The 72089-nt window shown below is 43.6% G+C and overlaps 1 protein-coding gene across 1 annotated transcript; it reads right to left on the bottom strand.

Moving 5' to 3' along the window:
* Positions 1-29113: 29113 nt before the first annotated feature.
* On the bottom strand, positions 29114-68345 carry ONECUT1 (one cut homeobox 1). Its single transcript, XM_047074646.1, has 2 exons — positions 67241-68345; positions 29114-29406 (listed from the first exon to the last, which is right to left on the bottom strand). The coding sequence occupies exons 1-2, from the start codon at positions 68343-68345 to the stop codon at positions 29114-29116; spliced, it is 1398 nt and encodes a 465-aa protein (XP_046930602.1).
* Between the last annotated feature and the right edge of the window lie 3744 nt (positions 68346-72089).

The raw sequence follows: 72089 nt of genomic DNA, 5'->3' as shown, positions 1-72089 counted from the left end.
CTCTGGCCACTGCATCCCTTTTGCTCCTGCCAGGTGCAGACAAGAATGCGGAGGAGTAATGCCTCCTGGGAGCAGCACACAAGCAAGTTCTGAAGGGACTTGTCTCTCCTGTCCTTTGGGTAGGAGAACTCTCATTCCGTTCTACATTGGCCCCAGGGTTCTGCCGTGGGATGAAGTTTCAATTGCTCATGGTGGTGACTTGCTTGACAATGCACTTTCCGGGCTTCCTTTACTTTCCTGTCTCACTTCCCTACTTGCTTACAACTTGCATTAATCAGTTTACTTTTGGGGAAACCCCAGAGAAGACAAGAGCATTGTGAAATTCTCTTTTTGCAGGTTTATTGGTGGTAAATTCAGTGTTTGTTTACCTGAAAACATCTTGGGGTCTCTGGGTGGTTCAGTCTGTTGAATGGCTGACTCTTGATTTCAGCTTGGGTCATGATCCCAGGGTTGTGAGATCGAGCCCCCTGTGGGGCTCTGTGCTGGGCTTGTTTGAGATTCTTTCTCTCCCCCTCTGCCCCTCTCCCCTGCTCATGTGGGTTCTCTCTCTCTCCCTCTCTCTCTCTCTCTCAAAATAAAAAAAGAAAACATCTTCATTTCATTCTTATTCTCGGAAAATGGTTTTGATGGATACACAGTCCTAGGCTGTCAGCTCTTTTGCCTCCAACTTTGAAAGTGTCATTCCTGGGGTGTCTCCCTGGCTCAGTCAGTAGAGCAAGTGACTCTTTTTTAAAAAAAAAATTAATGTTTATTTATTTTTGAGAGAGAAAGAGAAAAAGAGACAGAGAATGATGGGGGGAGGGACAGAGAGAAAGGGAGACACAGAATCTGAAGCAGGCTCTAGGCTCTGAGCTGTCAGCATAAAACCCAACATGGGGCTTGAACCCATGAACTGCAAGATCATGACCTGAGCCGAAATCAGCTGCTCAACTGACTGAGCCACACAGGTGCCCCAAGCATGTGACTCTTGTTCTTGAGGTTGTGAGTTCACACCCCGTGTTAGGTGTAGAGATAACTTAAAAGTAAAAAATCTTGGGGAACCTGGGTGGCTCAGTCTGTTGAGTGCCCAAGTCTTGATCTTGGCTCAGGTCATAATCTCATGGCTCGTGAGTTTGAGCCCCGGGTTGGGCTCTGTGCTGACAGTGCTTGGGATTCTCTCTTTCCCTCTCTCTCTGCCCCTCCCCCATTCTCTTTCTCAAAATAAATAAATTTTAAGAAATTAAAATTAAAAATAAATAAAAAACCTTAAGGGTACCTGGGTGGCTCAGTTGGTTAAGTGTCTGACTCTTGATTTTGGCTCAGGTCATGATTTCACAGTTTGTAGGTTCGAGCCCCTGTGCTGACAGCTGACAGCATGGAGCCATCTTGGGATTCTCTGTCTCCTTCTCTGCCTCTTCTGCTTGCATGTGTTCTCCCCCTCTCTCAAAGTACATAAATAAAACTTAAAAAAAAAAAAAAGAAAGTGTTATTCCACTGTCTGTCATTCTAATTACTATTCCTTTGTAGGTGATCTGCCTTTTCTCTCTGAAAAAAGATATTTTCTTTGTCTCTGGTATTTTTCAGATTTCACTATGATGTAACCAGGTTTAGATATTTAAGAAATTATCTTTCTCAGCATATGTTGTTTTACTGTAGCTTTAAATTCTTGACTTTAATCATTCTGGAAAATGCTCAGCAATGATCTCTTTAAATACTGCATCCTTGCATTGTCTTTGATCTCTCCTTCTGAGACTCTCATTAGACATATGCTAAACATTTTCCTTCTTTCTATCTCAACTTTTCTCTCTGTGCTACATCTTGTTAATTTCTGAAGCTCTCTCTTTCAGTTAGCCAATTTTTGCTTCAGTTGTTTCTAATCTGCCTATTTAATCTCTATTGAGTTTTTAAATTTTCTATATATTTTTTATTTTAAAAGTTCTATATGTAACATATGGCCAACTAGTCTTTAACAAAGCAGGAAAGAATATCCAATGGAATGAAGACAGTCTCTTAGCAAATGGTGTTGGGAAAACTGGACAGCAACATGCAGAAGAATGAACCTGGACCACTTTCTTACACCATACACAAAAATAAACTCAAAATGGATGAAAGACCTCAATGTAAGACAGGAAGCCATCAAAATCCTAGACGAGAAAGCAGACAACAACCTCTTTGACCTCTGCGGCAGCAACTTCTTACTCAACATGTCTCTGGAGGCAAGGGAAACAAAAGCAAAAATGAACTATTGGGACCTCATCAAGATAAAAAGCTTCTGCACAATGAAGGAAACAATCAGCAAAACTAAAAGGCAATTGACAGAATGGGAGAAGATGCTTCCAAACAGCATACCTGATCAAGGCTTAGAATCCAAAATCTATAAAGAACTTATCAAACTCAACACCCAGAAAATAATCCAGTGAAGAAATGGGCAGAAGACATGAATAAACTCTTTTCCAAGGAAGATACCTAGATGGCTAACAGACACATGAAAAAATGCTCACCATCACTCATCATCAGGGCAAGACAAATTAAAACCACAATAAGATACCACCTTCCACCGGTCAGAATGGCTGAAACTAACAACTCAGGCAATGACAGATGTTGGTGAGGATGCAGAGAAAGAGGATCTCTTTTGCCCTGCTGGTGGGAATGCAAATTGGTCTAGCCACTCTGGAAAACAGTATAGAGGTTCTTCAAAAAATTAAAAGTAGAACTACCCTACCACCCAGCAACTGCACTACTAGGTATTTATCCAAAGGATACAGGTGTGTCTTTTCAAAGAGGCACATGCACCCCAATGTTTATAGCAGTGGTATCGACAATAGCCAAAGTAAGGAAAGAACCCAAATGTCCAGTGATAGATGAATGGATAAAGAAGACGTAGTATATTTAGACAATGGAGTATTACTCAGCAATCAAAAAGAATGAAATCTTGCTGTTTGTAACAACATGGACGAAACTAGAATGTATTATGCTAAGCGAAATTAGTCAGAGAAAGACAAATATCACATGATTTCACTCATATGTGGAATTTAAGATACAAAACAGATGAACATAAGGGAAGGGAAGCAAAAACAGTGTAAAAACATGGAGGGGGACAAAACATAAGAGACTCTTAAATACAGAGAACAAACCGAGAGTTGCTGGAGGGGTTGGGGGTGGGTATAGGGGCTAAATGGGTAAGGGGCATTAAGGAACACACTTGTTGGGATGAACACTGGGTGTTATATATAGGGGATGAATCACTGGATTCTACTTCTGAAATCATTATTGTACTATATGCTAACTTGGATGTAAATTAAAAAAATAAATAAACACATACATACATACATACATACATACAAATTCTCATTTTTTATTGTCTCCTTTTTCCATTTTTGTGACTCCAACTTTTATTTATTTAGACATTTCATATATTATTTTCTAGTCTTTATTTGGTAATTCTAGTATTTGAAGTTTGGACGGTTCTTACTTTCTATAAGTCATGACTTATGATCAATGTTTTTGCTGATACTCACTCATGGTGCCTTTTTTCCTTATTGATCCTTGGTAATGAGTACATATTTGTTTGATCTTAACCTGGGGGAACCCTCAGGGTGAAGCTTAACTTTCCTCTTTTCAAAGGAAACTTTCATTTGTTTCTGCATGGAGGGGGCACTGCCTTCAGGGACCTTTTGGCCCCTTCCAGGGTCTCTGGCTTAATCTAGAGTCTAAGGTTCATTTTTGTGACCAAAGGTGTAGGCTCTGTTAAGGGCTGAATTGTCTCCCCAAAATTCATATGTTGAAATCCCAATCCCCAGAACCTCAGTATGTAACCATATTTGGAGATAAGCTCATTAAATATTTAGGTGATAACATTAAAATAAGGCTGGGTCTCTGATCCAATTAGGGTGGGCCCCTCATCCAATATGACTGGTTTCCTTATAAGGGAGTCATAAGTTTTCCTTATAAGGGAGTTCACCTCTGTGAACAGGTGAAGAAGCAGTGAGATGGTGACTATCTTCAGGTCAAGGAGAGAGGTCCAAAAGGGTTGGCACCTTGATCTTGGACTTCTAGACTTCAGAATTGTGAGAACAATGAATCTCTATTGTTTAAGCCAGTCATTGTGTGGTATTTTGTTATGGCAGCCCAGCAGACTAATATAGGCTGCATGGTACAGTTCATTAGGATTTGCCCTCAGGGTAACAGCAGCTTTCCTCCTGTGTGTTTATTATTCAACACTCTGTTTTTAGCTCACATTTTAATCTCTGCCCCTGGGAAATGTCCCTTACTTCCTACAAGCTCACTGATGCAAAGAAAATATGTTTCACTACAGATCTAGCTGTTTGGTCGGGGTATCTATTCAGAGTATCTAGTCTGCCAGCAGCAGAAGTGCTTCAAATTCTATTGCTTTCCTAAGTACCAGTTTAACAATTCTTTCTTTATGATATTGTCCTGAGTGACCTTCTCCTATGGCAATCCTTTCCCTCCTTAAAAATCTTAGCGTTTATACATATATCATTTATTGCCATTCAGGCTGCCTTAGAGTTAGTCACCAACCATTTCCTTGAAAACAGAGGCCAAACCTTACACCTTCTCTCACACAGCTCATAAGGTAATCTTAAGGTGCCTCATAAGGCACCATGGGGATCTATTTCATGTGTATGGAATGGTGAATAGAAAATGAAAAACAAAGGACCAAAACTCTTTAAGCTGTGACTACTAGCTGAACAGACTGCATGAACCACAGGGTTGATTATGGCTATTAAGTGATCTAAATACATTTTAACTACAAAAACATCACATCTGAGGCCCAATTCACAGAGAGCCTTTGAGGAGTTAGTGAAAAGGCCTTCCATTATCGGTGAGAAACACCCCTGAAAGAAATGAAAACTGACGTGAATCAGATCAGCAATCCTAATTTATTTTGCAAATCCTGCTCTTCCTGAGAAACAAAAATAATAGAAACTAAATTTATCCTGCACTGCCTAACACCAGAAAGGAAAATACAGTCACCTGTTGTGACTCATGTAGCCTATTTGGCAATGATTTCCAGATTCCTCTTCCAATTAAGAAGCAAGACAGAACTAAGATTGTTCAGTTAAGTCTGTGTGGCTATAGGTATTAGACCATAACCACATGGAGGCACTTAACGACATGGGGACTTAGTCTGTAAATGAATTCTGATTTTTATTTTTTTTATTAAAAATTTTTTTTAATGTTTATTGAGAGAGAGAGAGAAAGTGTGTTTGAGCATGTGCAGGGGAGGGGCAGAGAGAGATGGAGACAGAATCTGAAGCAGGCTCTAGGCTCAGAGCTGTCGGCACAGAGCCCAACGTGGGGCTCGAGCTCACAAACCGTGAGATCACGACCTGAGCTGAAGTTGGATGCTTAACCAGCTGAGCTACCCAGGTGCCCCAGTGAATTCTGATTTTTAAATTTACCAGGTTTCTACTATCAATTGTGTCATTTCATATTGTTGAAGAAATTAAAAGGAACCAAGTTGAAAATAAAGATTTAATACCTATATAACAACATGGTCAGAATTACTTTATTATTTTAAAGCTTGATTTTTATTTATTTATCTTTTTTTTAAGTAATCTCTACACCCAATGTGGGGCTCAAACTTGCAACCCTGAAATCAAGAGTTGCATGTTCTAACAACTGAGCCAACCATGTGTCCCTAAGCCTTAATTTTTAAAAAGCTAAGAAAGACCCAAAGGAAGAAGAGGGACAAGGAGCTGGGAAGGGCAATGGAAGTGTGAGATGAGATGGAGGGATGTCACAGCCAAGAGGAGTAAAGCACCGAGGCCACCTTGTGGGGTGACTCGGGAATCTGGAAGTGGTCCTCCTCCCTTCCAGCTCTCAGGGGCTCCTGGAGAAGTTCCGAACAGGCATTTGGAATTTGGAACAAGACAGATAGCGGTAAAGTGTATGTTAGTTGTCCTGCCTTGTAACCGGGGGCATTCTGTGTGAGTAGTACAGGAGTGGCCAGTTCTTAGTTAACTGTGATCTGGGAGACTGCTAGGAGCAAGTTTATTCCTAGACCAGTGCCAATCCAAAAAACCGGGACTGAATTTGATTTAGATTCTTCAATGGGCTCCATTTTCTGAAAGGCCATCAAATTAAAGAATCACATAGCCTCGTAATTAGAATTTTGATGGTTTCCATAGACTTATCTTCCTATTGTGTGACGTGTTTGTTTGAAACAAACTCACAGCTTGCTTAAGTTTACCTTCCTTTCTCTTAAGGGAAGAGACAATTATCCCCAAATGGGCCCAGACTAGTTGCTTTCTAGCCCAGCACTTGTGTAGGTGGTGACTTATAGGGGTATATATTTACTCAAGTGATATTTGTACCCCTCTTTTGTTAATAAATCTGTAAATCCATACCCCTTCAGACTCATTTTGTGGAAAAAAGAACCCCCACAACCCCCAATTTCCTACAAATCTTTTTGTGTAGCACACATATTTCAACTTCTGTCTTCATCTCATGAAAACATGATCAATTTCCTGTTGACTTGATTTGTCTCATGCACATGGTATTAGATCTTATGACTAATGCATGCCGCCTTCTGAAGAGGACCTAAATAACCTACCTGTAATTCTAGTTCTTTTGTAATAGACCCACATCTGGTTTCTCTTCTTGGTCTAGTTAAGGCAGGTGATGTGCAGGTAATTTTTCTATCCCCTTCCCCACGGGGGTGGGGGTGGAGTGAGCTGCCCATCCCTGCACTACACTTCTGTGTCAGAAACAAAGGAATATGATATCCAAAGGGTTTCTGGGGAACTGTAACAAATAGTTTTCACTTATTACAGCTTTTATAGTCCAATTCTCCAAGGTGCATAAAACCAGCACATTGAGGTAGGGCAAATGAGTCTAAGTGTCAGATCTCAGCTTTCTTGTCTCATAGTACACCACAGAGAATACCTGAACCTTTGTGTAAGCCAACACCGAGGTTAAAAATACCTCTCTCTGCTCTAGCTGGGGGAGAGTAGGGCTTTACCTTGGAGAGGAGCGGATAAGGCCACAGCCACCCTCCTGAGCAGGGCATTCTGTTTCTGGAAAGCTGCCCAAATACAAAGATAGCCCATCACACAGCTCCCCCAGAAGCATAGTGGAGACAGTCTTGAGCTATCATAGAAATTTTAGAAGAATTGAGAAACGCTTTCCCCCGGGCAAGATACCTTCCTTATTCTAACAACCAGCACCTGAAATTCTATTGCTGATAGATGCCTTTAGCTGAAGACATGTGAATTTGCAAACCCTCCCAAGAATGGTAACATATATCAATACATTAAACAAAGAAAAAACAACCTGTAGTTGTTGAAAAAGTCATATATCCACACAGTAAAAAACAAAACAAAACAGAACAAAACAAACACAGATAGTTCAAAAGGCTATACATTAAAATTAGTCTTCCTCCCACCCCATACCTTCAATCTCTCTGCAGTTATACTAGTCAGACTCAGGCAGATGTAAGATAGGTATACCCCTATAGCCTTTCCCTTTGTTTCTTACCTACATGTGTACACACAGTTGTGTCCCTCCAATCTCCCCCCTTTTTTTTTTTTTTTGGCCTCCTAGTTTTCTTCAATGGACTGATTTATTCTGAGGGTATGCTTGGAGATGGAGCATATCCTTCCCCGCTGCTGTTCAGTGTTACATGACCATCATAACAGGCTCAAGCTATCCTTTTTTTTTTTTTTAATTGTTTATTTATTTTTGGGAGAGAGAGTGCAAGTAGGGGAGGGGCAGAAAGAGAAGAGGATAGAGGATCCAAAGCAGGCTCTGTGCTGACAGCTGAAAGCCAGATTTGAGGCTCAAACTCATGAACCGGGAAATCATGACCTGAGCCGAAGTCAGATGCTCAACTGACTGAGCCACACAGGCACCCCCAGAGTTATCCTGTCTTAAGAGGATCCAGAGGCTCCACTTCCTTAAACAGAAGAAATATCTGAGATCACTTTAAGGGGGCTTGTTTGAGTAGATCACATGTTCATAGAACAAATTCTTTATTCCACAAAACATGGTAAAATATTTAGATTTGCGGGTAAATTAAGTTTGGAAATTGGAAGCTCTTGTAAACTTTGGGAACAGGTAAAACTTCAAATGTCCAATCTTCTACTTATGGGGCTGGGGCTGAGGGAGGGACCAGGCAGAGCAGGTGTGAAGTGGACGGTTGGACCAGGATCAGATCCAGGGGTGGGGTCAGAACAGGGCTGTGAATCGGAAAATGTAAACAGATCAGGCTCCCAAGAAAAAAACAGGTGTTTCCTGTAAAAGATTTAAATATTCTAATTTCTTTTATGTGGGTTTCTTCCAAGCCATATCAGAGCATATATTTGTGACTTATGAGATTCCAAAGGTAGAATTATAAGTAGACTCTGATCCATATAATGAATAAGTAAGTAGGTTTTGTGTTTCATGGGACTAAGATAAATGCGGTCTAATTGAGCAGTACCAGTTGATACGTGAATGATACTTTATACAATTGTCATTTATGTCATTCAGTCTTTCTGTGAGACACTTTCTCCATTTTATAAAAACATACTTAGAATTCTGGCACTTTAAGAAGAAAATATTTTATTTTTAGGAGATCTCTGTACCCAACATGGGACTCAAACTTACAACCCTGATATCAACAGTCACATGCTCTACTGATTGAGCCAGCCAGGTGCCTCTTAGAATGCTGGCTCTTTAAAAACATTTAACCCAGGGGTGCTTAAGTGGCTCAGTCAGTTGAGTGACCGACTCTTAATTTCAGCTCAGGTCATGAACCTAAGGTCCTGAATTGAACCCTTTGTCAAACTGCATGCTGAGTGTGGAGCCTGCTTAAGATTCTCTCTCTCTCTCTCTCTCTCTCTCTCTCTCTCTCTCTCTGTCTCTCTCTCTCTCTGTCTCTCTCTCTCTCCCTCCCTCCCTCTGCGTTTCTCCCTAGCTTGTGCTCTCGATCTCTCTAAAATTAAAAAAAAAAAAAAGTTAACCCGAATCTCTGTTTTAGATCTAACTTCCGGGTTATAGGAAACTTAACGGATAGAGCAACAAGCTAAGCCACATCTGGAAGAAGTCATCAAACACACCCAGGAGGCAGGCATTTTCCAAATCAACTGATCACAAGTCTCCAAGTCAGAAGCATTAAAAAAGGGAATGTTGTAGATTAAGAGACAATAGGGAAATAAAAAACAAGTGCAATGTGTGGTCCCGCTATTGGAGCCTACTAATTGTTTGTTTGTTTGTTTAAAGTTTATTTATTTGGGGGCGCCTGGGTGGTGCAGTCGGTTAAGCGTCCGACTTCAGCCAGGTCACGATCTCGCGGTCCGTGAGTTCGAGCCCCGCGTCAGGCTCTGGGCTGATGGCTCAGAGCCTGGAGCCTATTTCCGATTCTGATTCTGTGTCTCCCTCTCTCTCTGCCCCTCCCCCGTTCATGCTCTGTCTCTCTCTGTCCCAAAAATAAATAAACGTTGAAAAAAAAATTTTTTAAGTTTATTTATTTTGAGAGAAAGAGAGAGCATGTGCAGAAAGAGCAGAGATGGGAGGGGGTGTAGAAGCCCAAGAAGGCTCTGCACTGAAAGTGCAGAGCCCAATATGGGGCTCGAACTCACCAACCAGGAAATCATCACCTGGGCCGAAGTCCCACGCTTATTCAGCTGAGCCACCCAGGCGCCCTCTTCTTTCTTTATTTTTTAGAAAAATTTTCTTTTAAGTAATTTTACACCGCTCAAACTTACAACCTCCAGATCAAGAGCTGCATGCTCTTCTGACTGAGCCAGCCAGGCACCCCTGGAACCTACTTAAGATGAACAACTATAAAGGACATTTTTAAGGACAATTTGAGAAATTTGAATTCTAACTGGGAATTATACATTAAGGCATATATTTATATAATTTAATTTGGTTCAATGTGAAAATGTTATTTTGACTATAAAAAACGTTCTTTTTTATTTACTTACTTTGTTAATGGGCTGAACTTTATTTGCTACCCACCGTCGCGGACCGCCCTCCAGGGCTGGCTCAGAGCTTCCCCTATTACAGCAGCAGGTCCCCATCCACCTGCAAGAGGCACGCACTCGAGGGCGTATCTGGTGGCGGAAGTGGTGGCACCCAGAATTGCTGACCACCACCTTGAGCCCTTATTCCGCGTTGGTGAGGAGCACGCAGAAAGGCTGTCTCGTACAGGAAGTGAATGCCTGCGCCACTCGCCTCTCGGCCCCAGGTGCCCTGCACCAGGGTGTTGAAGACCACTGCAGACTCATCCAGCCCAGGGGTTGAAATGCAGGGCAGAGGCACCACCCTGCGCCTGGCTAAACAGCAGGCTCACATAAAACCTGCCAGCCTTGACAGGAATGACGCTACGAATCCTCATCACATTGCCGGCCCGGATGCCCTAGGGCAGCGGGGTCTTGTGGGACACATTCTGCAGGATCAGCGGTGTGGGGTCCAAAGGAACCAGGGACACAGAGGAGTGAAGCAGATGGGTCAGCCCCAGGGAGAAACGACCAGGACCCAGATCAGCAGAATCAGTAAGAAGAAAGGCACAGAGCCAGAGGAGAGAGAGCCAAAGCTAGGCAAAGAACTGGAGAGAGAAATGCAAAGCATCAACGGAAAAAGAGAGAGAGAGCATCCAAGAGGCAGATGGGAGCATTGGGATGGGTTGGGTCAACCCAGGAGCCACAGCCCAGACACTTAGCACACCCTAGCACCCACTTTCTCCTTTCAAACAGGAGACCTCAGCTGGGCCAAGCCCTACCCCCTAGTCTGGTGCAGCGTTGGGTCCAAGTCCCCCAGGCCTCTAGGCCCCTGAGACCCTCACAGAGCTCCCCTGCCATGGCTGGGACAGTGGGGCAGACAATGAAATGAAAAATGTTCTTGTTTTAAAAAGATGTATACTGAAGTTAAAAAACAAACTGTGTCGTCACCATCCCCTCAACCCATCCCCCTCCTTCCACCACCAGACTTTGATTGAGTTCTTAAAATGAAGGCTACCAGATCCGAGTAGGGTACAGGACTGTGCTTCATTTTTCTTTTCCTTCTGGTTAAAGCCAAGTGTTATCACTGACACGTGGGGGTGAGGCGTGGGGAGGAAATTACAACAAATCAAAATGTTCACAGCCATGCATGTCTTTCTTGAGTTGCTTCTTTCTTGTATTGAGTTTTGCACCGTCAGCAGAGCAGAGCTTGTGTTATGTAAAGCCAGGGATTCCTGCATCGCAGTATCTAAGTCCTCTTACCCACATCCTGTCACATTCAGCTGCAGATGTGGGAAGAGGCTCCAAAGCAATACAAAAGGTCTGTCTCGGGATATTGTGGGTCAAAATGAACTGCAAGGATTCTGGGTTGGAAGGGAAGACAGAAACAAGTTAGGTGGGCCCCTGGGCTGGCTGGTACCTGCAGTGACCCCCAACCTGGGCCTGTACCAGAAACTCAGGAACAGCTCCTGTTGGGATCCTTTAACCCCATCTCTGTCAGTCTTAGTATTTCTCAAGCCTAGGCCCCAGGGAGCCCCGCTGAGTCTGGCTGATTCTGAAGGCCATGTCTTTCTATACATCCAATCTGCTGCTTTGCTGAACGGGCTCGGAGGGCTGGAGGGGGAAAGGATGTCTGAGGATGCCAGGCAGTGAGTGTTAACTGGGTATTTTCATATTGCTGGGGGACTCTGAGCAGACACCACAATGCCCGTCTGTCCATTAGCAGTAGGCTATGGATTAGAAGTGGTAGAAAGGATATCTTTAAATAGATTTCTTTTTTTGTTTGTTTGGTTTCAAGCCTAGTGATTGAGGTCACTCTGGGAGAAGCTTCAGAAGAAGCAGGAAGCTCTGGTCAGAAGCTTTGGGTTTTACATTTCACAACCATTATCCTCCCTCCTACTTCAATGGGAGAAAGAAAAGGTTAGGTGGGTGGGGTAGTGGAATGAGGAACAAAAATCCTCAGTCTAGGAAAATCAGACTAGAAAACATTACAATACATATTTTATATGTCTGAACCATTGAGGGAAGGGTTTGGCTTAGCACAACTCACCTTCATCAGGGAATCCTTGGTGCCCAGGTCCCTGTTACCTTTGAGCCCACTCATTTTGCAAATAAATGGCATGAGCTCAGAACCAGTTTCCGTTCCAGTGGAAGGACTGGGCTTATCCAAATTCTTGTCTTTAAGTCCTAGCTCTGGCACCTGCTAGCTGTGGTGTTTTAAACCAGTCTCTGGCCTGCCCTGGGGCTCAGCAACTAGTAAAGATGGCTGAGATAAGGGGGTCGGGTATCAGACTTTCATGGGAGCAGTTCTGGGCTTTGGGGGAGAAGACAGAGGAGAGGAGAGAGAGAACCAAGTGGAGTTTTTTCCAAGTCTACAGTTAAAAAAAAATGCTATTAGTTGTATTTTAAAATGATTAAACGTTTTATAATATTAATAATTTATCATTTCCTTGTAATTCATTCTTTGAAAGCTTAAAAAACATTTGCAAGCCATCCTTTGTTATAATTTCAACAGTGTGGCATTAGCACCCAGTGGACGCAGTGCCCAGGGCTCTTTGATGCCCCAGGCTGGGTGTGGGGGCAGGGTGGGGATAGGGTGGGGTATATAATTTTGCCTCCAAGCCTTACCTCACTGTTTACAAGTTCTTTCCTTCCTGCCTCATCACTTAAGTGCCAATAAAAATGGCATCTCCCTATAGTGACTGTACATCATATAATGACATTGTCACCTTCAACTCCTGGGTTGAGGATGTCTCATTGTTTTACCTCCCCTCTTTGCAATCTCAGGTTTTGTCTGGAGTTTTGCTGAAAATAACCTTGGTTGAGTGCTGCCATCTGCTGGCCAAAATGTATATAAGTAAGGCGATGTGGCAGGGAAAATGTTAAAACCTGATGTTTCCAAGACCATGCTCTGTGATGTCACTGGGTTGCGGCTTTTCATATTATTCTGTCAGCAACCTATAAAGCAGAGACGGAATCCATAACTGACTTTCAGAGAAAAATAACTCTAGAAATAGGGGCTTAAATAAAAACTTTTAAACCTTTTATGTTGAAGTAATTTGAGATTTACAGGAAAGCTGTAAAATAGTACAGAGAGTTCCATTAACCCTTTACCCAGTTTCCTTTAATTTTAAGTCTACATGACCATAGTGCCATTATTGAAACCAGAGAATTAACATTGACACAATACTTTTAACTATACTAGAGACCTAATCTGACTTTCGAATGTTCTTTTTCTTGATCCAATTCAGGAGCTCATGTCGTCATTTCTTCTTAGTCTCCTCCAGTGGTGACAGGTCCTCAGTCTTTCTTGACCTTAACGCTTTTGAAGAGTACTGGTCAGCTATGTTGTATAATGTCCCTCGGTTTGTTTGATACTTTCACATGATTAGATTGAAGAAATACATTTTTGTCAGTGCATCAAATAAGGGGAAACATGATGTTGATATGACTTAACAAATAGAGATGTTAACTTTTTTTTTTTTAAGATGTTATTTTTTTAAAGAAATCTCTGCACTTAACATGGGACTTGAACCCACAACCCCAAGATCCAGGGTCACGTGCTCTACTGACTGAGCCAGCCAGGTGCCCCCAGTGATGCTAGCTTTGACCTCTTACTTAAGGAGGGGCCTGTCAGGTTTCTCTGCGGTAAAGTTATTATTTTCCTCTTTTAAATTGATGGGTATCTTGTGAGAGACACCTTGAGATTTTGCACACGTCCTGTTTATCATACTTCCACCTAGTGATATTAGCGTTCATCAATGGGTGTCACTTGCAGCAAATATTACTGTGTTGTTTGCCTAATGGTGATTATTTCCATTTCTCCTATATTTTGAAATTGGAATTCTGCTGTAAAGAAGGGCTGTCTCTCCCCTTCCTTTCTCCCTTTGTCCCTTCCTTCCTTCCTTCCTTCCTTCCTTTTTTCTTTCTTTCTTTCTTTCTTTCTTTCTTTCTTTCTTTCTTTCCTTTATATCAGTGTGTACTCATGGATATTTATTTTATTCTATGGGTTAGAATCCAATGCTCTCGTTTTTTATTTTGTTGTTCATACTGTCCAAGCTTAGGCCTTTGGGAGCTCTTTTAAGTCTGTTCCTGTGCCCTTCAGCAGGTACCATCATTTAAAAAATAACAATGGTATTGAGATATAATTCACATACCATAAAATTCATGCTTCTAAAGTGTACAATCCAGTGTTTTTTAGTATATTCATGAGATTGTGCAACCATCACCACTATCTAATTCAGGAACATTTTCATCACTTCCAAAAGGAATCTGTTAGCACTTACTCCCCATTTCCTTTCCCTCAGTCCCTGGAAACCACTAATATCTACTTTTTTTTTTTTTAAGGACTTGCCTATTCTGAACATTTCATACAAATGGAATTGAAGGGTAGCAGACACCCCAAATTGTGCCACTTTGGCATGTGGATTATTTTGAGCTGCAGTCAATCAAAATGTTGCAGACTCAAGAAAAACTTTTACCTCTCCCTTAACTACCTAAAAGAATTTAGACAGGGGGCCTGCCCAGAAAGAGGGCTATTACCTCAGATAGCTCTTTTTATCTGAAAGACGTATCTGTATGTCAGGGTAAATATATGGTTACTGAATACCTGCTCTATGAATTACCCACCTCCCCTTCGAAGCCCCAGGTCCGTATCCTATTCCTTTGCTCAGGCAGGCATACAAGCCACAACTGGTTTGCCCTTGAGTCTCATACCTTTGGGGCCCCCCTACATATGAAATTAAATATGTTTTTCTCCTGTCAATCCATTTTATATCAATTTAAATATTAGAGTAGCCCAAGAACTTTGAAGAGAAGAAGGGATACATTTTCTGACCCTGCAGCATCATACACATGTGGCCTTTCGTGCCTGTGTTCTTTCACTTTGCATAATGTTTTTGAAGCTCCTCTGTAGTGTAGCGTGTATCAGTTCCTCATTGCTTTTTATAGTTGAATAATAGTGCATTGTACAGACATGCCACATTTCGTGTATCCAGTGAACACTTAGCTTGTTTCCATTTTTTTGGCTATTATGACTAATGTTGCTATGAACATTAGTGTACATGTTTTTGTGTGAACATATTTTCAGTCTTTTGGTTATACACCTGTGAGTGGAATTGTCGGATCAAATGGTAACTCTATGACCAACTTTTTGAGGAACTGCCAAATTGTTTTCTAAAGTGGCTGCACCTGTTTACATTCCCACTAGCAATGTGGGTTTCAATTTCTCTATATCCTCACCAATGCCTGTTTTTGTCTTTATTATAGCCCTCCTAGTGGGTATAGAGTAATATTTCCTTGTGGTTTTGATTTGCACTTCCCTAATGACTAATGACGTTGAGCATCTTTTTTGTTTTTATCTTCCATTTGTATATCTTATTATAATTTATTTAGATTGCTTCAAAATTTTTTCAACAACGTACTGCAGTTTTCAATGTACAAGTCTGGCACTTCTTTTGTTAAATTTGTTCCTAAGTATTGTATTGTATTGTATTTTGTTCTATTTTATTTTATTTTATTTTGAGAGAGAGAGAGAGAGAGAGAGAGTGAGCAGGGGAGAGGGAGAGGGAGAGAGAGAATCCTAGCTTGCTCCACGACCAGCATGGAGACCCATGTGGGGTTTGATCTCATGACCATGAGATCATGACCTGAGCTGAAATCAAGAGTCAGACACTTAATTGACTGAGCCACCGAGGCGCCCCAGTATTTTATTATTTTTGATGCTCATAAAAATGGAATTTGTTCTTAATTTCATAATCAGATTATTCATTCAATATATTAGTACAGAAATATAATTTATTTTTGTATAATGACCTTGTATCTTGCAACCTTGCTGAATTCATTCATCAATTCTAATAATTTTTTTATAGATCCCTTAAGATTTTCCATACACATGGTTGTGTCATCTGTGAATATAGTTTTGCTTCTTTTTTATTCTGGATGGATTTTACTACTGTTTCTTGCCTAATTTCTCAAGCTAGAACCTTCAGTACATTTTTTAATAGAAGTGGTGATACTGTACATCCTCATCTTGTCCCTGATCTAAGGAGGAAAGCAGTCAGTCTTTAGTTATTAAGTATGATGTTGGCTGTGAGTTTTTCATAGATGTGTTTTGTGTGGTTGAGGAAGTTCCCTTCTATTTCTGGTTTGTTGAGAGTTCTTATCATGAAAAGATGTTGAATTTTGACATTTTTTTCTGCATCTATTAAGATGATCATGTGGATTTTGTTCCTTATTGTATTAAGATGGTATGTTAAATTAATGCATATTCACATGTTGAACCAACCTTGCATTCTTAGGATAGATTCCCCTCAATCATGGTATGTCATCCTTTTTGTGTGTTGCTGAATTTGGTTTGCTAGTATTGCATGGGGACTAAAATCATCCCTAGTTGAGAATTACTATGCTAGAGGAAAGACTAAATTATCTTTCTTTCCCCTTTATAGTGAACATTTATATAAGGAGTCAGTCTAACATAACAGTGTGTAGCCAATGCCTTGGCCTGATGGAAGGAGAATTTTTATAGGATCCCCAGCCACCTCCTTCCGGTGGGCATAGCTGTATATGGCAACCCTAGGTGCTATGGAACTGAGAACAGATGGGGCAATCCTTGAGTAAGGCATGGGCAGAGGAGGCAAGCGAATGTTTGCATAGAAAGTACCTGGCATATAAGTTAGAATTGCAGTTAAGTAAACAAAAATTCCTTTTGTAGCAGGATTCTAACACAGACTCGTGACACTGAGGCTTTTCTTTCCAGGAAGCAACTTTATTCCTGCTGGTACTGCTCAGTTGGGTTGTACCCAAAGACCTGAGCCCTGAATGCCACGTGGCATAGTTTTTTATATATTTTCTACTTCTTTGTCTCCCATATATGGTAACACACAAACATGTAGCCTGATTAAGGGGGTCTCATGTTACAACGTCATCTTCATCGTTGTGAGGGATGTTGTCACCTATAGCCAGGTTGCCTTGAGGTTTGTTTTTTTTTTTCTTTCCTTAGGGAGGGGACCCTACCACACTTTCTTATGATTAGATAGCTCCCAGGTTGGTCTTAGCTCTTCCCACATTCTGATAATGTGCAGATAAGCAAGTGCTTTGGGTGCCTTGAATGTTCTGGGCATATGGCCTGAGATCCTCTGAGCCAGCTGATTGACTTGGCTTAGATGAGTTACTATTAGGTGGACCAAACACACATTTAAGGTACCAACCATGCAGGGGCACTCAAAATGTGACAACAAATTTTGGAAAGACTATGATGTTTGATCTATTAAGAAAAGCATTAAAGTAATTACCATGGGAAAAATAGAAAATGTGTTTAATTTCTTTTTGTGTACTGTAGGTTTAGTATTATTTTGAGTTTGAATTCTACATTAGGGATATGGTAGGGAGGAGGTGGGTGAAAGGAGGTACATCATAATCTTTTCAGTGCTTAGTGCCTCTGAAGATCCAGCCCTGCCTGTGGGGTTATCAGAATGTGCTCTAATGGGAAGAGCCTCCAAGTCTTAATCCCTGATTTTACAAAAGAGGAAGCTGAGGCTCAGAGAAGTTAAGTCCTTGCTTTGTAAAGTGTGGTCTGTGGACCAGCATCACAGCATCACCTGGAAGCCTTTTGGAAATGCCAAATCTCAGGTATCATCTTAGACTTATTGAATCTGACTATGCATTTTAACAAGAACTCCAGGTTATCTGTGTACAGAGTCTGAGAAACACTGGGTTGAGAAATTTATTGAGGATCAAAGAGACAGCAAAGCCAAAGTGGGACCCAACTGTTACCTACCATGTATTTGTTTTTGATGTCATAATTTACTTCTTTTTATATTGTGTATCCATTAGTAAATTATTATAGTTATACTTATTTTTTTAATGTTCACTTATTTTTGAGAGAGAGAGAGAGAGTGAAAGCTGGGGGGGGGGCGGTTGCGCAGAGAGAGCAGGAGACACAGAATCCAAAGCAAGCTCCAGGCTCTGAGCTGTCAGCAGAGCCCAATGTGGGGCTGGAACTCATGAACAACGAGATCATGACCTGAGCCAAAGTTGGACGCTCAACTGACTGAGCCACCCAGGCACCCCTCTATGTTTTCTTATAGCTCATTGATCTTCCTCAAAACAGCTGTTTAAAATTCTTTCTTGGGTAAATTGCAGATCTCCATGTCTTTGAGGTAGGTTACTGGAGGACTATTGTGATACATTGGTGATGTCATGTTGCCTCAAATTTTCATCTTCCTTTAAGTCTTGTATTGCTATCTTCATGTTTGAAGTTGTAGTGCCCCTCTCCAGTCTTTACTGAATAAGTGTGACAGAGAAATATCTTCCTTGAGTCCTGCTGGGGATTCTGAGGTTTTCTCAGACCTTCTATGGATATCCCTGCTCCATGCTTCTTGCTGCCTCCTGTGGCAGAATTCTTAAGCTGTGTGCCTTCTTTTGATCCTTCACACCAGGCTGAGTGCTGATAGCCTCCCTTTTGCTTTCCCAAAGGTGGTGCTAAAGCTCAAGTTTTATGGTCTTTCCCTCAACGAAAGATTTGGACTGGTACAGGCTTTCTGTGAGGGCTCCCTAGCCATCTGCAAAGCTTTCTCTCACTACTATTGGGAGCACACATTGGTAACTGGCTATAGAATGTGTGTGTGTGTGTGTGTGTGTGTGTGTGTGTGTGTGGAGGGGTGAGACTTGAGTAGTGCTGGGATGACTGTGGCCACTTGGGGAGATTTGTGGGTGAGGGATCCTCAGTAGATCATGGGTAAGCTTCTTGATGGAGTCCATGACATGGTTATTAGGATTTGTGTCTCTTTAGTGCCCTGAGAGCTCTATCTGCCACTGTGCCAGCCACCTTCTGTCTCCCATGTGTGAGCTCACAATTCAGTATTCTAGGTGCAGTGGGAGAAAAATGGGCATCTTTGGCCCTGTGCTGCACAGCTATAGAAGTTGTGTGCTCACTCATGTGCTTTCACTTTCCACTGTGGGAGAAATCATGGGCTAAGAAGGCCTCTCGGGGGAGGAGTGATGTGGGTAAAGTCAAACCACTCCTCTTATCCTCTCCAATGCATCCGAACTCATTTTGTTGTTGTTGTTATTGTTGTTGTTGTTGCTCCAGTGGTGTTCTGGAACCTCTGCTGGACTCCTAGACTTCCACAAAAGTTTTGTTGTTCATGGATAATTGTCTAAGATAGTGTTCTCCAGGGGTTCCTGGACCATGGGTAAGAGAGGCTAGAGCCAGTTCCTGGTACATTGCAGGGTCCACAAGCTGGGATTTACTACCCTGTATGGGTGGGCAAGAATCCTCCTGGGTCCCTTGGTAGATGATGCTGGATCCCATAGCTCCCACGAAGGTACTTGTGACCTTGGATGGATACCAAATTGTTGTTGATGGGGGGATATGAGTGAGGAACATCTTATTTGGCAAACTTACTGATGTTCATTCCCTGGGTGTTTTTTTAGACTGCTGGTTAAGAAAAGATGTCATATCCTATTACTGAAATTCTTGTTTTTATGGAAAGATGGCTTGGAGACCTAACCCTTTTCCCCCAAAACAAAAAATCTGAAACAAGAAGCCAAAGGCAAAAATGTTCCTGCTTAATGTTTTCTAAGGAACTGGCTGATGTAATAAACACTGTGTGGTCCCTGACCATGGTAACTTGACTAAATTCAAATGGAATGAAGTAAATGCCCTGGTTGTGGAGACTTTTAGTAGTAACACATTAGAGGGGTGGTGGTGGGAGTAAAGTTTTAAACACCTGAAAAGGGAATAAGGTGAATTGTCTCCCATCACCTCCTTTAAGCCCATGAACAAACCTACTGAGTGCATCAGGTTTTCATGAATGTAGTCATTGGAGGTGAGGACCCTTCCTAGTAGGGTGGAAATAGAAAAACTTTTTTTTTTAATGTTTTATTTATTTTCGAGAGAGAGAGAGAGAGACAGACAGAGTGCAAGCGGAGGAGGGGCAGAGAGAGAGGGAGACAGAATCTGAAGCAGGCTTCAGGCTCTGAGCTGTCAGCACAGATGCAGGCCTCGAAGCCACAAACCGTGAGATCATGACCTGAGCCGAAGTCGGTCGCTTAACCACCTGAACTACCCAGGCATCCCAGAAAAATCTTCTTTGGAAGGATTTGAAACCAATTACATTTTATAGGTATTTATTTGCCATCTGCAGTCAGTATGTATGCTAGTTTTAGCACTTAATGAAATAGAGAACTACTGACCCCATCTAGGAGGCTTCCATTTTTGTTTGACTTCTCTTCCCCTGGGCTTCATTTATAATTTCTTCTGCAGGTACTCTTAGACTCTCTAGGTTCTCTCTGTGGAGCCTTCCAAATCTACCCAAACTAGCTCCACTCCGCTAAAGACTCTAATAGTTGAAGCCTTCAGGAGACAGTGTTTGGGATGCCTACAAGGAGACTCTCAAAGTCCACTTTCCCTTCAAAAACTTCTTCCAGACAGGCAATTGCTTTTTCCTTTCTGGTGTCCTGGAAGTTAGACATTAAACTGGACATCTCTTTAGGGTCAACCCATTGGACCACTTGGCAAATCCCTATTCACATTTTATTGTACATCTTTGTTGCATATCTCCTAACTTTGGAAAATAAAGTAATTGCTGGAATATGCTGAGAAAGCAATCTTGCTTTTATATTGAAAAAATGGAAAGCCTAACTTAGATATTATTTCTTTAACTAGAAAAATATCTGCACTTTAAAATATTTACCAATAATAAAAACAGCTAAGATTTATTAAAGATTTGTCATATGCCAGATACCATACTTTTACTTACTTGTAATATCTAATCCTCACAGCAACCCTGTAATATAGATACTTAGCCCACAGGGTGCCTGGGTAGCTGTGGTTGGTTGAGTAGCTGACTCTTGTTTTGGCTCAGGTCATGATCTCATCGTTGGTGGGTTCAAGCCCCACGCTGGGCTCTGCCCTGGCAGCATGGAGCCTGCTTGGGATTCTCTCTCTTTCCCTCTTTCGCTGCCCCTCCACTGCTCTTGCTCTCTCTCTCTCTCTCTCTCTCTCAAAATAAATAAACATTTAAAAAATATATAGATACTTATCCCCATTTTACAGATGAAGAAACTGAGATTTAGGGAAGTTAAATCATTAAAGTTAAAGAATGTGCCCACAAATCTAGTAATGAGCATAGCAGGAATTCCAAACCCAGTTTCCTTTTGTACCTGAACCAGGCCTCTTGATCAATCACTAGACTACCACTGCTTTCTAATTGAAGATCCTAATTCTCCATCCTCCCCAGCTCTTGAGCCACACACACACACACACACACACACACGGTATTTTACTGATGAGGACTTTTAAAGGTCATTCTCTCTAATAATAATTTCTATTTCTTCTGAAAGTCAGTCAGGTTAATACAAATGGCTAACATCTACAAATAGAATGTCCCACTTCCATTTAAAAACAGCCCCCTGAGGCTCCTGGCTGGCTCAGTCGGTAAAGCATGAGACTCTTGATCTTGGGGTTGTAAGTTCAGACCCCAGGTTGGGTGTAGAGATTACCTGAACATAAAATCTTTAAAAAAACAAAACCAACCAAAACAGAACAAAATAAACAAAACCAGCCTTCTGCTCCACTGGAGAATACCATTTTCTTTTTTCCCTCGTAATGAACCCTTCTTTAAACCATGACACTGGCATTAGTTCTCAAGCACGTCACCCTCTCAGTTTCACCCTTCCTCCAAAGAAAAACTATGAGCTCCTTGCTGAGAATTGCAGAGAATAAGAACAAAAGAAGGCAAGAATTGTCTAAATTTAAAGTGCTGGAAAATCCAACATTTTATTTTACTACATTTTGGTGACTACATAAATGCTGAAACATTTTAACACTGAAAAGCATGATGGCATCATCACTTGCTTTTTTTTCTTTTTTTCTTTTTTTGCTTAGCAAACACAGCAGATGATATTGCACGGCATAAAGTGAGAACAGTAGCGAAGCTTAAAAAAATGAAAGAAACCTTAATGCAGTACAGGAGATACTCATAAACAAACCAGAATAATGCCTAATGCATTACACTTTTTGTTGCTACACACAAAAATACAGAAGAAGCATTAGACAGAGAGAGAGAGAGAGACAAAATATTAGCGAACAACCATAACTGGGTACAATAATCATTTAGTCTGAAATGCAGATGCAACGTAGAAACTACCACTGCTTTCTAATTGAAGAAGAAAATGACAACAACATTTGTCTTTTATCAAAAAATCTTCTAAGCCCCTCATGGTTAGGTTTTTAAATTAATTATTTAATTATGTATTTACCTTTTTTTTGGGGTTTTTTTTTTTTTTTTTTTTTTTCATTGCTAAGGAAGAACTCCCTCTGCTCTTGGAAGATTTTCTACTCTACAGATCTTTTTAAAATTTTATTTTTAATTTTTTTGTTTACCTGATGATTGTCTTAGGCACCCTCCTTACATAATAAACCATCAAGCTAACTTGAACAGGGAAACTGAGTCACACTCAAACAATAGTGAAGGTCAAAGGTGTACTGAAAATAGAAGGGAGGGGGGACAGGTCTGAGTGACACATGGGCTGCCTTCTGAAGGGACAAGGAACACAGGGAGATATGAAAACTACCGAAGCAAGTGGAAGACAATGTTTTAAAGTTTATTTTGTTAAAAAATACTTGTCACTTGGTTCAGACGGCAAATCTAAAATGAGCCCACAATGATTATGTAATAAATGCAGAACATACCACAAAAAGAAAATCAAGACTAACACAGAAACAGAAAATATGACCTTGTGAATACAACTCTGTTCAGCGTTTCATTGCTGATGGTAAAAGTCTACTCCCTCAACCATTTTCCTGGGCTTTCTGTAATTCACTGCTCAGCATTTGTATTAAAAACAAATAATTAGTCAATGCTTACCAATGATCCTGCAAGTCAGAGCAGATTTATTGCCCTATTAACATACATAACGAGTATAAAAATGTTTCTAAGAAAATGGAACATTTGACCCAAAGTCTAAGCCCTCCCTTTCCTTCCCCACCCCTAATACCCTTGCAAAAGAAAATAAGATAAAATTCTTGTATTGAGAGGAAAAGTATTTACATCTATGGATTTATTCCATATAGTTGAAGCAATTTATTTCCGCAAAATAAAACAAAACAGTGGGCACCGGCACTTCTGAGGATACTGCTAGTTGGCTGAGAATTGTGTGTGTGTTGACCTAAAGCAGGGCCAAGAATCTGAACAGCTTTGATTAAGGGGGCCTGGGGCAGGGACCATCTCTGGTGTGGACAAGAAAAGTAGTGGGAAGATGAGTGAGAAGAGACAAACTCAAATAGGGCTGGGATATATGCACTCAGGACTCTGACATTTGAGGAGAGCTCTTGCCATTTTGGGGGGGTGATTGAGGGGGGGATGGGTAGAGGTGGGAGGTGGTGGGCGGGGGGGGGGCAAAGGGGGAGGGTAACTGTAGGTAGCAGATTACAAGAAATGGATGTGGAGAGGAGCATGTAACTGTGAAACATTTTCCTTGATAACTGGGGCTAAACAATTATGTCTTGCTTTCCTGTGGGTTGGCCAGACAGGCAGGAGCTGGGCCGGCTGCCTCTCAGCCTTGACTTTCTCAGTCAGGGCACAAAGCCATTCCACTTTCCTCAGCTCGGCCAGAAGAATTGCCTCTCTGCCCTGCCCCCTGCCTTGAAGCAGTTCAGAAACTTGGTGAAACTTAAGAGGATTTCCAAATTCAAGTTCTTTGATTTTTTTTTTGTTTTTTTTCTGTGTTTTTTACACTCTTTACTTCTCATACCCGTGTGAATGGTTTAAAAAAAAAAAAGTAGCAAAGTATCTCACAAAATGCCGGTGCTTTGAAACATTAAACAACTCTACAATTCTTTGGAATTTCAGGTCTAACCTGCAAAATAATCTTTTCTAAAAAAAAAAAATTAATAAATTAAAGGAAGAACACGAATAATGCCTTTCTCCTTTCTAAGTGACAAAAAGGACTACCGTGAAACACTCATTTTGGCATGTACAAGTGTTTTGAGGGGGGAACCTGGCAGTGTTCACAACACACATTGAAGTGTCTGCTAAGAAGCTGAAGATACACCCTGCAGTTAGAGAAGCTCTTGCCTTCAGCTTCATCTTAGCATCAAGAACAAAAAGATTGTAACGTAAAGCTTTGGCCATTTCAATTCTACTATATACATTTTAAAAACTACACAGTCATAAATTAAAGCAGTGATTAAATAAGCTCATATAAAATGTAATTAAATTAAAAAAAATCACAGCACATTATAGAGAAAAATAGGAACCAGTTTCACAAAAAAGAGATTATATATATATATATATATGTATATATATTTTTTTACCCTGTGGAAACAAATTTACTACAAAACACAAAAACTTCATAAGTAACCATCAAAAGGAGAATCATTTCTTATTCCATTCTTGCATTTTTTTACACAATCCTTAACCCACCTGGGGAACATTTCTGGAAATTAAGTCTTCCTTGAGCAACAGAGCAGTTCTGCCAAGAAAATAAACCCCAAACCAAAGCGGGGGGGGGGGGAGGGTGGCGGGGGGACATCCCAAACATACAAACTACAAAATAAATAAGAATTATAAAGTTTTTTTTAAAGTAACCTTAACAATTATCAAACTAGTAAGTTCTGCCTTATCACATAGACTCTCTATACAACATAACCCTAAAACTTTATTACTATGAGGTATTTGGAGGAATTGGTAAAAGTGATGCACGGCCTGCCTGGTGAAGGGGCTCGGTGAAGTGGGGGGATCTTGAGAGGGAACGAGGAGGAGGAGCTTTGGTTTATCAGCAAGAAATTGGGGGGAAAAGTCATCCTTTGGTATCAAAGAAAGTTTCATTGCATGGTTGCACGGAAAAAGCACCACGGTGAATAATTATTCCTTTTTTTTTTTTTTCATTAGTGGCCTTTCTAAGAGGCTGAGGTATTCAAAGAGTATAAGGTGAGAGGTCAACAGCGGTTTAACACTTTGGTTCAAGCAAGGCACTCGTCCTAGGAGTTTACAAAGTTTGCAACATGTTTGCCTAGAGATTTACAAGTAGAACTAGCAGTAGTAAGAGTAGTATTTCCTAATGTTGTTGTTATCATTTCGTATCATTATTATTAAGAATGAAGACAAGTTTACACACTGAGTGAAGAGTGAGGAGGGGAGGAGAGGTGGGGGAGGGAAAAGGGTGGAGTTCCCTCTGCAGACCAAGGCCGTGCATGAAAATATCTTTGGTATTCTTTGGTATCATCAATGTGATTAAAATCACCAATGGAAATCGAGTGAGGTAGCGTCTTTGGTTCACACTATAAATAGTAGATCTTTACACTTTTTTTTTTCTTTTTCTTTTTTTTCTTTTTTTTTTTTTACACGTGGAAGTAGCTATTTCTTACCTTCTGCTTCTTTGTCCTTACTATTTAGGAAATAGTTACCAAATGTACTGTAAAGCTAACCACACCACAAGAATAATCCAGAAGGCCAATCGCATCTCAAAATGGCCTCTGGTGTTTGAATGCACCCTAAACAACTAGATAGGAAAGGGGGAAGTGCTTTCTCTTTGTTTGCTAAATGCATAGTTTTCATCCTTTATGTACAAAGAAGGGAGGACCTTTCTTACAGAAAATGCCTTTATAGCTCATGTGAAAATGTCCTAGGACTCTTTGGTATAGCAAAGTTTGCATTTAACCTGCAAAGATGGATCATTCACCTGGGGTAGCAATGGGAGTGGCATGAGTCCAAAAGTAGCATGGTGCTTTTACTTTTTTGTCCTGGAAAATTAATTATGCTTTTTTTGGGGGGGGGGTGCAGAGTGAGTGACATATTCAGTTAGAATTTCTGAATTTCCCCACATTCTCTTTGGGTTTTGGGGTCTATGACAGCTGCATCCAGGGACTGAATACTTAGTTCCTGACATTCAGAATTCATTTACCTGAACATTTACTGAAGTCTGGGCTTCTGGAGTATCCAGACTTCTCATCTTCCACTCTCTTTCTTTGCCCCCTTTCAGGGAAACTTCTAGGCATGAGAGGACCTGAATGGTTTATGGTGAAAAACAGTCTAACTTCCATTCTACCAAAAAAAAAACCCCACAGAACCCCAAAACATGTTAAGTGAAGTGCAGTTCTGGAAGAAACAAACATACAAATGAAAAAATGAGATATCTTTTTAGGTGAATTTTCCAAAAGGATTGAGAAATAATGGATGAGCAAATGGCATGTGATCTGCTCCGTTGAGTGTGATAGGTTAAGAAAGCTGAGCCATAAATTAATGCCACATGCCAAGTTAGAAGCAATAAAGAATCAGTTGTACATGACGTAACGAGTATATTGCTCATGAGAAGCTGAGTTTGTCGTTATGATTTCTAAAAAGCAAAGGTTGTGAGTATACTTGAACAGTCAAGTAAAAAAATTGCTTTTCAGGCTCTGATTTGTGCATCTGTTTATGAGAAAATATATCTCTAGGCCCTGAAATTGCGTAATGGGTGCAAATTCAATGCTGGTATGAAAATTATCTTTGGTGTCAGCAAATAGGATCACTGTATTTTTTTTTTCAAAAAAGCATTATGATGGGAATATTAGAAATGTAGTAATATTCTCTGAGACTGTGTCTACACAGTACCAAAATAATTGGTTGAAAGGTCAAATGCAATCGGATCAATCTGAAGGGATTATGTAGCACAAACGAAGCAAAAACCATGGTGTTTGAATTCAACTTTTGTTTTTCCTGGGGAGCTGAATTTGGTAAGATTGTGTGTAGACACAGCTTGAATGTCCCTGCATTTAATATTCTCATGTTTTAAATAAATAAGGCTTTCCTCCCTCCTGAATTATAAATATATTATTATAGCTGTACCCCTGGCCCCCACCATTCCTGGAGAGAGTGAAAAAGTTAATCAGTTTTTTTCCTTTTGGTTTATGTCATTGACAAGATTATATGTTAAGCAAATCTCTAAGGGTGGCCATTGAAATGCTCTCTTTTAATAGCTGAACTGTAGTTGTGCCATATTTAGAAGAGAAATTTTTAAGCTGGAGTTTGGTATGAGATAAAAAAAAATACTAAGACAAAATGTGTCAAGGCAAATGCACTATTTCATTAAAGGAGAAGTATGTGTTGGTTTGCTTTTCTCATTCTACAGCAGACATGAAGGAGATCCAGATGGCTTGTTGGTTTAGTTTCATCTCTCCAGGTGCCCGTCTCTTTCTAGACCTAGACAAGACGCTGAGACTTGACCTTAAGGAGTTAGGTTTTGTGTCAAGATGGTTCAATATTTTTCCTTTAGCATTTTAATGAATATCAATTAACTTATTGTTGTGATAACATTTCATTTCATATCTCTAATTAGGTGTGCTAATTAACCAAGAGTACCCAATTCTTTACCTAATAGTACAAAAGACATCCATTTGTTTGAGTTACAATTCAATGGAGTTCAGAGAGAATTTTTCTGGGAAGCAAGTGATTTACTTGGGTACTGCTAGTACAACTGTATTAGTTTTTTTCTTCCCCCTTGATTTCTCCAGTTCTGGTTAAGTGATTTGGAAAAACAGAAATTGAAAATTTTGTATTTGGAAGCTCAGATCTAGTGTTTTATCTGTCCCTGTTAGAGAGTGGACTCTCTGTTAGAAAATTTCCAGCTTAATGCAGTAGCAAGAAAGAATGTAGTATACTTTGGAGGCTATGCTTAGTGAAATAAATAGCTTTACACCAATAGAACCCAAAGTCTTGTCTTCCACTAGAACTCTGGTTTTTTCTATGGCATTCCACCACTTCTCAGTTGCCTCTGCTATTTTTATTGATGTTCAAGTCATAATATGTCTGAGATTGGCAATAAGATCAATTTGGTTACAAATACTGGATAGTTCATTTTAATAATAATGTTGGTCTGCTCACTTTGTGTGTTTGTAAAATATTTTAAAAAGGTATTTGGTGTCAAATGCATAAAGCAACTTTCAGTCAAATTAACCCAAGTATGATATCCTTTATTCAGTGGTCTTTTACTAAAAAAGCATTACTTTGAACAAATGTTCTAATTTAATTGTTTGCTCTGTTAAACTTAGTTTTCTAATTTATAAATGGGGTCCTACTTTGGAAGAATCCCCAGGTTTTCTCAGCTATGAACAGATTATGGCATCACGTCTATATGTCTAAGTATCATTTATGGATCCCGAAAGGGAGTGTGCCATCTGGATGTACATGTATACTACACTGACTTCTCTGTTCTGATATTAAATGCTTCCCTGAAGCTACATTCTTTCTTGCCAGTTCTGAAAACTAATATTTCAAATGCTTCAAGAGTCATAAATAATAGTCATGATTCTATGTGGCATGTGTATTACAGCTAGATCAGTTTATACGTATAACTTTACATAGTATCTTGTGTAAAAATAGCTTTGGTTATTAAAATCATTGCAATAAAATACCTGCACTATAATATTAAGTGTGTTCTTTGGTACCTAGGTGATTTTTCTTTTAATGGATGGACTCTTGTTTCATTTCTTAAAAAATATCTGAACATTCCTTAACAAACAAAGAGAATGCACTGGTTTAGGTGTCATTCAAATTTTCTTTGCTGGGTTTGAATCTGCATTTAGGTTGCGGGCCTGGCAGGTTCAAACGCTAGGCTAGACGAGCGAAATCACACTCCTATCCAATGAACTCAGACAACCCCACACTATGTTGGGTGCACTCCTATAGCACAACCCTTCCTGAAGACCAGCCTGCCTAAGTCCCTAACCACTGGTGATGCATGTGTGTGTGTGTGTGTGTGTGTGTGTGTGTGTGTGTGTGTGTATGTGTATGCACTCACGTACCCACACACAGTACTGAGACACCATACACCTTCGTGGCATAGTGGAACAGATGAGAAAGTCTGATCTTAAAAGATGTCCACTCAATGGCTCAAAATCACTATGCTCCAAACCACAAAACAGCCAAGCACAGCGAGAATGATCATGGATTGAAGGTGTGAGATCCAGTGGTGCTTTTCTGCTCATATTTTCTCTTGCCAAGTCGTTGCCCCGCTGAAGTGTGTGTCTCCGAACAAAGTCAGAATGCAGGTGAGCTAAGTCTTTGGTTTCTTTGGACTATAAATAACACTTTTTTTTTTCTTCAAATATTTCTAAGTATAAACCTGCTATCTTGAGGTCCTGGTCTTTTAAAAATTTTTTTATTTAAAGCTTTTCCACCGAGGTTTAGTTTGTGGGTGTTCCTTCATGCTTTGGTACAAGTGCTTGATGAAGAAGATGAGTTGCCTGAATTGGAGCTGCCCTCGTCCTGCCACTTGTCCAGACTCCTCCTCCTTGCATTCATGAAGAAATTGCTGACCGTGCTCAGCTCCAACCCGAGCTGCTGGGAAATAGTGATTTGCAATTCTTTGGATGGACGCTTATTTTCCTTGAATATTGCATGTAGAGTTCGACGCTGGACATCTGTGAAGACCAACCTCGGCTTTTTGGGTGTGTTGCCTCTATCCTTCCCATGTTCTTGTTCTTTCCTTTTGCATGCTGCAAAAAAACATAGCAGGTGTTAGAACAAACTTGCCTGGGAGATTCAAGAGTAGAAAGGCAGAGCCAATAGCATTTGTTTGCCATTCCTCATGGACCACTTTGTGACTGCCGACCTCTAATTTTAGCACCATGTTGGGCTGGGAAGAAAGTGTATTTAAGGATAGAGAATTAGGAGGTGGGGTTCTGCGAGTCCTGGGTGTGGGTCCTGGCTTTATAAGCATCAACTCTTTGTCTGTGGCAAGTGGTAAATCAATTAACACCACCAGCGCCTCAGATTCCTCATCTGCAGAATGTATTTTCTGTATTGTTCTGACAAAACAAACTCATTGCTTGAATTTTTGTATCATCATCTGCAAAAAACCTACCTTGCTGGGTTGTGGTAAGGATATATGAAATAGTACATGTGTAAGTTTGTGTTAACTGAAATGCTTTACAAAGTCTTATTACCTAGATGTGGTTGTAGCCCTCAAGGGGTTTACAGTCTGCTTCTGGTAGAATACTAAGAGCCTAAGAGAGTCTGAAAACAATAGAAAAAGGAATTGCATTTGCTATCCTTCTGATCTTTTTTGTTTCTGAGGCAACTCCGTATGTAAGAAAACTGTATATAGCACACTACCGTGCCCATCAAACAGTTTTCTACTGATTATTTAGTGGAACCAGGACTTTGGGAGGTGTGAAGCCTGCTTCCTTGCATTTGGGGCTAAACCTGTCATATTAGGCACATTCCCTTTTGGGGTTTCTCTGTGCCTTTTTGCTGTTGGAGTCTCCTTCTTCCCTTACCTCATCTCCCACTCAGAAGACCTATTTCCTTTCATGCCTTTTGGTCCTGCATCAGGTATCATGCTTCTTGGCTGCTAGAACTGTTCTGGTGTATCATCCCAATGTGGCCTTTGGGCCCCCATGGTTTGGTGTTGGATCAGGGGTTCTCCTAACCTCAGGTGCCATACTTCCTCTTTGAGGGCTAATATGGCTCACTAGCTTCCACCTGCCAAAGAGGCACTAAGGACTACTTTGCTAATAACACGCTCCACCCACTCCTAATTTCCATCATCAATCAATGTCTATAGCCATCCCCAAATAACTGCACAACCTATATAAAACTGATGCTTTGGTTATGCTAATGCAACTTAAGAAGGCTCCTATGCCCTGACTCCAATCAGATTGCTGCCTCTCAGCCCCCTACATAGGCACTGTGGAGCAGCCAGTGCTTTCTTCATTTCTGGCTGGCTCTACTCTGACATGAGCTCCAGTAACAGTGACAGGCAGATGGGGTATCTTCCTGATTGACGTAGAGGCTGTTACTCTTTTATTCTTTTCTCTTCTTTTCTTTCCTTTCCTTTTTTCTTTCTTTCTTCCTTTCTTCCTTCCTTTCTTTTCTTTCTTTCTTTCTTTCTTTCTTTCTTTCTTTCTTTCTTTCTTTTTTCTTCCTCTCTTTCTTTCTTCCTCTCTCTCTCTCTCTCTCTCTCTTTCTTTCTTTTGGCTTGAGTGATGCAACAGCCTATATTGTTGTGGTAACACTGATACAGATGCCCCATTCTGGGTTAGGGCTACCCCCACCCCACCCCACCCCTTGGTCCTCATCACTGTGGAACTTTGGAAAGGGAGGGGGCAGAATCCCTCAGCAGAGCTGGAGAGAGTCAAGTGGGACTGGTGAGTGTGGGGGTCACCTGGAACCAAGGGTTCAACAGGGTCAGGATGCTTGAATCCTCTGTCTTTTTTTTTTTTTAATGTTTATTTATTCTTGAGAGAGAGAGAGTCAGAGAGTGAGCAGGGGAGGGGCAGAGACAGAGGGAGACACAGAATATGAAGTAGGCTCCAGGCTCTGAGCTGTCAGCACAGAGACCAATACGGGGCTCCAACTCACAAACCATGAGATCATGACCTGAGCGACGTTGGACACTCAACCAACTGAGCCATCCAGGCACCCCTAGAATCCTCTGTCTTGATGGGGGCTGGGAGCACTTGGGTCCCAGGTTCAAGACTGGTAATGCCCTGACCTGGGTTCAAAGCTGGGGTGAGGTCTGGAAAAGCCTTAGTCCAGGGTTCAAGAGATTCCCTTGGTTCCAGATCCCAGCTTTGGGGCTGAGCATGGGAGATGGGGGGTCCCAGATTGAGGGTGGGGGAGTATCTCTGGGTCCAGAGTTTGAGGTTGGTCATGGATACTCTGATCTCCAAGCCCCAAGTTCAGGGCTGGGGAAGAGTCTGGTCTCCTAGGTAATGGGGACTGGATAGGAGGGATATCCCAATTTTGGACCAGGGTGAATGGTCGCAGATGTCCTACTTTTTAAACTGGAAGGGGAGCTCTATTTTTAGGGCTGTGGATAAGGGCTCTGGGTCCCTGGTTCCAGGCCAGAGTCGGGGGTGGGCAGACATTCTCCAGGCCATAGGTACAGATCCCAGGCGCCTAGGAGACCAATACTCTCAGTCTTGTTCTCAATCTTGTTCTTGAGGTTTTGCAGGTGCAGTGAGGCATCCACCAGAATCAGAAGCATGGGCCTGGCGATGCTGAGCAGGAAGGTACAAGTGCAGCCCGTCACCCAGAGGACGAGGAGGCCAATGGCAAGCACTGCAGCCAGGCAGTTGGTGGTGGGGTGGCTGCTTGAATTTCAGCTGCCCACACCAGCATGTCGAGGCCACCATCACTACCAGGACATGTAGGAGGGTGTGCAGCAGGAGGGTGTACCTGTCCCTGGCATGATCCAGGCTCCCCTCCAAACCCAGAACCTCCACAAGTTCACCCTCCCAACACTTCAACTTGACTATGTCCCAGTCCCTGTCTCTGCCTGAAGTCCTGTTACCCTTTCATGCCTCCTCATACCTCCTGTTGGCTGCCCTCCTATTGCTGTCTCCTGCTCCACCTCCTGCCTCTTTTTATTCCAGGTTCTCAATTTCCTACCAGATGGCTCATCAGTTTGGGACAGATGCAGTCTCTGTGCTCTCCACACATAGCCCTGCTCCTCTGCCTGCCCCTACCTGTCATTCCTAATTGCTTTAGCTCCTGGATTTCAGAGTTTTCCTAAGACCTTAGCACAAATTAGCTCAGCAATCAGATCAGCTGAAAAGTTAATGGGTGATGGCTGAAGGAGACTCCAGTCTTTGGAGTCCAATAAAGGAGTCTCTAAAATGTTTTAACCATGTGCTACTTAGCAAAAAATGTTTTGAGTGTACACTTCCTAATATTATTTATTTACAAATTATATATATGTGTTACTCTACTACAGTATTATATACATTATAAAATATATACAAAATATAGAAATTTTGAAACAAGTAAAATAAAAATAAATAGACACAGAAATTCTCTTCTCCAGATGAATTAGCTTGCCCAGGCCCTAGCACGCGCTCACCCCAAAGGACCACTGGTCCAATTCCAATCACAGGGAAATATGAGGGTAAGAATTTCAGAAAGGCCATGACGGGAAAGCTCAGTCATAAAAGAGACAGTTTTAGGCCAGTCAGGCCATATGGTACCTTTCATAACATCACCCAAACATTACTGGCTGTGCCCCTTCTCAACATAAGAGGTAGTAGCATCAACATATTGGGAAGTATGTATTAAATGCCCCATCCCTCAGAGCACTGAGTCACATATACTGAACCAGCTGAGATTTCCCAAATAGAATCCCTGCCCCCAAGGGCAACTATAGCCCTCATTGGGCAAACTAGATTAAGTCTCTGAAAAAAGAGCTGACTAGACTGAAGGCAACTCTAGTTAGTTTGAATCAGCCCATGTAGACCCAGCTTTACACAATACTGATGCATGTAGTTGACTGATTCATTCATTCACTTTCAAAAACGAATATGACAGGGTTGCCTGAGTGGCTCAGTCTGTTCAGTTTCCAATTTTGGTTCAGGTCATGATCTCTAGCTCTGTGAGTTCAAGCCCTGCATTGGTCTGTCTCAGTCAGCACAGAGCTTACTTCGCATCCTCTGTACCCCCCTCTCTCTGCTCCTTCCCCTCCTCAAAAGTAATAAACATTAAAAAAAAAATGAATACAACACAGGTTTTGCTCTTAAGGAGGTCACTCTTACAGTCACAGAAGCAAATAACTGTGAGTATAAAAAGAGTATACAGGATATTACTTCTCCTTGGGGATATTAAAGGAGGCATCAAAAAGAAGGTGTGCTTACTCTGGGCTAGAAAGGATGAATAGGAGCTTGTTAGAGAGAAGTGGGACAAACTCATGCCCAGCAGGGGGAGCAGCACTCATGTAGGATTGATAAACATCAGTAGATTGGGGTTAGTGGGGCAAGAGCACATAAAAGGAGGAAAGCTGTGGGAGACAAGGTTTCACAGGTGGACAGAGATCAGAACTGAATTATCTTGTTGGTAAGGAGGAGTTACCGAATGGTTTGAGAAAGGGTGTAGTGTGATTAAATTTGGGTTTAGAAAAACCCTTCTGGTGGTGTTGTGAGGGATAAATCAGAAAGCACTGGGAGAATTGGGAGAAGGGTGCTGGGGTATGCCACCCTGATCCCCGCGGAGTAAGACATTCATTCCTCTGCTATAAGAGTTGGTGGCTGCTGGGGCGCCTGGGTGGCGCAGTCGGTTAAGCGTCCGACTTCAGCCAGGTCACGATCTCACGGTCTGGGAGTTCGAGCCCCGCGTCGGGCTCTGGGCTGATGGCTCAGAGCCTGGAGCCTGTTTCCGATTCTGTGTCTCCCTCTCTCTCTGCCCCTCCCCCGTTCATGCTCTGTCTCTCTCTGTCCCAAAAATAAATAAACGTTGAAAAAAAAAATTTAAAGAGTTGGTGGCTGTTGGCTCTCAGCTGAGGGCCATTCTGGGAAGTGCCCTTGGCCAAAGGTTATGGCACCCAGGGAGTGGGGTGGGAGGCTGCCTACAACCAGTGGGGGGTGCGGAGGGTACAGGATGGGGGTTGGAGGACGAAGGATGAAGAGGGTGGGAATGTGTTAGTTTAAGGATCTCCTCCCCAACCCCTTGCATCAAGTTGGGACAATTCCGAAGCGTCACCCAGTTCCATAGCACCCCACAGGGTTGGTTGAGGCTATTGTTGCAACTGTATCAAAGTTCAACTTCTTCAGCCTGCTCTTTCTTCCTCCACTCCCCCAGTGGGAGTTATTCTCCATTGCTCTCTCCAATATCCTGCCTACATGCAAGACTCAGAAAACCTGACCTGAGAAAACCACTGTACTGAGGATCCCATATTAGACAATGACAGTTGAGGGTAGAAAATACAGAGACCAAATGTAAGAGCTTCTTGGAAGGTAGAATCAAGAGGACTCAATGCCAACTTGGCTGGGAGGGTACAGATTGGAACATCTCCTAGGTTTCTGAGTGGAAGGTAGCAATGAGGCCATTAGGGAATGCAGATGGAGAAATGAACTTTATGAGAGCAGTAATCACTTCTATGTGGGACAAATTGCATTTGAAGTTCTTGTTTGACATTCTATTAAAGATCTCCAACATGCGGTTGTCCAGCAGACAGCAGCATATATATGTATATATATAGGGCCTAGGGTTCAGTGGGGGAGGTGTGGGCTAGGACTATAGACTGGGAAGGCATTAGGGCTCTAGATGGCAAATTACACAGAACATACCTATGGAAAGGTAAGTAATTGAGCATCAGTTGTAGACTCAACTTACAGAACTATAATTTATCATTCAGAAGGCAGAGCTAAGGGAAATCACAACTCATTTTCCACCTAACTAGGTTGTATATTTGAATGACTTCAATCTGGTCCTTCGCATTTGGCAGGACTGGGTGGGCTGAAGCTACTTCCAAACCAGCATTTTCCTTTTTAAAAAAAATTTTTTTAACGTTTATTTATTTTTGAGAGACAGAGAGATAGAGCATGAGTTGGGAAGGAGCAGAAAGAGAGGGAGACATAGAATCTGAAGCAGGCTCCAGGATCTGAGCTGTCAGCACAGAGCCCAACGTGGGGCTCGAACTCACGGACCATGAGATCATGACCTGAGCTGAACTCAGACGCTTAACCTACTGAGCCACCCAGGTGCCCCCCAAACCAGCATTTTCCAAATGGTGTCAGAGAAATGATACTGTCTCCAATGGGTTCCTGGAAAAGATGGCTTGCAGGTCAAACACATTTGGAAAAACCTACTATATGTATGTGTATATATATATATATATATATATATATCTTTTTCCTCAAAATTCACAATATGTGTTAGCAAATGTAATTATGTTTCCCAAAAGTATTTAACCCTTGAACTCTGTATGGTAGGGAATGTCTATTAATATCTCATACTAATGTTGGGGAAATGCAGTTTGGAAGTTTCCTCCCTGAACTCTCAAGCATTACAGATGTCACAATGCCAGAACCTGGGAAGTGAGATATTCCAGGAACAGGGCACCTGGCTGTCTCATTCTGTATGTCCAGGGCATGCTGGCATAGTGCCTGGATAGAAGGGTAAGTATTGTAGGGGGGGTGGCTATGACTCAGTGAATATGGTATATCTGCAGAGAACTCTGTGAATAAGAATGCAGAGATATCAGTAGAATAAAAAGTGGACTAAAGCTTGCTGAGGCTCACTGGGTGACCTTAACTAAGGCTAGGAGGAACAACCCACAGAAGTAAAATCATGCTTCAGGAAGGCTCTACAGAACTACAATTGTTAAAACTGTTAAGAGAATATGAATGAGAGAAATGCTTTGAGATTTTTATGGAATAAATTTCAGGGTAGAGATTACCCTGGAGACTACCAAATGGAGGTCATGAGAGTCCACACAGTGTGCAAGGGAGGGAGCAAGAGGAGAGGAGTGAGAGTGAGGCGTGACAAGAGATACCGCTGCTCAGGGAAAACCACTGCATGTGTTTTATGTGAAAGTTATACTTCTTGTTTAGCTATATAGTTTCCATTAACAATAGATAAGTATTTATCATAGAAATGGATTAAAGGGAAGAGGATACTTATTGCTTGTGAAAGGTAGTGTTGTAGAGGAAGATGACCTGTCGTGAGTCACTTTTATGAAGGTGCACACCTAGTGTATTTGCAGGATGCAGTGGCAAAGTGTAGTGGGGACTATCCTAGGAGACTTTGATCTTCTCTGTGGGCAAGGTCACCCACAGTGAGTACTAAGTGGGAGGCAGAAGTAGGCATGAGAGATGGTAAAAGGCAGAGCATGACTTTGGGTGCTACAAGAATAAAAGATGGTAAAGAATTATTATTTTTTTTAAGGCAGAACATGGGGATATGGGTAAAAGACAGAGGCTCTCATTTTAGGCATGCCTGGGACCTGTGCTTTGCCCATAGTTGGCAAGACTGAGCCAACTGTATTTCAAGAAATATGAATTCTGCAGGATGTTGAAAGGTATCCAATAACAATAACCTGAGTTATTGAGGTCAGTTTGGGAACTAGTGAGTAATTAAGGATTAAAAAAGCTTTTTAAATGCAGGACTTCTTAGAGCCTTTATATGTTAATGTGCACTGACACTTGGGGGTCTCCCCCAATTTAATATACTAATGTACACTGATACTTATGGGGTCTCCCAAGCTTCTTTGATTAAGGAGCTCTTTATTCAGGGACTTTCTCTCAGGAATGGCATTACTTAGAACAGTGTTTCTCAAAATGTGGCTGGCAGGCCCATACTGGTCTGTGAACTCCCACTGACCTGCAGGAAGATCAGGACAGAAAATTGAGAAGAAGCAGTTAGAAATTTTCATGGCAGTTTGGTATTGCTACAACATTCAAGTGTGTTATTATTGTCCTAGTAATACATTTTTAATTGTATTATCAAAACTATCGTTCCAGGACAGATGAAAATTATAAACAAACAACTAGCCCTTGACTACATAGGGTTTAAGAGATCCTGTCTTGGAACATACTCTATAAAGCATGGTAGACAGTAACATCTTAGAATCTGTTGTTGGCCAAGCATTCCTTCATCAACTTGTATCCAGTTTCCTGATTTAATGACAGAAAGGACTTTACAGTATCTAAAGTGCTGACTGAGTTATGCAAAATCTGCCAAAAATTTGTCTAGGTTCATGTGGGCACAGACATACTGGCCTGGAAGACATTTATAAAGCCAGATACATTTATAAGATAACTTTGTAGATGAACATGGGCTCAGGACACAGCTCAAGTCCCAGCTCTGTGACCAATGGTAGATGTGTGATCTTGGACAAGTCCCTCACTTTCTTTGAGTCTTAGCTCACCCAGCTGCAAAACAGAACAATGGCCTTCTTTCATCACAGGATTAAAATGATCACTAAATAAGACAATATATGTTGAAGTGATTATTAAAACTATAAACCCTTAAGGGAATATTCCAGATGTGTGCAAATTAACTTTCTTCTTCAGTCATGATACAAGTATAAATACTGAATTTACACAGTAGGTTGGAATATTTGCTCCGCCTCTAGTATGTTGCATGAACTTGGACACGTCACTTGATCTTTTTTTCTTCCTTCTTTAAATGAGCAGACTATGCTTCAAGGCCTCTGTGTACTCAAAAGCCCTGTCAGTCAATTAATGCATGGCTGCAGTGTCTCTCCTGGTTCCCAAAGTCTATTATCATTTCTGTTAAATAATTTCCAACGCAACCTTACTTTGTCTTTTAGAATATATAGCCACTATATTGACTTTGTAGCACATCTCCTCTCACCTTATAGCTTCTCAAAAACAGCAAGTAATGGCTCTGCAGGATCATCAGCCAGTTCTGCAAATAATCCAGATCTGCGTTCATCTGAATGAACGTGATAAACAAAAACTCACATTCCTCATAGTTGCTTTGACTTCTAAATGTTATGAGCTCTGGAGGTTAAAATATATACAGCAATCAGGACCACAGACACTGAGAACAGGTAAGCATTTGCCCTCCTAGGATTCTGAGCCATTAAACCGTTGCAGCTTATATTTTTACTGGGTTGCTACATTTTCGTGAAAATTGTAGGACAATTTATTTAACTTGCTTCCTGACTTTCTTGATAATTTGTCCCAGAGTTGGCTGCTTCACATCGGATGAAATTGTGTACTGGAATAAGGCTACCTTCTTGTGTATATTTCAACATGTACTTACTGAGAGTGTACTGTGGGTCCAGGTATAGTCAATGTGTACTCCATCTTATCCATCTATGAGGGAGGAAGGTTTTATAAAAAGCATTGCACTAGTCGTCAGAAGCTTTGGGCTCTTGCTCTGACTCTGTCATCAATTAGTCAAACGTCTGGATTAAGTCATTTAACCAAGCTGGGTCCAGGTTCCTTAACTGTACAATGAAGGGATTGGACTAATGACTTATAGTCCCTTCAAGGTGCAACTCTATGACTTGATGTATGTAAAGGCTTTCTACATCACTCCAGAGGGAAGCAGCAGGCAGTACAGACCTTGTTCAGGATTATGGGTTTCTATGTCATTAATGGGCACCTGGACAAGAGTGAACATTGAAACTGTTCACACTAGGGATAGCTGGGCAATCTTTCCAGTCCATGCCCTCTCTTTTGTCAGACCACCCACGTACCAGTACTACCTCCATCTCACTCCTGGCAGGCAGAGGTGGCCGAGGGGATTAAAGAGAGAAGATCGTTGGGCAGAACACCTTCCAGTGAGGTGGGAAGGGGAATAAGACCTGCATGTATGGTAAATGATATTATCAGATAGGATCAGAAAATTGAGCTTCAGAAGCACAGAGTCTTGCATTTGATAGGAACTGGTGCCTGGATAGAAACTTACATCACCCATCACCCCTGCCACTAATAAGTAGGCTCTTCTTATTCACTACTGCATCTTGGGTACCAGAACAATGCCTGGCTCCATAAATGTGTATTGACTGACTTACTAAAAAAAAAAAAAGAAGAAAGAAAGAAAATTGGGCTTCATAAATTGTGTTATTCTTAGACATACTTTGTAAAAGTCCTTCAGAAAATTCTAGCTTGGGGCACCTGGGTGGCTCAGTTGGTTAAGTGACTGACTCCTGATCTCGGCTCAGGTTATGATCTCACAGTTCATGAGATCGAGCCCTGCATCATGCTCTGCGCTGACAGTGTGGGGCCTGTTTGGGATTCTCTCTCTCTCTCTCTCTCTCTCTCTCCCACACACACATCCTTGTGTGAGAGAGCATGCCCTCTTGCTCTCTCTCAAAATAAATAAATTTTTTTTTTTAAAAAAAGGAAAAGTCCAGCTTACCTTAGTTTAGTGAGAGAGCATGCCCTCTTGCTCTCTCAAAATAAATAATTTTTTTTTAAAAAAAGGAAAAGTCCAGCTTACCTTAGTTTTACTAAGAAGGACTAAGTGTTGTGGCAGAGGCGGGGGTAGATGCACATACACACAAGTGAAAATCAGGACTGGGGGCTCACTTCTAAGCAGTCATGCCTATCTGATAGAATAAAATGGGAATGGGGCCAAATGAGAAACAAATCACGCGTCTGTCACTTTAGAGGCATTACTAAATCTCAGCAATGCACTATGAGGACTACATATGATAGGCTGAATGAAATTTAGGCACTTAACCTGCGGGGAGGGCAGTTTTAGCCTTGATGTCTGGATGGAGAACCCCAGAGAGGCAGGGTGAAAGAACCAGGCCTGGGGGGTTCAAATTGGATTCATTTGGTGGTCTGAATGTAATACATTGAAGGAGGACTGTATGCCTACCCTGTGCTATGGCAAAATATCTTCTCCCTCCAAACAATTGCCCAAGTGTCTGCCATCCTAACAGGATCCCAAGGGAGATGGGTCAGAGAGAAGTAAAGGGGAAAGCTAAATTTCCAGGGCACCATGAAATTGCCTTGCCATCTCAGGATGGTGTGGCATTTTATTTTATTTTATTTTTTATTTTTTTCAATGTTTATTTATTTTTGGGACAGAGAGAGACAGAGCATGAACGGGGGAGGGGCAGAGAGAGAGGGAGACACAGAATCGGAAACAGGCTCCAGGCTCTGAGCCATCAGCCCAGAGCCTGATGCGGGGCTCGAACTCCCGGACCGCCAGATCGTGACCTGGCTGAAGTCGGACGCTTAACCGACTGCGCCACCCAGGCGCCCCTGGTGTGGCATTTTAATAGGGGCCTGCTAGAGACCCAGTGTCTTTGCCCTAAAGGCCAATGCTGGGGCCGAAATCCACAACCTGCAAGGCAGAGTATTCTTGAGCAGGTGACCCTGTGATGCCCCCTGTTATTCACAGGAGGTCTGGCCTCGGTTTGGAGGAGAATGCAGGCAGCTGCTCAGGCCCTCAGGCCCCTTGAGGCTCCAGGGTCAGGTGGGGTGCACTGGTAAGGTAAAAGCACACCCCAAAATTCTACCCAGATTTCTGATGGGCTTGCCCACGTTCATCCCTGCATACTCAACCCTTCAACCCACCTTCATCCCTGCATACTCTGCTCAGGGGAGCTTGGGGCTTCAGGGAAGCCAAGAAAGGGTAAAAAAGCAGCTGGGCCAGAATAGGCAAAGCCACAGGGACGGAAAGTAGGTTGGTGGTTACCTAAAGCTGAGTGGGTGGTAGGAGGAAATACCAGTAACTCCTCATGGGTACAGGGTTTCTTTTTGGGGCAGGTGATGAAAAGATTATAAAACTGGTTGTGGGGATAGTTGCACAGCTCTGTAAGTATACTAAAACCACTGAATTATACATTTTAAATGGGTGAATTGTATACCATATAAATTATATCTTAATAAAATGATTCACGAAAGAAGTAGCTGAGCATGTACACAGGGTGAGTCCTCTGTTATCACTCCCTGTCTGCCTCTTCTGAACTATAGCAAGGACAAGCAGGGGTCGGCTCCTCATATCTACTGAGCCCCCAAAGACCCTCTCTTGACGGCTGAAGCTGCTTTCAAGGCAGACTCTATGTGGAGGAGCAAGAATGCAAATGAAACAGATTTCAGTAAAAGAAGATAGTGGTTGGGAGAGATATAAAAAGGGGAATTACTGGGGTGCCTGGGTGGCTCAATTGGTTGAGCGTCCGACTTTGGCTCAGGTCATGAGCTCATGGTTTGTGAGTTTGAATCCCATTTTGGGCTCTATGCTATTAGTGCAGAGCCTGTTTCAGATCCACTGTCCCCCTCTCTCTTTGCCCCTTCCCCGTGTGTACTGTCTCAAAAATAAGTAAACATTTAAAAAAAAATAAATAAAAAGGGAAACTATGGAAGTGAATGTGGCAGGTTTCCGAGCCCATTTGAACAGGCCAATACCTACACTGTGGAGCTCAAACAACTAGAGTACAGGCCACAACAGCTTCTGAATTATAGCTCAGACTCCAGGAGTACTGGGTCATAATGTTATCTGCCTTGCCTTGAGTTATTTTGCTATATTATGCATATTTTTATAATCCAGGCTCCCAGTTGTTTTTGGAATGATGTAGCTTTTTAATTGGCAGATTTAGAGGACACAGAACAATGCATGGTGTGTAATTTAAAAAGCAATTCCAGTGAGTTCCAGCTGATGGGGTCAAGGGCAGCCTTTGCACAGGAAGTGAACTCCTGCATACATTGTCTGGAAACTGTGATGCCCAGCAGAGGGAGGTAGAGCCAATCAGTATACCCTGCTGGACACAAGCTAGCTTTGCTTATGTCTGTGAGTTTGCGGGTAGCCAGAGCACCAGTGGAAACTCTTCTGGGCATGCACGTGGAAGGTCTAATAGAAACCTGCAGACATTCCCAGCCAGAAATGATCCCTATAACTCACCCCTGTTTCTTGCTTTACAGTGCTTAAAACATCACCATTGAACCTTCCTAGGTGATCCCCACAAAACTCAAGTGAGGCAGAAATGGGTGTTACTTCTTTCTCTATAGATGAAGAAACAATGTCAGAGAGGTTAGGTGACTTGTCTATGGGCACACAGCTGATTGGGTGGGGCAGATGTCAGCACAATGGACACATCATCAAAACTTCTTCCAGAATGGTTAAATGGGCAGAAACAGCTGGTGAAAGGGAGCCCAGGGAACCCACAGCCAAGGTGAGCCAATACAGGAGCAGTGGGCCAGTGGGCAGCAGCCAGTTATCAGACCTGTTTTGCTACGGCTGAAAGGATTACAGTGAGCCCATCCAGGAGAGTGAGCAGCACAGGAGAGGACACAGAGGGAATTCGGCTTTGCAGGGACAATACACCCACTCTGGCCTGGGAGAGGGAAACTCGTTTTGATAGGGATGCAGAGGGGCAGGGGACAGCTATCTTCATGTGGATATGGGCTTTGAAAGGAAGCTAGAGCTGACCCAGTGGGGCAGCTGGGGAGCAGCTAAAGGTGGGAGAATGTGCCCTATCAAATTCTGGTTCAAGGGTCACCTGGGTTGCTCAGTCAGTTGAGCGTCTGACTTCGGCTCAGGTCATGATCTCACAGTTCACAAGTTGAAGCCCCGCATCAGGCTCTGTGCTGACAGCTCAGAGCCTGGAGCCTACTTCAGATTCTGTGTCTCCCTCTCTCTCTCTGCCCCTCCCCTCTCATGCTCTGTCTCTCAAAAATGAATAAACATTAAAAATGTTTTAAAAACCACACAAATTCTGGTTGGAAAAGTCACCTGAACCTCTCTTTACCCCACCTGGTTTGCTTCTTTAACAGAGCCATCTAGGACAGAGACCGTCTTTCCAGGCATCTGCTGTCTGGAGTCCTTCTGGAGTCAGCATATGAAATATTTCTATCCACCTCTCTTCTCTAGGTAAAACTCAATAGGCTATGGCCAACAGGTGAGGCTATTGGACTTTATGATCCCAGGAAGGCAGAGGCTGCCTGTGCTTGGGAGAAGTGGAACAGGATCATCTGAAACGCGTGGCTGCTTCCCCTGTGCTAAACTCTGCTCGTGTATCACCTTACAGAGCCTTTCAACAACTATGGGAGGTAGGTACTATTATTATGTCTAGTTTACAAATGGGCAGCCTGAGGCTTAGGGGTTCAGGGACTGTCCTGAGGTCACCACGGTGGAGCCGGGATTCCAGCCTGTGCAGGGCCCTGTGATGGTACTGGAGGAGATGAGGAGATGTGGCTCAGGTATTCCTCAGACACAAACCAGGAGGGTACTAGGGAATCACACAAGCCTTTACTCTCTGTGGTCCCTCAAACAACCTTTTTTGTGTGGTTCTAGACTATCTTAGTTTTTCTCCCCACAAAATTTGTCTTCTCCCATTTGTTCTGTGTTCCCTCCAGTACTGGCTGAACCTGAACCAGAAAGGTGAGCTGAGTATCCTCATTGAATGAATAAAATTTCATATCCCTGTGAGACTTGCTTTGTCCTCTTGCTGGGCATTGACAGTCTCTCTCTCTCTCTCTCTCTCTCTCTCTCTCTCTCACACACACACACACACACACACACACACACACACACACAATTTTCCTGAGCACAAGCTCAAGCTTTTTGACACTCACAGGAAGAAATACCCAGTACCTGACCCTCCCCTCCACGATACTCTTTCCCTGCATTGCAGCTTCAAAGGAACCAGCGGGAAGCAACACGGCTGTCTTGTACCTGCCCATTCAGTTAGTAACATGGCTCTTTTCTCTGAAACACTGCCTTAGGGATTCTGATTTTTAAATTCCTAAACTTCTGTTTATGCCTGACCCACTGGAATTTTACTATATCGGTATCCCTCATCTTAAGGAGCCCCTCAATAGTTTAGACCCTAATAATTGGAAACAAGTGATATTCATGCCCTAGTTATGATGCTGATTCCTCTAAAAGTCAAAACAAATGGTAGACCTGATGAATTTCACGCTTATGATGTGTTATTATCTCATATAGGCCTATTGTGAATTGCAAGTCTTAATTTTTCGATCCTATTTCTTTAATCAATAGCCATGTATAATACTTTATAATATTCACAGCAATTGAAAGTTCTAAAATGGAATTCCTTCAAAAATAACCTCCAATTTTTTTTTTTGAGAGAGAGAGAGAGAGGAGGAGGAGGAGAGGGGCAGAGCGGGTGGGGGGGGGAGACAGAAAATCTTAACAGGCTCCATACTGAGCGTGGGACTCAATCTCATGACCCTGGGATCATGACTTGAGCCAAAATCGAGTCGGACGCTCAACCCACTGAGCCACCCAGGCACCCCATAAAGGTTGACTTTCTCTCTCTCTCTCTCTCTCTCTTTCCCTTTCTCTCTCTCTCTCTTTTTGAGTGAGAGAGAGTGAGAGGGAGCACTGCCATTACTCTTATGACTGAGTCAGAAGGTAGGTCAGGGCCAGGTAAGGAGGGGACTGTAGTAACAGAGTGGAAGAGCAGAAGATGCAGAGGGGCTGAATTTGGGCTGAAGCATTGCAACAAGCTGGGAGTAGCATTGAAACAAGCTGAACAAGTTTATCAGCCTCACCCAGATAAAATGCTCAGGTGGGAACACTGGTTATCAGAGGACAGAAACATGCTGTGTCTGTCTTTGCTAAGTCTGAGTGGTGACTGGTCCATACATCCCTCAAATACAGGGATGCAGTCAAATCAACGGTTGAAAAACTCAGATGAAGAATGATTTACATATAAGGTGAAATGAAATATCATTTTGTTTCTTTTACTTCTGGTAACTGCCAAATCATTGGATTTTTTTGTGTAGGACCTCTGGCTGTTGGGAGAACTTTTTTTAAAAAAAAATTTTCTTTGTAATGTTTATTTATTTTTGAGAGAGAGAGTGAGACAGAGTGGGGGAGGGTCAGAGAGAGGGAGACACAGAATCGGAAGCAGGCTCCAGGCTCTGAGCTGTCAGCACAGAGCCCGACACAGGGCTCGAACTCATGGACCATAAGATCATGACCTGAGCTGAAGTCAGATGCCCAACCGACTGAGCCACCCAGGCGCCCCGGGAGACCTTTGATTGAGGAGTGAGAGGTGTCATTCCTTCCACCCTGGGTCTCCATTCTGGCCTGAATTTTGCAGTGGGAGAGTCTAGAAGGATCCTCAGAAGTTCCTAGCCTTGGTTATAAATAGGAATCACCTGAGAAACTTCAAAAACATTGCTGCCTGAAACCTATCTCCAGAGATACTGACTTATTCAGTCTAGCAGAGGCCCAGCCCTGAGATTTTTTAAAGCTCCCAAGGTGATTCTAACATATACATAGTCAGGTTGAGAACCAGTACTCTACATCAGTGTTTCTCAAACTTGGTGTACCAACTTGAATCATTTGGATATCTTGTGAAGATTATGATTCAGCTGTTCTGGGTGAGGCCTAAGAGTCTGCAAAAGAAACAAGCTCCAGGTGATGCCTAGCTGCTGGTCTCTGACCACACTCCAAGTAAGCAGGGTCTAGAGTCCAGAGAAGAAATTCTAACTGATGTGTTTGTGGGCCAAATACATCAGCATCACCTGGGCACATGACGAGGAGGTTTGTTCAAAATACACTCCAGAACCTCATCTTATCCCTACTGAATTCGATTCTCTGAGAAAACGGGATTCACAAATACACAGTTTAAACAAACTTCCCAGGTAATTCAGATGCCCAAGTTGGACAGCCACTTGCTCCTAGGCCAGTATTTCAGAACTTGCGAAGATCAAAAGAATCACTCCACACACTTGTCAAGACTACAGACTGACCCAATCAGAATTTTAGAAGTGGCCTGGGAATCTGCATTTTAAGAAAAGCAGCAGGTGATGCCTTTTGATTTTAGGTTTAGGAAAGCCTGGTTGGTAGGATCTTCCACTGGGGCCAGGGAAGGTCCAGGTAACTCTTTTCCCTTTCTCCACCATGAAAAACCTAGGTATGTTGACTGTCATAAAAATCCGTAGAGGAGAAGGGAGTATGTAGGGAATTAGGGCAGAGGCATCCATGTGTTCACTGCTGGAGGCAGAGGGATTTATATGGTGATTCTCAAGAAAGAGGACGTTAGGGGAAAACAGGGGGAACAGTTGTGAGCCTTTTCAGCACTGACTGCACCTCCTCCATCTTGACTGTACTCTCAGTTGTCTACTTCAGAGGGGAGACAGCTGTGGAATTGGAGGGCACCCCCTCTGGCAGGTTAGGGTACTTCACACTCACCCTCCCTCTCTGCCTCCTGATTATCCTCCTGGGCTGGCACCAGGAAGAGAAAATAGAGCTACGGTGTTTATTTTCTTTTACATTACACCCTCACACCCATGCTGTGACAGAAGAACCTCTATTTGTCTGCACTAGACCTGTTTTATATTTAAATGTTTTTTTTTAATGTTTATTTTTGAGAGAGAGAGAGAGAATGAGTGGGGGAGGGGCAGAAAGAGGGGGAGACACAGAATCCAAAGCAGGCTCCAGGCTCTGAGCTGTCAGCACAGAGACTGATGCGGGGCTCAAACCCACAAACCATGAAATCATCATGACCTGAGCCACAGTTGGATGCTTAACTCAGGCTCCCCTATTTTAAGATATGTTTAAAGTATAACTTTACATAATAATGCATGGTTATGTGTGTTCACACACACATACACACACACACACACATATACATATCATAAACCCATGGTGCACATTTCCAGCTATGCCTCTCAAACTTTAGGTTTAGAATCACTTCCAGAGCTTATAAAAACACTGGGCTTTACCACAGGGTTTCTGAATCAGTAGGACTGAATCAGTAGGACTTTTTCTAACAAGTTCCCAAGGGATGCTGGGGCATATGTATGGGGGAAGAATTGAAAATAAACCCTAACAAAAATTTTTATAGCAGATTTGTTTATTTTATGGGTATGGGTGAAATTACTTTAGATGTATGATACGATTGAGTAAATGAGTAAGTGTGGGTGGGGGAGAGAAAAACAAAAATAGAGATGTTATGGGTGCCGGGTTCTCACTGTAGAGGAAGGGATATGCAATGTTTCATTGTGCTTTGTGGATATTGCTTTATTTTTATTTTTACTTATTTTTATTTATTTTTTTTTACAAATTGAAGGTTTATGGCAACCCTCATGGAGCAAGTGTATTGGTGCCATTTTTCCAACAGCATTTATTCTGTGTCTCTGTGTCACACTTTGGTAATTCTTAAAATATTTCAAACTTTTTCATTACATTTGTTATAGTGATCTGTGATCAGTGGTTATGACTTGCTAAACTTCAGATGATGGTTCACATGTTTTAGCAATAATGTATTGTTAATTAAGGTTTGCACCTTTTTTAGACATAATGCTATTTCACACTTAATAGGCTATAGTTGGGGCACCTGGGTGGATCAGTCAGTTGAGCATCTAACTCTTGATTTCAGCTCAGGTCATGATCCCAGGGCTGTGAGACCAAGCCTTGCATGGAGCACCATGCTGAGCATGGAGTCTGCTTAAGATTCTCTCTCTCTCTGTCTCTCTGTCTCTCTGTCTCTCTGTCTCTCTGTCTCTCTCTCTCTCTCTCTCTCTGTCTCTCCATCCCTCCCTCCCCCCTCTCCTTCTGCCCTTCTCCCCTGCTCATGCTCTATCTCTCAAATAAAATAAAAAGTATATTTAAAAAAATAAGCTATTGGGGCGCCTGGGTGGCTCAGTCGGTTAAGCGTCCGACTTCAGCTCAGGTCACTATCTCGCGGTCCGTGAGTTCGAGCCCTGCGTCGGGCTCTGGGCGGATGGCCCAGAGCCTGGAGCCTGCTTCCGATTCTGTGTCTCCCTCTCTCTCTGCTCCTCCCCCGTTCATGCTCTGTCTCTCTCTGTCTCAAAAATAAATAAACTTTAAAAAAATAAATAAATAAAATAAAATAAAAAATAAGCTACAGTGTAACATAAACATAACTTCTATATGCACTAGAAAACCAAATAATTCACTTGACTCACTTTATTGCAGTATCTGTCTTACTGCAGAGGTCTGAAACTGGACCCACAATATCTCCAAGGAATGCCTGTACAAATACGGAATGGGAAAAGGAAGAAAAAATCCTATGGGTATATATTGTAATTGGATGTGCAGGTATTGGTGTGAACTCGTGATTTAAAAAGTACATACATAAGCATGTTTATGTATACATGTATATAACATATGTATGAGTGTGTATGTACATTTGTGTGTGCGTGTAAATATACATGCATATATTTCCTGGATTTTTCTGAATGATCCCATAACAAAGTCACCCTAGCAGCCAAACCCCACACCTAGGACTTTTTGGTCGCTAATATCATTCCCCACCAAAATATACCAGGGCTCATGAAAATGGTAGATTCTAGGAGTAGAACAGGGTAGGTAATAGACGGGGTTGGTCCATCTTATTATAACACCAGAAAGTTAAAAAAAAAAATAGATGGAAGAATGTCCTGAGAACATAGAAGGCAGGTCAAAGGTGCTCCCACTGGTCAAGTCTGGGATAATTTGAGCACTGAAATAGGTGAGTACAGTAATGAATTATAAACCAGTGTGTGTGTGGGGGGGGGGGAAATGTCTGAAGCTACACCAGTAATAAATTGAAGGGAGCTCTTGCTCATGGAAGAAAGCTGAGAGCTGGCTGCTAAATATGGCAGGAATGCTGGAGATGGAATATCATTCTAAAAGCATTGTGAGGGGCGCCTGGGTGGCTCAGTCGGTTAAGCAGCCGACTTCAGCTCAGGTCATGATCTCGCAGTCCGTGAGTTCGAGCCCCACATCGGGCTCTGTGCTGACAGCTTGGAGCCTGCTTCGGATTCTGTGTCTCCCTCTCTCTGACCCTCCCCTGTTCATGCTCTGTCTCTCCCTGTCTCAAAAATCAATAAAACGTTAAAAAAATAAAAAAATAAAAGCATTGTGATAAACAATAGATCAGGCAAGAATCAGTAGAAGCCAAATCTATGGGGAATTTTTCAAACAAGGCTATTTGCATGACCTTAAAGTGTCTCTATACAGATTGCTTATTAGTTGTAAGAAAGAAAAAAAAAACACAACTGCAATTATACAGCGGAGAAACTTAGCAACAGCTTGGCTGGGTGATCAAAATAAACTCACCAGTTTGGTGAGGGACAGACAGACTTTGTGGCCTCGAGATGTGATCCTCTGAGAGGACACACTTCACTCATGCAGCTTTCTGGGTAAGAAAGCATCCCCTCAATCCAATCACGAGGAAATATCAAACAAAAAATAAAGTGGGGATTGTATGCTTCAAACATGTCAATGCTATAAAAGATGAAGTAAGGCTGTGGAATTGTTTCAGATTAAAGAAAAAAAAAAAGGAGATATGAGACAGCTCAGCCTGAGACTGGATTCTGTCTTGGAGGAGAACAATGCTATGAAGGACATTACTGGGTCAACTGACAAAAGTGAAGTGTAGCTGCATAAGGGAATAGCTGTGCTCTTGGAAATACACTCAGGTATTTAGGGGAAAGAGACCAGATGTTTATAACTTAACCTCAAATGGTTCATGGAAAAAAATTTCTGTGTGTGTGTATATGTGAGAGAGAGACAGACAGACACAGAGTGGGAGTATGAGTGCTTGAGCATGTGTGTACATTTAAGCAAGTGGGGTCAAATGTAAACAACTGGTCAGTGGGTTCTGCTAACAATTGGGAGAATGATTTATGGATGTTCTTGGTACCATTTTATTTTTGTACCTTTTAAAATTTGTGAAATAATTTCCAAAGAAAAAATTTTTAAATCAAGCTTTGGATAATATTTAATGGCACTGAAATATGTTCAATTTTAAATTCTCTATGAGCTCAATTTTGTGAAAATAAAAATTTTTAATGTATCTTTATTTTTGTACTTTTAAAAACCCAGAGGGAAACGAAACTATACCCAGGCATCATTCTGGATTATGGGATGGATAATTTGACTCTGTTGTATTGTTTATAATGTTTCATATTTTCCAAAATTTCTACATCCTGCATGTATTACCTTAATAATTACAAATTAAGTTTGAAGGAATAAAACAGATATTTAGTAAAGTTTTATGTATAATGTGGCTGACTGCTGTGTCATTCCTTAGTAATTAAAAAAACGAAGCCAAACAAAAACCCCTAAAATCACTGAATGTACAGTGATAGAAAAGGTTGTCAGAAAGTTTATATCAGTTATGATACTTTATTTAAAGTATAATAAAGTCATATAAATTTATGCTTACCCAATCAATTTATGGACCAACCCACGTGTCCAAAAATAGGGGATTGCTTAAATGACAGCATAGCTATAAAACACAAAATGTGTAATATTTTCTGACATAGAGTGCTCTAGGAGTAGAAGGAACTGTCTTTGCTTTTCTCTGTTGATCTCTGCTGTCCTGCAAATCATAAACACCTTATCTATTCACATCTGTTAAATGAATGAATGCTAGTCATGAGGTATTTGGGAGGGGGGAGGGATGATGGAATTATCAGGAATTTTTATTGTCTCCATTATTCTTTTATGTATTTTTGAATGTTCTACCATAAATGTAATAATATGGGAGTTTTTAATTTTAAAAGCTGTAAAATAGTTTGTATGTATCATCCCACTGAGAAAAGATTAGAAGAATATTCTTTAAAAGGGGGGTTATCTCTGTGTGGGGGGTGTTATAGGTGATTCTTGTCATCTTTTTTCTTCTTTTTTTATAAAGATTAATTTTTTTTTATTTTAGAGAGAGAGTGAGAGAACACAAGCAAGGGAGAGGGGCAGAGGGAGAGACAGAAAGAATCCCAAGCAGGCTCCCTGCCTGCATGGAGCCTGATGTGGGGCTCCATCCCACAACCCTGGGATCATGACCCAAGCCAAAATTAAGAGTTGGATACCCAACAGACTGAGCCACCCAGCCACCCCTCTTTCTTTTTTTCTTTAAAGATTTTATTTTTAAGCCATCTCCACACCCAGTGTGGGGCTTGAACTCACAACCCTCAGATCAGGAGTCACACGCTCCACCGACTGAGCCAGCCAGTCCACCCCTTGTCATCTTTTTTTCTTGAATAACATTTTCTTTTACAAAGAAGTTATTTTTTTAGAGCACTGGAATTAAAAATGAAATTATAAAACATTTAAATTATAAAAAGTTTACAAAATTATTTAAAAAATGAAATTATAAAAAATTATAAAAAGATAGAGGGTGCCTAGACATGGTAGGTATGCAACAAATAGTAAAAATGTTTACTAGGGTTATGCCATGACAAAACCAGGGTCTAAAATTAAATATATATACAGTACAATAATTAACTGATTAAAAACCTCTATCATTGTATTGAAGGCAGTGTTCTAAAATGATATAGTAGCTGCATCTGGGTGTTATATTACTTTAAAATAGGGAGGCTGGGTGGTAGATAGCATATATTTATATAAGCTCAAATTTTGAATAACTTTCCTATATTAATTTGTCTTTCATAAAAGAACTGGATTAAAGCACTTTAATGAAACACTTGATACCACTTTCAATATACCCAGAAGGGTGGTCACCCTCCTGGCGCTAGTCCTTAATTTCAGTGTTCAGATAATTGCACTGGGCAGTACCTTGCTGGGCATATAAATATATTTACAGGAAGGCAACTGTCAGTCAAAAGAGCAGAATAAAGGAAGCAAGAAGCATTCAATCTTTTTCCCAGAAAGTTATTTGGGAGAGGGAAGAGGTCCTTGATTATTTTAAAAGAGGGATACACATGCATGCACACACACATGCACAGGCATGTACATGCATGCTCACACAGTTGAAAAGCCATAGACTATCTCTAAAAGATACACAAGAAACTGGTAACAAGGGTTGTCTCTAGGGCAGGGGGATTGGGTACTGAGGGAATAGATTAGGAGGAGAACTTGGTTTTCTCTGTATACCTTTCTATGTTGTTTAACTTTTGTTAAGCAATTAATTAGAAGTTTGTGTATTTATTTTGAGAAAGAGTGCGCATGCATGCACACTTGAACAGGGGAGGAGCAGAGAGAGAGGCGGAGAGAGGATCCCGAGCAGACTTCACACTGTCAGCTCAGAGCCCAACGCATCTCGAGCTCATGAACCATGAGATCATGACCTGAGCCAAAATCAGGTCACTGAGGATGCTTAACCAACTGAGTTACCCAGGCGCCCCACCATGTTGTTTAACTTTTAAAACACAATGTGCACATAGAACATACTCAAAAATAAACATTAATTAAAAACAATTATTTAAAAAATTGGGGGCTTGTGGGGGAACAACTGTGTAAACTAGACTAGTTTTAGAAAAGCAAAATTTGCATTCTGGTGAAAGTGACAAAAACCAATACTTGCCAGTACCTGTCTGCCCTCCAATACACCTGTGCTTCTATACCCTCCTCTGTTGTCTTCACTTATAGACACAGGGCTCCTGACCAATTGTTACAGAGGATTACAGAGAGAGAGAGACAGAGAGAGAGAGACAGAGAGAGAGCGCGCGCGCGCGCGCGCGCGCGCGCGCGCCAGTGGGGGAGGGGCGGAGAGAGAGGGAGACACAGAATCTGAAGCAGGCTCCAAGCCCTGAGCTGTCAGTGCAGAGCCTGATGCAGAGCTCAAGTTCACCAACCGTGAGATCATGACCTGACCCAAAGTTGGACACTTAACTGACTGAGTCATCCTGGTGCCCCATGCTTTTGTTTCTTTACCAGCAGGAACAGATTTGGGCTAACCTTTGGCACTCGTTCTTCATGGTTCTTGTGTGCCCAATGGTAGGCAGCTGGTTGGAATGAAAGTACCTATCACTGCCCACCAACACTGGGAAATACAAACCAGACCTAAAGGACTGAACCTACAATCTTCACCTCACTAGCATGCTAACATCATGTCTTCCCCATTCAGTAACATGTTCCTGTGAGGACTACTTGATTTTACATCTCAAATCTGTGTGGAGGCCAGAGAGCCCACCTCTCTTAAGAATATGCTTGAGTGGGTGGGCTATTCTGAAATGTTGTATCTTTATATTTACATCAACACAGCCACCCTGTAAGGCTAATGGTGTATCCAAGCACCAGCATCCCAAACCAGAACCATAGGAGTCAGTTCCTCTCTCATTTTTGTTCTCCACGATGTCTTCTCTACTTTTGATATATCTCTCAAGTTTTGCCTACCCGTTTTCTCCACCTTTGCTGACAATGACATACAATCAGACCCTCATCATCTATTTCACTCCACCTCCCAGCTAGTTCCTTGCTATTGTTATTCTCCTACTATCTCACTCAAGTTTGCTTTCAAAAGCACACAGCTAACTTCATTCCACTATGTATTATATCTCTATCTGTCTACAAATATAAAACTATGGAACTATAGATTATTCCAGAAAAATGGTAAATAAAGGGGCAAAAATAAAAGTCATTTGCCTTAAACACTCCATATAAGTGTTCTAATTCTCAACCTGTAATTATATTAGAATCACCTGTGAAGCTTTTTAGCCAGCACCTATTTTCTCCCCACCTCTCCTCCACCAACCTAATTTGTTCCCTTAGAGGAATATAAAACCCTCTGCCCACTCCTCCCCAGCCTTGAAAACCACAGCCTTGGAGAACACTTTTGTTATTGATGGGAAGGTATTATGTCACTCAGCTGTGCCAGGGAAGAAACAAGCTTTTAGCTGTATAATAATTCAGATTCAAGACATCTGCAAAAACATTTCAGCCTGGGCCTCCGCGCATACTGCTGTTCCCTCTGCCTGGTAATCTCTTCCATTTCTGACCCAAGTCCTATTCATTTTCCAGATCTTCAAACTTGTCCTTTCATCACACCCCAAAGTTCTCTTGGCATGCGTGCAGACACACACACACACACACACACACACACACACACACACACACATACACATACACACACAAATCAAAAAGAAGGAAACGAACAGCTATTTGTCTCTCTTTCTCACTAGACTGTAAGTCCTAAGGGACAAGTTGGCTGAATATGCCATCCCCAGTACTGAGCACACGTGCTGTAGCTGGTGCTCAAATGAATGAAAAGCAAGTCTTTCTTTCCATTATCTAATAAAATTTCCTCTTTCACTTGTTTTTATTTTTAAGTTTTTATTCACATTCCAGTTAACATACATTGTAGTATTAGTTTCAGCTGTACAATAGTGATACAATACTTTCATATAACACCTGTTGCTCATCACAAGTGCCCTCCTTAATCCTCATCACGTATTTCACCCACCCCCCCTCCTCTGGTAACCATCAGTGTGTTCTCTACAGTTAAGAGTCTGTTTCTTGCTTTGTCTCTCTCTTTTTTCCCCCTTTGCTTATTTGTTTTGTTTCTTAAATTCCAAATATGAGTGAAATAATATGGTATTTTTGTCTTTCTCTCTCTGCCTTATTTCATTTAGCATAATACCCTCTAGCTCCAACCATGTCATTGCAAATGGCAAAATTTCATTCTTTTTTATGGCTGAGTAATGTTCCACTGTGAGTGTGTGCATGCGTGCATGTGTGTGTGGCATATATTCTTTATCCATTCATCAGTTGATGGACACTTGGGCTGATTCCATAATTCGGCTACTGTAGACAATGTTGCTCTAAGGCATCCTCTTTCACTTCTTGTGTCCTGTCCACAATTGGCAGAATATAATTTCTAAGAGGGTTGCCATTTAGTACATGGCTAGGAACAGGGTAAATGACCATAATGCTGTGAGATTTGTTTGGTCCAAGATGTTTGAGTTGGGAAACCAGAAAAAAATCAATCTTTTTCTTCCCCAATGTTAAAATTAAATAACATTTACATCCATGAACGATATGTATATTTAAGTTAGGAAGCCTAGTAACAAAATGAACATTTGTGAAGGCAGCATCCAACAAAAGAACTAAGACAGCAGTTGCATTGTAAAGCTACTTATCTTCTGACCTTCCCCTACTGGAGGTAACCACACTCTGGAATTTGAGTTTATTATTCACTTTTTCATTTTTTTTAAGTAGGCTTCATGTCCAGCATGGAGCCCAATGTGGGGCTTGAATTCACAACCCTGAGATCAAGACCTGAGCTGAGATTAAGAGTCAGATGCTTTAACTTACTGAACCATCCACGTACCCCTCTTTTTTTTTTAAATAGCTTCATCATATACTTATGCATCTCTAAACAATAAATTGTTCAGCATTGCTTGCTTTTGAGCTTTGTAAAGGTGATATTGTTCTTTTTTTAAATGTTTATTTATATTTAAGAGAGAGAGAGAGCAGGGGAGGGGCAGAGAGAGATGGAGACAGAATCTGAAGTAGGCTCAAGGCTCAGAGCTGTCAGCACAGAGCCTGATGCAGGGCTCCAACTCAGGAGCTGTGAGAACATGACCTAAATGAAGATGGATGCTTAACCGACTGAGCCACCTAGGTGCCCAAAAGTAGTAATGCTTTGATGTGATCTTCCATAGCTTTTTTCCCCTTAATTCAACATTGTTCCTAAGACTCAACTATGCTGCTGTATATAGCTGTAGCTATATATGGTGCAAAATATCATCGTAGTATACGACTGCATTAGATAAATATATCACAACTTATGCACTCTTTGTCAATGGACACTTGGATGTTTCTGACTTCTTTGCTCTTATAAACAGTGCTGCTACAGTCTTGTATACATCTCCAGGAGCATCTGGAGATGTGAGTTTACCTAGGGTATATACCAAAAAGTAAAATCACTGGATAGGTGTAGGTTCAGGTTTATAAGTCAATGCCAAATTATCTTTTGAAACAATGGTAACAATTTACATTCCTAACCAGCAGTGTATGAATTCCTGTTGATCCAAATCTTCACCAACAGCTTGTATTATTAGGAGACAGGAATCTCAAACTGCAGCATATTTGTGCCGGAAGGCAGCACTCCTGACTGGATAAGTTGTTTTCTCCTGACAGTTTGACAGGAGAGCCTGACCTGAGTCTTTGCCCAAGAGATGGGCCCCTGGGCCTTACACCTAATGTTGAATCCTGACTTTGGGACAGAGCACTAAGTAGAGACAAAAGACTTTGCTGTGGATACACAGTCATCCAGAAGGCAATCAGTCATAGAATGTGGGACCTGAAAGGACCCTACAGTCAATTCCTTCATTCTACATTTAAGGAGACTGAGGCCCCAGAAAGGGTAAATGACAAGTTCTCTGAGTTAATTAATGCAAGAACTTGTCTCTGAGGCTTTTGATTCTTAGTCCAGGGTTTTTAATTTTAATTTCTTTATTTGTTTTAGTAATGTAAGGTGGCATAAAATGATCTATTAAATTAAAAATAACTGTAAGTATCCAAATAAATGCCAATTTATTTTTTAAAGGTAGTTGTTTGACTTATGTGACTGATGAATTTACTAATTTTAGCTTCTCTGCTTATGAAGAAAACAGGGATAATATTGAATTCCACTGGGATAAATAGGGGGAAAATGCAATCTCCACAATTACAGTTGTCAGTATGTAAATTTGACTGTACTAAAAGACACCTATCTCCTGGGGAAAATAATCCTCAATTTTATTTATGTCTGACCATCTTCATCCTTGGATCATTTCATTCCCCCCCCCCCCCAGAAAATGCTAAACACTGCTTTATAAGTCACTTTTTGTGAGGAAGGCAAACTTCAAATTCAGTTTTTTCAATTCCTCTGTCTCTTATGAGCATTGATAATTAAGCTATCATAAGAGTCTGGGAGCTGTTTGTGAACATTATAGTAAGATAACCTCAGTAACTTGATGGTTTATAATATCAGATGGCTTTAATATTCAATAATTTATAATATCAGAATGCAGAAAAATACTGAAAAAGGCCAATTTGCAGCTGAGGTACTTAGCACCATTCAGAGTGTGCATAACAATCAAGCATGGCATGATCCCCTGCAGAGGAATCTGTCCTCTTGAATCAAAGCAGTACAAGTGCAACTAGGGAGACGGAGAAGGACTGCTTTACTAGGAAGGGTGCTTATGTGAAGGAAAGTGGCCTCAGAAGCCTTCAATGGATATGTTCATTCTGGAGCTGTTCACTTCAGGGAATTCCCTCACCAGCCCTCCCTTGGCTCATCTGCCTAGCTCCTCCCTACACTGAGAATCCATTTACCACTTAAAAATGTCTGCTGATTGGGGCGCCTGGGTGGCTCAGTTGGTTAAGCGTCGGACTTCGTCTAGGGTCATGATATTGGGGTTCAGGCCCCGTGTCAGGCTCTGCGTTGACAGCATGGAGCCTGCTTGGGATCCTCTCTCTCTGCCCCTCCCCCACTAGCACCCGCGCTCTCTCTGTAAAAATAAATAAATTAATTAATAAACTAATAAAATATCTTCCGGTTTAACAATGTCTGTAGGCTGGCAATAAAGGCTTCCTGTGAGATATCCTTTTTTTTTTTCTAATGTCAGGCTAAAACTCAGGAGGTGTTTATTATTTTGGGATGGGGGCTTGGAGAGAAAGAACACCAAGAAATTTTGCTAGGAATGCTAACCAAACTGCTGAGGTGCTCCTGGTTCAGGTTTTCCTCCTAGCAGTCATTTTAATCAGCACTTCCCCTATTTAATGAGCTTGTAGTGCCATTACATAATCACCCAGCTCGCTGGATTAATGATGAAAAGAGGAACTGATTTTTCCAGTTGCATCATTTGAAGTAAATGTTAACTTTCTTTCTGAGTCCTTAGTTAACCGCATTAGCGTGACAAATATGTCTTTGTCTAGCATAAGTAATTAGAATTTAATCACTTTAACTGCATCTTAATTATCCCAAATGAATTGAAAGGACATTTAATAGCAAAGATTAAATTGCCTTAATGAACGATTTTTGCGACTCCATCAATACTTGAATCGCGTTAGCCACTCCTCTCACGCACTTCACCTGCAGTGAACACGGGGGTCACTAGGTGGCGCGCTTCGCTCGTTTATTTATTTAATCCTTCTCCGCCACCACCTCCCCGCCCCACCCCCCCATCCCTCCCCACCCCCCTCCATTGATCTGTTTTAGAAGACAACAGGAAAGAAAGTGAAAAGCTCATAGTTTATTGTGTTCCTTTGATAACCTCTCTTTGGGACTATGAGATCATCACCAGATGCAAAAACGAAAGCAGTGATTTCAGAAACTGTCGATTCTGAGTACCCTATGGCACATGCAAAGGAAGATGAGAGACACACGGATAACTGGAAACACACAGTGTTTGAGGGAAGTTGTAAGTTGTCCTCTGGATGATTGCCAACTTATACACAGAGTCTTAGTTTCATTTATTATTTTTTAGTGCAGGGTCCTAAAATATGAGTAACAGTCAAGCTTGAAATAGCAAGACAGGTACTGATCTGAAGCAAAGAAATGTAATTGCTGTCCAAGTGCAGATCAGAACACCAATGCCTCAAAGTATAGGAGGATTGGGCCTTTGGGCCCTCCTCCAGGCATGAGTCCCAATGGACCAGTCCTACCCACAGAACACATCTAATGATTGATCTTGCCCATCAATAACTGTTTAAATGAACAAATGGATAGGGAGACTTGGGTTCCATGTCTAGCTTTCACACTGCCTTATATTCCCTCTGGCTGCTTCTTCAAAAGAGAGCAATAAAGAGTCTCACTTATAAGTCTTTGGTAAAAAAGCCATACGTTTCCATAAGTAACTTCCTTGAGAGTCTAGAGGAAATACACACTCTTCAATTTCAAGACCTTTATTATGCAGGCACTTTCCAGATGGGGTATTTATGACAGCAAATTAGACATCTCCACATTCTAGGTCCACTGACCTGGTGGATCTGTACTAGGCACAGGGTGGAGAGTAAGAGGGTTCTGGGCTTTGAGCTGGGAAAGCTGAGTTCAGGACATCAGTGCTTACCACAGGTAAATTATGTAACCTCAATGAACATGGAAATAGAGAAGATAATAGTAACTACTACTAAACTAGTGGCTCCCCAACTTTGCTGCTCATTAAAATTACCTTAGAGCTCTTAAAAATCCCAATGCCCAGGTCATGTCCTATACTAATTGCACCAGAATATCTAGGGTTTTAGCTAGGAATCATATCTGTAAAGATCCCTAAGTGATTCCAACATGTAGCAAGATTTGGGAGCCACTCAAATAGGCAGTGAATATTAAATAGGAACACCTATGCCCTCACACAGTACTTGACTAATAGAACATACACAACAGACATAAGCCCCTTCTTTATTAATTGCCATGACAAATTGGATGGGTAGTACTTCAGGGGTTGGTTCTGTTTAGCTGTTGGTTTACCAAATTGTCTCATCTAAAGGAGAAGAAAAATTCTAGAAGCTGTTTTCCAACTTGATAATGTAACACCTTTAGGAAGAATACAGTGTAGATGATTCTGTAGCAAGACTCAGTGATAAAACATAAATTCCTATGTCTATATCAAATCATCAGACTTTCTCAGAGAAAAGCAAATAGCATATGACTTGACTCAGATGAGGACTTTAAGATACAAAACAGGTGAACATAAGGGAAGGGAAGCAAAAATAATATAAAAACAGGGAGGGAGACAAAACATAAGAGACTCTTAAATATAGAGAACAAACAGAGGGTTGCTGGAAGGGTTGTGGGAGTGGGGATGGGCTAAATGTGTAAGGGGCTTAAGGAATCTACTCCTGAAATCATTGTTGCACCTATGCTAACTAACTTGGATGTAAATTATAAAAAATAAATAAATTATTAGGTAAAAGAAAAAAAAGAAGAAAAAAAAGAAAAAATATTATAATGAAGCAGAAAAAAATAATCAGACTGTCTTGTGATTGGTGTAGTCATGTAATCCAATCTTATCACTTCAAGAGGAAATTAAGCTTCACTAGTATTAACATACTTGTCACAAAATAAAAACCTGTGCATATCTATTGATAGAAGACAGGAATTTATGATTGTGCACTAAATTCATACCTATTAGAAATCAGGTTTTTTTTTAACTGAACTCTATGAAACTGACACTTTTCATGGAGAAATAATGTGGCTTTCTTCTCCCAAAGGTGGTTATTCATCTTACTTAAGTAGAGACATGATGAAAATAGTATTTAATGAATGCTTTTATCCAGAATGATGAGAAATCTATTCTCTAACTACCATTACTTCAATAAGACCTCCTTCTATTGCTACCCTAGGCTGGGGACCATTCAATTTTAGCAAGAGTGTGGAGATTCTGCTGTTTTAACTGAAATGAAACTAGGCATTTCTCATCCAATCCATGATGGCTCCTTGGTTGATTTAAAACATTAAGCTGGTGTTTAACTATTCCAATATGTGGAGTTTACAAAGAGCACTGAGCACTATTACTTGGAGGACAAGGCTTCTAGCTATGGATTTTGAGGAGCAAGACAAAAACAACCTCTTTTTAAATTACCCACCTCCATCAGGCTTGAGGATTTTCTTTCTTACAAGGAAATCAAGAATAAATTTTACTGATATACCCTGTAAGAGCTATTTCCTCTGAGAACTTTGGGTAGCAATGACTGTTTGATTAGCTGAATTTCCCATGAATGTGGAAATGATGACATCAAAACAGCTCATGTAACAACCTTCTTAAGGACCTCGTAGATTAGAGATGACTATAGATTTTCCCCAGCACGGATCAAAGGGACTGAATTGAACGTTTTAGCTTAATGATCCAACCCCTGTCACACCCATAGGGACTCGAATTCTGATTTTGTAAGCGGGTGTGCACGTGTACTCAGACACACACAGAAAGCTGCCGGGGAGGGACGAAAAGATCAATCACCGGCTTGACGAGGACAGGTTTGATCTTTTTGATTACTTGACTGTGCCAGTGTATATTCCTGGCAGGGCCTCAAGATTTCTCATAAACTTCAGAATATTAGCTGTTAGTTTTCACTTCCTTACTACAACTCTTCAAAGGCATCCTACCCACTTTCCAGCAGCAAAGAGAAACTGGAACAGGCTAGCCAGGCGGGCCCTGTCCAGGGTCCTGACGCCGCACCAAGACTCCAGGCCGGTCGGCCTCTGTAGGCCCTTTCACCCACCCTACACTAGGGGAAACAAAGACCTCCAAGCTCAAAGCCTCAGGGCTGCCTCCAGACTCCCGTCAGTTAGCTAGAAGGGGAAACAACAAAACAAAGGAACCACTAATCCACACATCCAGTACTGCATCTCCCAGCCCCAGCCTCCTACTCCACACCACCGGGGTCACCTGCTTTCCTCAAACAAAAACATGCCAGCAAAAGTATAATTTGGATAGAAAATCCAAATGTGAATTTTGTTTCGAGAGGTCAGAGTTGGGGTGCACTTTGGGGGGCATGGCAATTTTGTCTCATTAGTGGAGTAACACCCAGACATTGTCAGGAGCCAAGATAGATCTACTATGTATCCCTTTCTTCCTCCTTCACACCCTTTTCCTATCAAAAAATAATTACTGTTTTGCAAATCACTAGGATAACGATGTTCTAAAAACAAAGCCATGGCAAGTATCCCTTTCCTCTCCGCAGCATGTTGAACCACTGGAGGCTTGCTTGGTGGCCGGCTGCAGCAGCCTGCAGGGGGCGTATGCAGCTATCACCGCACACAACCCATCAGGCCACCTGGGGAAGCTGAGCCCAGTGGAGGGCATCTGGGAGGGCAGGATTCCAGCTCTGCACAGGGCAGTGAGGCTCAATGCTTGAAGGTAAAGAAAGATGCGGCCTGGGCTCCGAGTTGCTTTGTTGTTACAAACAGGTATTGTTGGCACAGTCTGTCCCAAGTGCCAGTAGCAAAACAGCTATGACAGGGTCTGTCTCTCTAGTGACCACTACATCCCTGGGGCCAGCAGATCACTCTGGCTGATCCTGATCATCCTTTGGGCACTTCCAAGGCTCTGGGGCTGCACCTGCTGGTGGGACAGCCAGCTGCCATCAGAATGGGGTTATCTGTCTCAAGCAGCCATCCTGCAGGTGCTAACACTAGGGTTACAGACAATAACCACCAGGCTTCCTCAAGCCTCAATAACAGGTATTCCTATACCAGTCAAATAGTTGGCTCCAATCTTCACCGTATGCACACTTTTTTTTTTAATATATGAAATTTATTGTCAAATTGGTTTCCATACAACACCCAGTGCTCATCCCAAAAGGGATCCCTCCTCAATACCCATCACCCACCCTCCCCTCCCTCCCACCCCCCATCAACCCTCAGTTTGTTCTCAGCTTTTTTTTTTTTTTAATTTTTTTTTCAACGTTTATTTATTTTTGGGACAGAGAGAGACAGAGCATGAACGGGGGAGGGGCAGAGAGAGAGGGAGACACAGAATCAGAAACAGGCTCCAGGCTCTGAGCCATCAACCCAGAGCCCGACGCGGGTCTCGAACTCACGGACCGCGAGATCGTGACCTGGCTGAAGTCGGACGCTTAACCGACTGCGCCACCCAGGCGCCCCTTGTTCTCAGCTTTTAAGAGTCTCTTATGCTTTGGCTCTCTCCCACTCTAACCTCTTTTTTTTTTTTTTTTTCCTTCCCCTCCCCCATGGGTTTCTGTTAAGTTTCTCAGGATCCACATAAGAGTGAAACCATATGGTATCTGTCTTTCTCTGTATGGCTTATTTCATTTAGCATCACACTCTCCAGTTCCATCCACGTTGCTACAAAAGGCCATATTTCATTTTTTCTCATTGCCACGTAGTATTCCATTGTGTATATAAACCACAATTTCTTTATCCATTCATCAGTTGATGGACATTTAGGCTCTTCCCATAATTTGGCTATTGTTGAGAGTGCTGCTATGAACATTGGGGTACAAGTGCCCCTATGCATCAGTACTCCTGTATCCCTTGGATAAATTCCTAGCAGTGCTATTGCTGGATCATAGGGTAGGTCTATTTTTAATTTTCTGAGGAACCTCCACACTGCTTTCCAGAGCGGCTGCACCAATTTGCATTCCCACCAACAGTGTATGCACACTTTTTAACACCAAGTGTTCCTTCCTCTCTTCACTGGCATCTGTGCTCCCTAGTGGGGACTATAAGAAGGATCCCACAACCTCAAGGGATCAGGTACAGGCTGAGAGAAAGGCCCATGCAGAGCTTTTTGGTGACTGTCCCTAAGGATGAGAACTTTTGGATTCCTGCTGGGCTGGTGTGGGCGGGGGGGGGGGGGGGGGGGGGGGGTCGACAGTCAACTCCTTGAGCACATGGCACATGGCCACTATTCACCCTGAGGGAATGGGGGTTCTTTGAGACTCCTCTGGTCTCCTCCTGACAACTGGCTGCCCCACCATTGCATGTTGGGAGAAGGTGCTCCCTTCTCCTCCACCACTGCCCCTCCTCCCCAGTCCCACTGGCTCCTGGGCTGCTAGGAAGATGCGGCTGGCCGCGCCCGCAGGCCCTTTGTTTGAATTGCAGTGGACTGGGAGAAGCTGCACCAATGTGAGAAGTGGGGCTTAAGAGAACCAGTCCATTTGGTACCTTCTCCTATTTTGGGGCCCAGGAACTCTTCCAGTTCCTATGTCCCCATATGCCCAGTCCTAGTTTTTCTCCTGGCCTGGGAGTCTTTGAGATTTGGGTAAGTGAGGTTCCCAAGGCCCAGCATTTCACTCCTTCTTGGCTCACTTGGCCCAGGGATGTGAGGGGACAGTTGAAATGTCACCCACTGGGATAAATATTAACAAAAAGCAAATGGACTTGCAAGGAGGCCAGTTATCAATCAACCAGACCACAAGGCCACTTATGGCAAACACAGTCCAGGTTGGTCCCGGTGAGACTTTCTCATGGCCACTTCCTGGCTGAACATTCTCCCTTACACACATACCCCCAGACTCAGGCTCTCCTCCAGGTCTTTCTGTGGCCAATTCTGGACAAGAAGGGGGTGCCGTCCCAGATGCAGGAGATCTGGAAGGCTCCCTGGCTGGCATTGTTTGGAGGTTCCCTTCTTTCAGGTACCCCACGGTCAAAGGGGCCTGGCACCCATCCCTGCCTGAGCCTGGGGCCTCTGGGCTTTGCTTCCTGGGTCCATGGTGCTGTACCCTCGGGTAGTGCACATTCCAGCCTCTTCCTAGGCTGACAGCTCCTCTAGTGTGGCCAAAGCCTTCCGGAATCCTTAATTGGAAACTAATCTCAGGGTCTTAATAGGCGCCCACCCACCCATACAGTCCAGCCCACCCACGCCTACTGAGGATGAGAAGCAGCAGTGTACTTTAATGGGGCAGCAGCAAGTATTAGGTTGAAGGAACACATATTGATTTTTTAAAGGTACTTAATTTGGTGAGAATTTCCTCCTGTCTCCCATCTTCCACCAAGCCAGTGTAATATTGTAAGGAGAAAGCACCTCCCCAAACACACTGCCACGAGTGGAGGTTTTACACTTGATCTTAGCCAAAAGGCCGAGCACCAGTGTAGGTTTTGACCCTCCGCAACAGGCTTCGTGGAGCCTGGGCACCCGGAAGAGGATGGAGAAGCCACTCATCGAAAAAAAAACCACCCAGCAGGATAGGGACGACGTTGAGGGTCTTTAGTGCAACAGCGAGTCAAACTGCAAGGGGCATCTCTGTGCGTGGAGGCTGATGATGGCGGTAATGTCCCCAGCCTCGACCAAAGTGTCCTGCAATGCATTTAAATCTGCACTTGGGGCCTACTAGAGATTATTTGGAGACTTCAGGAAAAGGCCTCACGCCCTCCTCACCCCACCCGGGAAATGCAAATGTTAAAGGAATGGCTCTTTGTTCTTCGGTGACTTTAAAATAGGTCGTGGTTCCTGCAATATAATGGGATTGTTCCCGGTTGGGGTCACTCTGCAAGCGTCCCCATCCCAGCCTTTTCAACACCTTCAGTTAAGTTAAAGAAAGAAAATTAAACATTCAGCGCTCCATCCGGGCCCTAAGATATGGATTCCACTTGGGGTTGGGCACCAAAGCTTGTCCTGACACAGTATCCGATTTTCCTTTCTTTAAAAATTTTTCCCCCCAAGAAAAGGCCACGTGCCTGGGCCGAGCTTAACTCGCCTTTGGCTGCTGGGTGCCAGACCGTTGCCCCTTAGATAACTTTCTGGGTCCGGTGAGGCTGGCCCAACCTTCCCACATGACGGCCCCAGTACTCGTGCTACTCCCTCAACAGCACTGCGGCGCCCACGCGTGTAGGTCAGAGGGCGCTCGCGCAGATCACGGTACTAAGTCGGGTTTCCAGGGCTGGGGGTCATCTCTGAGCAGAACCTGTCAGTCTGATTTTCCAGGATGCGACGGGGGGGGGGGGGGGGCGCAGAAGGGAAAGGCGGTCACTGACGTCTCGAGCAAGCACCTTCACCAGGCTGGGGATGGTGGGTGAGTACCAAGCTTCCCTGAGGGGATCCCTCTTCATTTCCACCCCGTTCCTCCATTTCCTCTGCCCCACAGGCGGGCCTGTGAGAGCACTGCTGGTTAAAAGGTCCTCAAGCCGGAGTACCAGGCTGACGCAGGCGTGTGAAAAGGCACTGACTACTTTGGGCTCCTGCAGAGGCAGAGCAAGTCAGGGAGAAGGGTAGCTGTTTCTCCCGCTCCTTGTGGAACTTCAGCTGCCCTACGGTCTTGGTCAGCTCACACGGGTGGGAGGCGATATGGTGTATGCACACAGGGATAGGGAATGGATTCGCGGGAACCCCGGAGGGCACCTTGTCAATCTCTCTCTCCTAACCTTCCTGTCCTGTCCTGTCCCCCCCTCTCCTGACTTCCAGGCGCAAGCTGTAATAGCCTGCGCGGGGACATTGCTTGGAACCAGGAGCGCAGGGCTGGGCTGGAAAAACTGGCGGGGCACAGGCTCCGCCAGTGCTGAGGACCGCTGAGAGGCCAGGAGCGCCCAGACCCTAGGAGTGCTTTGGGTAGCATCCGGCTCCCGCCGCAGGCTCACTGGCACGCCGGCACCTGCCTCCCTCTAGCTTCTCATTGGCCCGTACGAGGTGGGGGAGGGGGCTCTGGCCTCTCGCTTTGATTTTAGACTGTGAAACGCCTCAGTGCCCCCGGCTCTGAGCGGATTGACTGTCTCTCATTCTCCAGGGACGAATTAATGGAGAACGATCAGTTAATTAACAAACCCTCATTCCGGCTTTTACCTTTCTCTTCGCCAGGACTCAGGCCAGGGCACCAGGCTGAGATTGGGGCGGGGGGAGTAGCACGGACCCAGGAGTCAATCAAGTCTGCCGGTCTCATCAAACCGTGTCCGCCCTCGGTTGCCCTTGGCTCTACATCCCCGTGTGTCCTCTGCCCTCCGGGGTCGCCGAATCCGCTTGAAATCTCCAGTGTGATTCAGCCTAGGCTAAGCTGTCCCCTCAGCCTGCTTCCAGGAGCTTTCCTTGAACCTTGGCTTTGAGAAACTGAGAAAGCTAGGCGCTGTCTGTGCAGAGCCGAGGAGACATTCCTGCTCAACTCAGAAACACCGGGCCTCCGGGTTTCGCGCCTGGGAGACCTCTGCTCGCAGACTTGGGGGTCATGTCCACACTTTCACCCCCTTGCATGGGATTCACTCGAAACACCAAGCAGAGGAAACAAACAAACAAAACAACAAAAATGAAATGCGAAGTCGTAAACTAGCCGGCAGCAAAGGCGGTCCGTGGGCTCAGCTGTAAGCTCCCTAGCTGCTCCGCCCGCACTCACCCTTACCTCGGCACCATCTGCCTTCCTTTCCCTTCCACAGCCGGTTACTAGGGTAGAGTGCGTGCTCTTAACACAGCGTCGGCGCCAAACACACCCTCCGTCGGCTTCAGAACCTTTACCCAAACTCTCAGAGTGCGCTCCCCATCCCTCCCACCCCTGCCTCGCGCCAATAGAGTAAGCTCCGGAGGGGGTCACCGCCGTAAGTTCAGCCAAACGTGGGCGGGCAGCTGCTGCACACTCCTACCCAACACCCGGGCGTGTGCCAGGAGTACTGCCTGGCAGAATCTGCGCGCAGTTCCACGCACTCGTCGCCTTCCTCTTCCCAAACCCGGAGCGTCCAACTGATAAGCGACGCACAGACGTATCCAGCCAGGTGCCAGGGTCTCCCTTCGCCTCCGGCGGTGAGCGCTTCCAGCACTGTCTCCCAGCACAAATGCGTCCCGTCCCCGCAGTCGCCCAGGCGGTACCGCTCAGCTCCCGGAGCCTACCACAGCCCAATGCACTGAGTCCTGGAGGAGGCGGTCTGCACCTGGGAGCCGTGTGCTGGCTCTCCCAGGCCCAGGGGAACCCCTCTCCCTTCTGGGGGGGAAAGGAGAATGGGATGAAGCGTGCCCAACCCTCTCTTTTCCCTCCCTTCTTCGGCCCCTTCAGCTTCCCCAACCTCTGATCTCCCCCACGCGCCCAGCTCCTTGGCCGGCTCACCTGCCAAGCGGAGCGCAGACATGCGCTGGAACTCGGGCTCCTGCAGCCACTTCCACATCCTCCTGAAGGTCTCCCGTCCGGACTTGAGTTTGCTCCAGGGTTTGGGGTTGCGCAGCAGGTCCGAGAGGGTCCCTTGGGAGCGGCAGAGCACCCTCTGCGCGAAGATGGCCTGTGGGATGCTATAGCGCTTGAGCTCGGTGGTGATACGCTGCGCCACCTCTTTGGTATTGATCTCTTCCATCTGCCCTGAATTACTTCCATTGCTGACCTGTGCGCCGGTCACCGAAGGGTTGGGTTCCCGGGCCGTGCCCAGGAGCTGCCCGTGGCCCTGGGCGTTCAGGTGGGCGTGAGGGTGGTGCGGAGGAAGGCCGTTGATGGGCACCATGCCAGCCGAGGTGGGCGTGAGGTGCTGCTCCCCGTGACGGCCGAGCATGGCCGGGTGGTGGGCTTCGAAGCCGTTGGGGGTGAGCATCTTGTCAGTCGGCATAGCGGCGCCCGGGTGGGCATAGTGAGGGAGCCCTTGCTGGGAGTTGTGGATGCCGCCGAGCCCGGAGCTGGAGAGGGGCGAGAGGCTCTGGCCCATGCCGGCCACGTCCTTGTGGTAGGGGGTATAGAGGTTATTCATGGAGGCCAGCCCGCGCTCGTCCCGCATGAGCGTGAAGCTACCGCTCACGTTGCCCGCCAGGCGCTGGTGGTGGTGCGGGTGGTGGTGGTGATGGTGGTGGTGGTGATGGTGGGGGAACTTGTCCGAGACGGTGGAGATGGGCGGCAGCGGCTGCAGAGGGGTTAAGGTGGTGTAGGTGGTGGGCATGCTCATACCTGGGGGAGTCTCGCAGGCCATGGTCATAGTGGGGTGCAGGGGGCCGGCCAGGCTGTGCTCGGGGGCCCGGTGGTGGTGGTGGTAATCGCCGCCGCCGCCGCCGCCGTCCAGCAAGGACGCCATGCCCATGGAACGAGGGTGCGCGGGGGGCAAGTGGCTGCCACGGTGCGCCACGGAGCTTCGCGCGTGGGGACTGCCGCCCAGGAGGTCGGCAGGAGCGGGCACTGGCTCATGGCTCACCCCGTGCAGCTCGCCGATCGCCTCCATGGTCAACTGCGCGTTCATCGTGATCCGGGCGAGCGGGCGGCGGACACAACATCGATGAGGCCGGGCAAAGGCGGCGAAGGGCGCACGCAGTCCGGTCTTCACATCGGCTGCCGGCGACTGTTGCCTGCCTGCCTTCCTTCCTCTCACTGTGGGGCTCTGTCTCCCTCTCTGAGTGTCTCGCCTTCCCTCTTGCCCCCACCTTCCCCTCTGCGTCCTCGGCTTTTTTTTAAATATTAATTTCCAAAAAGGATCCGTGCCGTTGGGCGAGCGCGGAGCCCCCAGCCCGCCCGCCCCTGGCCCCCTCTCGCCCTTTCCTTCTTAGAATTCTGAGGCCCCCGGCTCCCCTGACGCAGCCCGCGCGTCTTCGGCGGCTGCTTTTTGCCCGCGCCGCTGGCCAGCTCCAGCCATGGCTCGGTTACTGTTGCAGACTCTGTGGCCGCGGTTCCGCCGCCGCTGCCGCCGCCGCCGCCGCCGCCGCCGCCGCGGCCCGCCCTCACGCCCGCCGGGCTCTGCGCGCAGGCGCGCGGCTCGGCCCCGCCCCCTCGGCCACCGCGCGGTAGGCCCGTGACGTCCCCATACAAATGATGGAAGGGGGGCTCCGCGCCTTAACAGCAGCTCTGGGTGGCCCTGGAAAGGCGCGCACGTGTGAAGGCCTGGCGTGGACCGCGACCTGGGGAGGCCAACGCAACCGCTGGAGACTTGCACCCCTCTCGGCTCTCTGGCTGGGGTGCGCTTTCACCCAGCAACGTTTCCTGGGCTCCCATCCCGGGAGGCGCGCTACGCCTGGAGAGCCCTCACCCCTCCGTCCAGTTGCTGCTTCTCGGTGTAGATTGCCCAGAGAGCCTCAGCCAGTGTCGTTACTCCTTACACTCTGGTCTACCAAGCTTTTCCCCAGAGGGCTTCTGGGAGTCCGCGCTTTCCCCATCCTCAAACGCTTGGCCTCTTTGGAGGGAGTAGAAGCAAATATCTTAAATGCCTTGGTCAGCTTGGTGCCTGTTGACCCGACAACCTCCATCCTTCCTGATATTCCTCTGCCCACCCTTCCTCTTACACGCGCGGGAGAGGAGAACGCTCAGTGCCACGAGTTCGGGCCCGGCCATACCTCTCTGTCCCCCGCCGCCTGGGTCCTTCTTCATCTCAGCTGATAATTAAGGCGGCGTGCCACTTCGCGAATGACTGTGTGTGTGTGTGTGTGTGTGTGTGTGTGTGTGTGTGTGTGTGTGTGTTGGGGGTAGGGAGTGCTCTGGTGGGTTCCCACGTTAACTTCTGGGTGCTGGTGGGACTGCCGAGGCGCGAGCTGTTCTGCGGTTGCTCTAAGGCCCTCGTGGTGAAACACCCAGAGGACGCTGCTTGTGGGAAGAACTGACGCCGGCAGTGTGGACCTGGCGCGCCGGTCTCCGCTTGGCCCGTAGGGACGCCCTCTTCCCGGCGTCCCCGAGAGAAGCCTCCAGATTTGAAAATCAATTCAGCCTCGGGCGTAATTGTCCGCTTCCCACAATCACGCTCCAATCTGGAATCGAACCTGGTCCTTGGGCTTGGTGGGGACGCGTGGGGAGGCCCCCAGTGTGGGACGTACACCCGGCTACCACATGCCGAGGCTTTCTTTCATTTACAAAAGAGAGAAAAAAAAAATCCGTAACAAAAGGCAGAGCCTTGTCTGCTTAGGTGCTTTCATCCCTCAGAGAAAGGACAGATGTGCCCATTGTCCAGCCCTTGGCAGTTACGACCGGGTCAGCGCCGAGCCTCAGCCCCAGGCAAGCAGTGGTCACAATAGGGGACAGGCTCTCAGAGCCTGGGTTATCTGGACCTGGATGTGGAACAAAGCGTGTGTGGCCCTCTCTGGGCCAAACTTAGACTGTACGTTCCTTTCCTGGGGCACTTAATCAGAGCCCACCAGCAGTGTCTCTGCTGAAAATGTTCTTAGACCCTAGGAGAGGCCAGGGCTGAGGTAGGGGGAGTAGTAGTGACTGAGTCCCCTAAGCAAACACTTGAGCCACACAATCCTTGGGAGAAACTTCCAGTCAGCTAAGGCATGAGCAGGCCCATCTCTTTATCTAGTTCCCTGACAAAACCAGGGCAACATCATGATCCAGGTAGATTAAGGCCAGTGGGTACAGTCCAACTTGACTTCCTTGAAAGTGGTCATGTCCTGGGATTGGTTAATCTGGTTGGTTTCATCACCAGAGGCATGCCTATCTTGTCCAAATAATGCTTGTGGAGGCCCAGGAAATGGGAATGCATCTTGGAGGACTTAGTGTCTACCTGCACAGTGAACATTTAGGAATTTAACGCCCCCAGAAAAGAAAAGTTTTTTTTTTGGGGGGGGGGACACACTGACATAAAGAAAGTCAGGGAACACAGTTACTCTATTTAAACTTATATCTACACCTAAACTATTCATACACACACACACACACACACACACACACACACACACAAAAGCATAAAACACAGTTTCTGCCTACTGAATCACAATATATTGGTGGGAAGCTGTATCCTTGGTTCCTTATTGTTTCTGTTCTCTTTTCTTACAATATAGAGTACGTAGCTCTCATATGAGACCAGACAATAGCTTACCGTAGCAGGCTGCCTTTGAGCTAAACCTTTGAGCTAAACCATTGTGTATCCTCCCCACCCGCACATATTTTAATCCCCTTGAAATGATTGATTTGCCCTTATGACAACTCTCTTCCCAAAAGACAGTTTGTTAAAAGAAAGAAGTGAATATCACCAAGTGCACAAAGTGTTCATGGTTTTCTCTTTGTGTAAGTAATTAGGGACTTGATCTTGGAAACTCTCCATGTGTGGTTCCCAGCTGGGCCCCTGGAGCCTACGAAGAGGGCTGGGATCAGGTGAGCTCAACATTGGCCCCCACCCCCTACAAAAAGAGGGTCTGGTTCAGTCTTGGTCTCTAAAGGAGAAGTCAAAGGAAAGATCTGTATAAGTGTTATGTATGTTAAAGTAATGTGTATACAGGACTTGCTTTTGGTTTGCAAATCTCCCTCGTAACCATTGTTTTTCTTGGCTTTTCACACCTCTCGTAACCATTGTTTACCTGTAGTTGACCCAAATTGCAATGATTTTTAAAGAAACATTGTATTCTTATTCGACCTTTTGGAAAATTTTCCTGTTACTAAGGATGGGTGATGAGTGGGAAGGATGCTCTTAAGCTTAGTTAAGGTGAATATACGTGTGTGTGTGTGTGTGTGTGTGTGTGTGTGACAGACACTAGATGGATTGCCAACTGCTGGAGGGCTGCGATAGCTTTTCATCATTTTGTTCCTCTCTTGCTTCCCCCCCACCCCACCTTCCAGTGCCAACACAATGCCTGGTACCCATCAGGTGCACTATGGGTAAAGAAATAATTAGAGCTCAAGAGGGGCCCCTTAAAACTACTTGGCTGGTCAGTGTATACAATTACAGGATGCTGTTCAATTTTTTATGACAGTCAAGAAATTTAAGGGGAGGGCTTACTGTCAGCCGGTTAGATTTTGAGTAGAAGCATGGAAATTAATGGAAAAAAAATAGGGCCAATCACCACCACGAAATTACATACATGTATATATTTAAGAAGGAAAGAAATGTTTGTTAGTGGCAATATTTTCAGTGCAGAAACAAGATTTTCAGACTGCTTATTTTGTAAATGTTGGGTGGCAGTGGTTGGGCAGATACAGTCCTTCCTGTACTGAGTGGGCCACAGCTTGCCATGTAACTCTACCATGCTTAGAAGAGAGACTGGGAATAAGGCCATTTCTCCAAATG

Source organism: Lynx rufus, unplaced genomic scaffold (assembly GCF_022079265.1).
Source record: "Lynx rufus isolate CCGP_SWC_20201006 ecotype Redwood Valley unplaced genomic scaffold, mLynRuf1.p SCAF_13, whole genome shotgun sequence".
Taxonomy (NCBI): domain Eukaryota; kingdom Metazoa; phylum Chordata; class Mammalia; order Carnivora; family Felidae; genus Lynx; species Lynx rufus.
This window is presented reverse-complemented; position numbering and strand designations above follow the sequence as displayed.

What these genes read in the sequence shown, in the direction of transcription:
- ONECUT1 (XM_047074646.1), bottom strand. Translation starts at nt 68,345, where the DNA reads ATGAACGCGCAGTTGACCATGGAGGCGATCGGCGAGCTGCACGGGGTG. An exon ending in GTCTGCGCTCCGCTTGGCAG is followed by an intron (nt 29,407 to 67,240) that starts GTGAGCCGGCCA and finishes GTTTTTTTGCAG; the next exon opens with CATGCAAAAGGAAAGAACAA.